The sequence below is a fragment of the Hyalella azteca genome, unplaced genomic scaffold, assembly GCF_000764305.2.
Source record: "Hyalella azteca isolate HAZT.00-mixed unplaced genomic scaffold, Hazt_2.0.2 contig6181, whole genome shotgun sequence".
NCBI lineage: Eukaryota > Metazoa > Arthropoda > Malacostraca > Amphipoda > Hyalellidae > Hyalella > Hyalella azteca.
Window position 1 is genome coordinate 251,776 of NW_025936349.1, and position 72,089 is coordinate 323,864.

A 72,089-nucleotide genomic window follows, 5' to 3' on the forward strand; every position below is an offset into this window, starting at 1 on the left:
ACATGTTTCCTCCTTACTTTTTACCATTTTTAGTATTTCCTTAACCATCTGATTCCGAACATATCCCGTATTAAATATATTAGGAAAACTTTACATAAATCTTATATATTATTATATTATATTATATTATATTATATTATATTATATTATATTATATTATATTATATATAATAACAATGACAGTTAATACTGAGAACTTATGTCTCGTAGCGCCACCAGCTGATATTGAATGTATTGTATTTATTTAATGGGCCTCAGCGCTGTAGGAATAATTGTATGCACTTTCCTATCAATTATGTAATGGAATTAGCGCACGAGCTGGAACACACAATAATTTGTTAAAATTTCAGGCACTACTAACGCACTGATTTTAAAATAGGCAGTTAATACCTAAGAAAACGCGAAAAATTTTTAATGCTATACTCAGACGCTGCGTGATTTTTGTCGACTAATTATAACTAGTCTTATTTGTGCCAATTATAGTTACATATATGAACCATACATACAAGTAGCCTTAGATATATAAATTTTACAATTCTTGTTTAAATTAAGACTGTAAGCTGCAATTCAATTTGGTCTGATTATGCATGAAAATATAAAATTTGTACTGAATTAATATGTACAAATATACAAAAGTTTTTCAGCGTAGCAGTCAGTGAGGTTAGTGAACTATGTATCCTGGAAGCGCATAACGTAATGCGGTTTTCTATGTTAGTGGACAGACAGAAACTCTACGGAAGAGAATCAGCGAAAGTCATTTACAACTCCCACCTCTCAACAGTATCAGCTTTCATGCTCTCTTAGTGCAGGTGCTCCTGGAGTTCCTTGCATACTCAGCGCTTGTGAAGATTTTTATCTCAAGAATCTCAGGGCTTGCATGCATTTCCTGGTATTTGCATGATCACCTATGCAAACTTGCACCGTCCCATTCGACGCAAGCGATTAAGGAAATAAACGTGTTGTTTCCTGTTACACAATCACTTTACGCGCGTGCTCTGCTAATTTAATATATCATTTAATTTAGGATTTTCCTAATTTTTTATTTTCAGTAAAGAAACTACTATCCATGGTATTCAGTTTTCTGCATGTATAACTATTTAGGTATCCCGAATTTTTTGTGACATTACAATATATTATTTACAATACTCATGTTGTATTCGTTCTCATGGAGCAAAATTTTATTTAAATCGTCTGCGTTAACCATGTTACAACCAAAATAACCAAAATACAACAATTGCATATCTGTTAAGATATCTCCGTAAGTTCTGGCAATGTAACCGCTGCAATCGTATCTCATACTTCAGACGCTCTCTCAGAAAAATAACTGGGTGAAATTGTCCAAATAATGCCCAACTTTCATATTTTCGGCCGTATGTAGAGCGAAAGTAGCACTGATACGCTCTTTTGCGTGGTAAAACTGGGTCAGGGTGACCAATGCAAGGGCAAAATGCGCGTCGCTATGCAGTCAAACTCTCACACACATTTCCGTTTGTGTGCGTTCGCCCGCACTTCTGACTTCTTTTGCACGCCAGCGTTGGTAACGTTGTTATACATCAGGTAACCTCACACCGCTGGTAACGTTGTTATACAGCAGGTAACCTCACACCGCTGGTAACGTTGTTATACAGCAGGTAACCTCACAGCGTTGGTAACGTTGTTATACAGCAGGTAACCTCACACCGCTGGTAACACTGTTATACAGCAGGTAACCTCACAGCGTTGGTTGGTAACGTTGTTATACAGCAGGTAACCTCACTGGCCAGGAACACATTCAACTCCTCTAGGCAGGCAAGGGGTTCCATGTTATTCTTGAGAGAGCAAGTGTTGTAGTCTGCTGTTGCCTACAGAGGGGAGCTCGTCATAAAAGTGAAGTCCGGTTGATGTTTCAGGTCAAGGTTTGAATTACTATCGATGGTTTTGGGGAAAATTGAGATATGGAAATAACGGTTTGTAATTTTTCGGGGGAAATCTCAATGATGGAGGTCTCGTGAATTTTTTTATGACAAATTCGGTCTCTTTTTTTATTCGAAGTTTTGTGTTATTAGCAAAGGCACTGGGAATGATAAGCAAAATGAAAATATCGATGTTTTAAAACCAGACTAATTTCTTTACGCTGAAATCGGCTTGGTCGTGTTTTCTAAGGAATAGCTTAGAAGGATGTGATAAGTTTTGGTTGCACACACACAAAGTTTGCGTAAGCATTACTGTGTTCAAATGACCTCAGTGACTATGGTGAATTTAAAATTAAATTCATTGCACGAATTTTATATTGCTTGGTCTTCAGGAAAAATTTTTAATCCAAAGTGATCGACTTGAACAGAGCATGAGTGCCTTTGCAAGAAGATTATAGGCTTGCTTAACATACATTGCAATCGCTTTAACTGAGTGAAGAGAATTAATCCCAAAGGCCGATAAACAACGTCAGCCACTGAATCATCAGACACGGTTGTATGGTAGTTAATTAAAAATGCGTTGGCTAATGCACACAACACGAAAGTGTGACATGAATTTTTACGCACTTTAAAGACTGGTTCCGGTTTACATCAAGAATAGCTGACCTAGTTTACGAACCGAAGAAGAAACCAAAAGGCTGAGTTTTATTCTTTGACTCGCAGATTTTTAAACAGACGACACAAATATACAAAAAGAATATTTATACTTCTGTATCTTCCCACAAATTTAATCATCAAATTACACAGAAATATACCATAGTTCCCGCGTTTATCAACAGTTGTACTTCACACTGGCCGTTATATTGTATATACCAACTGTACGTAGCGCGTAGCAAACTTAGATCCGCTGTATAACTTTCTGTGGCAGCATTATGAGGTACGGCCAAACAAAAGCCTCGCTGCTAAGCGCAGTAAAGGCGATGGCAATTTCTCTTTATACCAGAGGGCTCGGAAATCTTGAGCTGAAGGTCATTTTTCTTGGGGGTGAGGAAGAGTCCGAGACAAATGGAGGGAGCACTGCGCTGCTTCCGCGGCTACTGCAGCAGTCTTGCTCTACAGACTCGCGATACCGGAGTGGATGTTACAGAAAATACGAGAAACAGAAAATACAGAGTCCAAAACTTTTTAAATTATAATTATTTGTGTAAGCGTATGGTTTATTAAGGAACGCATCCTAAATAAGTTATAATACCGTATTCCGGGCACATATTATCTTATTATAGAAGATTATCAGAGAAATGCATGAAAAAATTAGCAGGTAATGAAACTTCAAACTGCAAACGAATAATTACAAGTAAACGTTACATGAACAACTTAGGTACCAATAAATTTATTGTGTAATCACTGGAACAAAATCAGACGGCCCAGTGTCGAAGAAACTGAGGACCAGCCAGTCAATAGCGGGGTTTTAAAACGCACTGAAATTAACTTCATCGTGGAACACCACGAATTAAGTTAACTCTTTACGTACATAATACAATACACCATCTAGGGCTTCTCACTAAACTAATCAATACATTGATTAACCAATGAATTCCATTCGTTGCAAATTTCCGTCCAATCTACCCTGCTTTTTAGTGTGAATATTATCAGGAGAATTTACGCACGCGGAGCCGGAGCTCTTCTCTCCGTGCATTCACTGGCCGGTGAGCGCGTAGCCCAGTTTGTTTTTGATGGTCAAAGCCGTGGCAAAATATCATGGCCAGTATAAACGAAGCGTCAACTCGGCACTGTATTATTTAGGCCTTAAAGACTTAAGCTGAGCCTGCAAGGCGGCAACTTCCAAGGATTATTCGGGGCCAGAAATTCGTGCCAGAAATGCAACTGAATAAAGCATTTATGTGTTATTGCTAACGCACAAACGCGTTCAACCTCGATTTCGTTGAAATCGTGTGGCATTTTCGGAATTTTCTCGGTGGTCGGTCAAAGGGATCTACGAAACAGGAGCGCTTGCTTTCGTAGGTGCCACGTAAGCCCTGATTATCGAAAATGGACTTAATAGCCTGAGGTGCGATACTGAATGGAACTGGTAACTTAAAAATCGGTAAAATTTACAGGAAAACATCCGCTGAAAATGCGGAATTTTTTTTTAAGAATGGCGTGAAAGACGATCTCCTCTCAAATTTGACTATATGCTTTCTAAGCCAGAGCTCATAGAATCTCCTGCTAGGAGAATGAGAATATTTTCTTACAAACGTAACATTATGATGTTATTTTAGCTAGAAGGCTATACTGCGTTGTCGAAAAACATATAAAAATAATACTTAAGCTATTGAAAGTTTTAGGTTTTTGAGTTATATAGAATTCAATTTAGCTTCATACCAATGGACATAGACCTACCATAGAAGAAGACCTATAATTTATAATTATAATTTCCTTTTTATCTATAACATGGGACAGAAACTAGTTCATCAGTACTTTAAGAATTGGACAACTTGTAGCATCATTCAGCTTGCCGCATTGTTAGGGTTTTGAATATGGGATGTAAAATTCACAAGTTTTGGGTTATGAAAGTCGAAATAAGGACTGAGTTTGACGGACTATCACTGGCTGTAATAATTTCACAACAATGATGATGTATGTGCCCAGTTGGCTTTTGGAGTGAGCCCACAAGCGCATCTCCGAAAAATTTTTTTGAGCCTCGACATCCTCTGAATCGGGAAATCAGAAGCTGGGGCAGCTCTAAATTTTGATGCAAGCGAATTATCTCTCATGTACGTATAACGTGTGGCTTGCAGAGCTGGAAGACGTAACCAGCTATGCGTACGAGTTGGCTTTCTTCAGTAAATTGCTACATTAATATTAATTTATTGTTTATGTTTATTAGAAGTTTTCCCAAGTTGTGTTGTTCATGACATTGTTACTGGCGAGGCATTGATTTTTTCTTAGACAATGTCTGTTTACACGGTCAGTAAAAAATTTTGTATATACATTATCAGTTCTCTTATTAACTTTATATCAATATACCGCCACTAACCCACATTATAGTGGAGTAAATGTTGTAAAGATCTGTTTGCTGACGCTGGTAACCGTTCATGTGGTGCCAATTGTGCATTTGCAATTCGGACACTTGCTTCTACCTTCATACCAACTTCCGGACATGCTCGCTTTTGTGCCTCTAATGAGATAGTTTCAGGGGACTTTGGAATCAATGGAAATCCATTTGCTAGGATCGTGCCTGCAAGTGCGACCTGCACGGTTCTGTCTCCTTTATGTCGCATAAAAAGCTCCCGAAATGCGATCAAATCCCGCATTGCGTGATGTCTTCTCCGCAAGCGCGTTTATACAAACGTTGAATTCAGTGCACTAACACACGAAGCTTCTCTTTAGGAACGAAAATAAAAGATAACGTTCGGATGTTTGCAATGTTACGAATAGATTAGCTCGTTTTCAAGCGGTTCAAATGAACATGCAGGTTAGTGATAATTCCAAAAAATAGGTGATTGTAGTTTATAAGTTACTTAATAAAAATATATTAATTAGTATTAATTAGTAGTAGGTTATTGTGGATGACTTTTAAATGCGTGGTAGTAGGTTGCTAGTTTATTGAATGACAATGTTTTCACTATCGCACAAATCTTGACTGTGAAAAAACGTATTCAATTTTTCACCAAAAATTTCTCATGCTATTGGAATCGACAGATGTGCATAGTCACTGCGATTTAGCAACTCCTTTTTATTATTGAGATAAAATAATTTCTGATTAAGGGTAACTGTGGTTTTCTTACTCGAGTATTTTCGAGAACACAACGAAAAAATCATTCGCCTTATTCGCTTATACATAACCCTTCAAGTTGCAGTCATATTTTTAAGTTTTAAGGTAAAAGTGATATACAATTGCCCTCGATACTCAGCGAGATATTCACAAAGCAAGTTCTTAGTGAAACAAATCTTTAGGTCGTGAACATTTGAATTTCTAAAAATGTTCTCTGGATTTCTCTGGTAAGACCGGCAAATGTAAAAAGTTATAATTGGCTTGAATTTTCTCCCAACCTCTGCTAAAATATACAAAGTCCATAAATTATCTCTGTGAAATATCTTGAAAATCTCTAAAAATTACAATTTCATTTTTTCTCTGCGTCGGCCGCGTGCGTGCAGTAAAGGCACTTACTTATTACCTTTCAACTCTATTATTAAAACGCCACTATCTACCGTAATATTGACTTCAGGTGTAGACACTACTTGACACAGAAGGACCCATTAACCCTTAACACGAGGCCAGTACCATGATAATAACAAGCCGTTACCATTTGAAAGCCGCCACTACTGACTCCGTGTACAACCTGCATCATAAAGCTAAAGAACATCAGCCGACAGCGGGCTGCAAGAAAGGCTATGGAGAATGATTAACAGATGCGGAGGCATTTTAAGATTCATAGCTCGTGAATTGTGAGCTCTAGGTACGGCTGGGGATTATTATAGACGTGCGATATATTAACTTTTTCCTCTTCTAAGCTAGAATGTTGTTTCTTAGCCACTATGAATAGAATTTAGTTAATGAAGCATATAATGTGTTTGCTGGGATGCTAAAGCGTAAGGCGTTAAACTGCATCAAATTTATTGTTCTGCGTGCGTTGCAGTAAATTGAGTTGAAGTATGATGTTTTACTAGCTTTGATCTACTACCATATATCATATTAATAAAAAATGTTTTTTTTCGGATTATTTTAGAATTATTCACTTTATTAGTTTCGTATTTCTCATTTCCCATAAAGTACCTGTTTTTCTATTGAAAACCAAAGGAAAGATAATAAAACTGTGATAGTCATATATTTTTAAAACAAATTTACTTATTCTTACATAAGTTCATGGCAATCATTCCTTAATTTCCAGATGAATGCTCATTACCATATAATATCACTTCGTATGAGGTCATTTTTGAACAAAATTTCCATCATATTTGATGTTAATAATCCTTGCTGATTTTCGAAACATTAATATCAAACCGGAAGTCATCGAGCATTTGCTGAAATAGTCGAGAGGGCAGTACGTTGTCATCTTCTTTACAGCATACGTAGCGCTGGAGGCCTTACATTCCTGAAATGCGTCTGGCAATAATTCGAGGCTGGCTGACTAGAGCTCGACTCGAGATGCTTCTCATGTAATGGTGTATTTTTCGCTGCAAATCTCGGCCTTATAAAAATAACAGCGATACGAGGCCGGGGAGATTGAGGAAGCGTTCAAACTTGAGCAGCCGGTGATGAGGCAAGATTGTTCAAAATAACTCAATATATAAACAACACTTCTATTGATAATAGCATTCTATAATAATTATTCTTATAAGAATCAGAATTATTCAATTGCATTAATTCGCTAGAAGTAATAACTTCGAAGTAAATTCAAACTCGGTGACGATGCAATTCTAGTGTATTATTCGTGCAAGTCGTTCTGATATTCAGCAGCTCTTATTTAAAATGATATTTTTTGTATAAAATACCATACATTTATATACTATCAATAGACGACTTTTCAACGAAAATTGACCACATTCACTATGAATATTCATGTAAAATTTGTGACCATCAAAGATGACATCAGTAGTGACGTCTCATGTCATTTTGTCGTTTTCCTAAACATTTCATCTCTCCGCATGCCAATAATGCCGCGCGTAGGGTGGTCGGAATTAATCTCGTTCCTATAAGAACAAAAAGCAAAATCTCATTTACATTTGTACAATTAAGAATTCCAGTCGAGTTTGCTCATGTCAGTTCAAGAGGAAAATCCTAAATGATATTGGTGTTCATAAACGAGTTATATCAGCAATCCATTTCGTACATGGATTCCTTCGAGACGAACCTCGTTTTTAATTTGGTTTGTATAAATGAGTTTTCGTAAATGCATGAATGGGTCTTGATTGTGTTACCCAAACAGAAGTCTGAGTTTTTGTGAGAAATAAAATTCGTCACAAGATTACACGAATTGTACCCTATAATTCATATTACAAGTGATTTTCTCTTCGCATATGATAGAATATTCCGCAGCGTTGTTTTTTTTCGACTTGCCGTAAGCTCTTTGTTTAGTCCAAAGTGCCACAACAGAAGGAAAGACAAATTAACTTGCGGAAATTCCGTACCTGTCCATTTGGAGATTAGTCTGGCTATAAACCAAACGCCTTCCTTAAACTCAATTCGCTTTCAGCACAGACTTCGCAGCGAACTCCGAGCTCAGGCCTAGTAATTCATGGACAAAAGGCAAGTTTGGCCTACAGGAGAAGGGACTTAGGCGCGAGCATTGCGTGTTTCTCAAACTAAACTTTCAAACTTGAACTTAACGCGTTATTTGCCTCACGAAGTTTCGTTGTGTCACTCCCATGAATGTTTGTTCTGAAGTACAAGTTTTAATTGCAGGAGCAAATGTTTTACGAAGGTGCTACTGCGCTCTCATCGTGATTTGCTTTGCTCCAATTCATTAAGTTGAGTCAATTAGCTAGACAAATAGAAAGACATGTCAATAGACGTGACAGTTCTGAATAAACAGTACACCAAAAAATTTCTGTTCAATGTTAGTGGACTAGCGGTGACTTCTAGCAAGCTACCATTATAACAATTTAATATACTGATAATGGATTGTTTGACAGCCGTGACTCACCAGCCGTGCTGACGTCACGATACTATTGACTGTTTAAGTAAAGTTGGAACCAATCTTAATATGCATTTATCTTTCCAGAATTGATGGAAGCTATGCAGAACTCAAGACAAACAATAGTAACCACTAATTTGATCGATTCCCAAGTAATAAAATAATTTTGAGAGATTTTGCAAAAAGGAATAATTTCACTTTAAGGCCAACAGAAGAACTTTCCGTCTCGCCTGTCAATAAGTGATATTATCTTATTTAGCTTTTCAAATATTTTGATAAATATTCTACGCATTCATTTATTTTATGGCTGTATACCTGAACATTTCTCTGGTGTATATACTTTGAACTTTACTTCAGTTTTACTTCAAAATGGTATGTGTACCACAACACCGATTCAAAGAAACCAAAGCTAAATGTTTTTATTAGCAGTCATAGGATGATTTTCGCTAAAGCCTTCTTCATTTAATTCATATTATTCGAAGTAGGTCTCTGAGTCGACAGACGCGCCTCTGTTGCCAGCCAGGTTTGACCATTTAATTAATGATTTCTTTGGAACATTTATGATACGTAGGCAACAATTATACAAACGGACTATTTTTTGATGCTGATAAGTTTTGTATTAGATCTTTTCTAGTTAATTAATTAGTTAATTAAGCGAGTCTGAAATTGCTTTTTATCGCCACGATGATATGGTTTGTTATGGTATTCAGGAATTTAACTGATCAAATGCAAGGCTTTAGTTTCCAAATGAATAGGGTTTTTCACAATCAAAATGTCTTTTTGAAAATTAGCTAATTTTTTAAAAATGTACAACGAGGAGCTCACGGTTTTTAGCACATTTTCTCATTTATGTAAAAAATGCACTATTGTGCTCGCCATGTCTGTCTGTCCGTCCGTCCGTCTGTCTGTCTGTCTGTCTGTCTGTCCGTCAGTGACTTCACGTTTTCGTCAACGAGAAAATGCGCTTTTTGTCACTCACTGCAGTGAGTACTGAGTTATATTTTTTCAATTAAATGCTGATTGATTGATTATAATGTATCGGTGAGGAATGAATGATGGTACAATTATTGTTACCGAATTACTTCTATTCACTATACTGCAAGGCGTATATAAGTGCAATTCCTAGACAGAGCATTGACAAAATAATTGAATTCGTTAAATTTTGTACATCCCACATTTGCCTGAGGATATCCGGAAATGAGATTCGTTGAAGGCGTCGCTCAGAATCCAAAATCCAATCGCTTTACACCTTTTTTTACACCAGTAACAAACATGGCTATGGACTCATGTACCATAACATCAGAGTTACTGCCAAATCTTGAACGAATAATCATTGGCTGCTCTTCATTTCCGACAAATATTCATCGGTTACGTCGCTTCATCGCCCCAAGTAGCCATTTTAAACCAATTCAATGGTTTTTCCAGAGCGGCAAATCGAGACCAGATCGTTACATTCAACGAAAGTCTCTTGAAGAGCATTCGGTGCCATAAAACGGCCTCGAGATGCCATTCCAACTGAAAAATTTGATGTTCTTTATGAAATATCGTCAATATGTGGCTCGATCGAGCGCGCAGAACTTCAGCCTTGAGTCTCTGCAATTTTATGTACACTAGGGAACGTCTGCAGATGAACGAAATATTATTTCACTCATAATCTTTTTTTTTTCTTAGAAACCGCAACCTAAGTTACACCAACACTACTGAGACACTTGCAATTATGTATATATTTAATTAATTTTAAATTCAATTTCTCCCTAACCATTCATACGAAAAAAAAGAGTCAAAACAAGTTCACACTAACTTCATAATATATGTCAGCCTCAACCCTCTGATTCTCCAGCCCCTGTCATATAGACATACACTTACCAATACAACTATTTTACGCTTTTATTCTCTTCCAATTAGTTCCTAATTTACAGTAATCTATATCAAATTAATTAAACATATACTCTATATTCATGCACGCGAACGACGTCTGACGTCGTGTCGGTCAAGTCTACAGCTAAGCTCATTGACTTTTAGACAGGGATTCGGGCTGACGCTGTGTTCTTTTAGTGTTTAAATGGAGTTGAGGTAGTAAATCACATTGCTAATGGTCACTTTGAAAGCTTTTGCTCGATAAATAGCCGTGATTGCGACCTAATATCGGTGCCGTCGCACAGAGGGTGCCAGCACGTATGGAGTGCGCACATTAACTGTATACTTGGTCACGATACATTTATGAGCAACATGCGGATAATTTCTGTATATTATTTTCATATGGAATTAGTTATTCTCTTCAGACATTTTGAGTTGTGCATTGAGTCAGCTACAGATGAGTCGGTAATTCACACTACCAACTTCTCTTATCTGCTGCAATATCTCTGGGGAAACATTTGGCCGGCACCATGCGGGTACACTTAGGATTGCCTCTCTTAATATTTCCAGCATTTCCATAGCATAGATCTTCCTAAATTTTCCGTTCATTCATCATAAGCCTTTTCATTCTTTTTCCCGCTGTGCTTATTAGTTTTATTTATGATGTCGTTAAATATTTTATCGTGTCACTCTATTGAACTTTCTACATTTTAAAATTCTTATTCGTTCTTTACTTCTCGCTTCACTTATTCGTTTCAAATATGGTCTTCGATCGGCTCCTAATATTCCAGTCTACAATGACCACATTACCGCAACTCTGGCTGTCCTAGCAAAGCGAATACAAAAATCGCTTATTCGCTCCCAACTTCCACGTGAATAAATTCCAAAGCAAATGAACGTCGTGAGTTCACGGAGGAGCAACTTTTCGAAGACCGTCTGTAGGTCTGGTGTAAATTTAGGGGCAAATTTTCTCACAATTTATGGTTTTTGTTGACCAAGATCTCGACTCTTGCGACTGCTTTGGTCGACCGAGGACCACACTTGAAAGTACGCGAAGCGCTCCCGACGAGTCAACTTGAATATAAGTTCAAGAATTTCAAAACGGAGGAAACAGCCAAAAAATTCACCATTTCTTATGAAAGAAAACGTTTCGGAGTCAAGCTCTATTGTCAGTTCAAAATCCAAGAAGACAAGCAGAATCAATTAGCAAAGTAAAAGTCAGATGTAAGATAATAAAATCTAAATTGACAAAAGAAAAAACAAATAAACACGAGGTGACCGGACAATTTATTGAAAATCTATATCTATGACAGGCCAATCTATAAAATCCATTTATATTTTATTATATTCCATCTGAATTTTACATTATGAGTAATTGATTCTTCTTGGATTATAGGATTTTGAACTGACGATGAAGCTGGACTTCGAAAAGTTTTCTTTCAGTAGAAATGGTGAATTTTTGTTGCTGTTTTTTCTTGGTTTTTTAAATTACTGCAAATCTTGCGATTAAAGTAATCAAGTGATCTTAGGACTGTAATGTTTTCGCAGAAAACTGTAGTAAAATTTTGAAGAAAATGAGTGTCGTTGACACAAAATTTATTTCAACTATTAAACTTCATAAAATGACAGACTACGTTTTGTTACATTTCCGGCTCTTATTTATCTATCCTGTGAATCAATACAGGGCTCAGGTTTATTGAGAATTCATTTATTAACTGTGACCGCAATTACTTTATCAGTTATTTACCCCTTAACTAGTATATGAATATTTTTCTTGTCTGATATTTAATTAGGTGTATTCAGTTATTCTGTAATCGCAAGCAACAGTTTTTAACATCATTGCCGGCAGAACGCATTAATTTCTTATATTTCTTCGCATTTCTGAATATGCAACTGAAAGTTTTGCCACGCCTTCTCGTCTTGGATATCAACTGGTACATACCGAGTCCATATACATATACTCCAAATGATCTTTCTAACATCGATGGCGCTAACTGTGTTGGATGCATCGTGGATGCATGGCATTTAAGAACAAATTTCGCTGTAATAACTAGTCCGGATGAAAGCAGTCTAATTTAAAACTCAATCAGGAAACCTTATTAAGCATGACTTGGTCTTGATGTGCTGTCGATCGGTGACATTTCAATAGGGGGCGAGAATGAGCCGCAGATTTTAAGTGAACAACCATACCTGTCGTAGGTTTATCTCAGAGAACACATCGCAAACGCCAAGATTTGATGGAATAATCTGTGAATGGATTTTGGCCAAAATAGCAAGATTATTAATTGACAGGCATCTGCAGTATGCTTATTAACATAGATCTGCTCCATTTAAGCGTGGAAACTGAAAGAATATTTAATTTACTTGACTATTAATGTAATTTTTATATTATTTACCATGCATTCAGAAGTAAGTTTTGTAAGATATCTCTGACACCGCATTTATCAACGATTGTGTCCATCATCGGTGATCGGTTGTAGCTCGCATCCAACCCTTAGCTAGAACAACTCATTTTAATTGCATCAGGTTGCACGGAACTGAAGTTTGGCTCCTAATCCGACGGGCAAGAGGCAGCGTGAATAACTTCTGCCCAACTTGCTCTCCAGTTGAAGGCTATATTTATCGTGGTGCGTGCTTCCTTTATTTAGCCAGCGTGGGATGGAGGTTGTGCATAAAACCTACACGTGTTATGGGTCTTGAGCTGAGCATAAATGATTAGGTGAAGTTTCATGATCATTTATTATAGACAAATAAATATAAATATGTAAAACTATAATGAAACTGTGCATTACAAATTAATTCTACAGCCTCCCGGCGTATGGAATTCGATACTAGGTACCAATGCGGGCAACTTCTTCAGGCTCCCGGATGGACCACAATTGATCAAATTTAATTTCATTTGAGTTCTGAGTTGATGTAGTTGTTGATTCCTCATGCGTCACTAGAATCAGAGGGTATAGCCCATCTCGGAGAATTCAAGTCTGCAACCGAGCGATAAATTCGTTCAGTGCAAACTTTTTATTTCCTAATAGTTCGAATTGTTCTCGAAAACAAAAACGAATCCATTCCCTTGTTAATTGCTCTGATTAAAATTACGAAAATAGTGAACTCTAATGCTGACTTAAATTGTTACTAATGTACCCAAGTACATCCTTGCTATCTGAAATAATGAGAAGAAGAAGTAAGTTTTTCAGACGTCAGGACTCGAGGTGGGTGGTGGTTACTGTTTTTCTTGATGAAAGTTTTACCCTGTGTGTGAGCCTCCTGCTGGACGACAACGACCTATAAAGTTGTATCTCTAGAAGAGAAAAGTCTGGTGGGTACAGCGATAATGCGACACATTGTGGCCTGCTCAACTATTGGTCGCTGGTAACTTTTCCAAAAGTCGAAATTATTGCTTCGTAAGCGCCCCTCTGGGATAACTGCTGAGGCGTAGGTCTGTTATTGGACGACAGGCAATACGGCCGGTCAGAAGTATTGTTGAAGTTATTCTTATCATTTATAGCATGATTGTGCTCCGATAAAAATTTAACAGTCGAAGAATTTAAACTCAAGACTGAACTCACTGAAGACTCTCACGTAAGTATTAAGTTACACCTATGTCCCTAGGATAGCACCCAACCTTATATTATGCATAATTACTAAAAAATTTTGAGATAACCTGCTGGAGTCTGTTGAGTCTAGGAGTTCAAATAAATTTACCAGGCAATGGCCATGGAATGCAACCGGCAGGCGGCAGCGTCTTTCCGCAAGGAAATGTTTCGACTGAAACTCAGGTAAAAGGCAAAACATTTGATAAATATCCTAGTAAATAGTTATTGTGGATACATTATTGTCTGTAGTTCGAACAATATATAATCAATATAGCATAGAGCAATTTATTCCGAGAAAAGATAGTGTAAGACAGGTCTGTGTGCTATTTCTTTAGCGAGTATTTTTGTAACAGTACTTCATGGAACACGGTTTTCTTTGATAAATAGAAAACTTATCGTCCATTTTCTATTTCAACATGGGATATTTCAAGCAGCTTATCGTTCTCGAAGTATTTATTATGGTTAATTCAAGTAATGCTTTCTACATTGAACTTTTTGAACTGATATTATGAAACCTGTCGATAATTCTATAAATTTATAGCATTGAATTGATATATTATTTGTGCAAACATGATAATTTCCACAGAAAACAAGTACCACCCCGTAATATAGGAGAGAAAAATAAAAATCCTTCATTAAAGAAACAAGAAAAAGTAATTTCTATTAGAAAAAACAATGCATAAATGACAGAGCCCCTCACCTCACCTACGTGCTTCGACAAATAAATCGCGGCCAGTGAATCTGCACGGGAGACTTTTAATAAAAATGTAAATGATCGCCCGCGTATGAATTTAATTAAAGGGGCTAGGGTTATTGTGGCAGGCACGGCTGCGACCACAGGGAGAACTCTCTGATACTGTGATCAACTTGTTCGCAGAACTTGACAAAATTAGAAGCAATATTGGCTTGTGTGGTGGAGACGGTGGCTAGTTGCTCCAAACTTCCGAGAAGATCCACTGAGCGTTGGCAGGTTTCGGGCGCTGCTCGAAGTGAACTGCCTGATGTTGCCCACTCCCAACTTCAGCTATTAAAAAAAATGAACAAAATTTCCGAGCGCAATGAAACCAATATGCCTTACACATATTGATTCTAAACCATACGAGGAATCTTCTCTTATAATTTCGGAATTGACGACTCCTGGAATTTAATAGAATTTTAGAATTAAAAATGAAAAAGAGGATTTGAATCGAGATCCTTAGACGGTAAGGACTTGAGGCCATACGGCCGAGACCAATTTATTCCTTCATAACTTGATAGCATCAATTCGAAGTAGAAGCTATGGTCACAAGTTGTTATCCCCTTGACCTACCAAATATTGTAGCAGAAATTTCTATGGAAATTAAGCGGCCGCTCAACGGCCGCCGATGTTTTCTAAAGCGAAACACATGGAATGTTCATGGGCGATTATGGTTTGCGGACCTCAGCAACTTCGGCGCAGTTCTGACCCCAAGCCCACACGTTGATTGCCTACAAATCTTTTCAATGGCGAAATCTGAGACCTGCAAACGTGACCTTGTTAATTTGGCTGTCCTGATTAGCGAGGTTGTTTACCGTACTAAATGCTGCAAGCGGGGAAATAAAAAAAAATAAAATTAGCGATTTAATGATCGCAACATTCGGAATGCGGAGACGAATTCTCACTACAATTTTCGAATAGTTTCTTGCGTACTAATTGATGGACGAGTAATATAGCGTAACTCTAGCACAGGGTTCATACCACCTTGGGTTTGCGTGAATATAAATAAGTGTAAAGTATATTATATATATTTTTGCAATTATGGAGAACAAATGAACTTACTTTAATTTAGTGACTTTTTTGAGACGTCGTTACATTGTGTTATACAGCAAAACTTTGGTTTTGCAGTCTTTGAATCAGGATCTCCCACGCTTCATTATTTTTCAAGCGAAGCGTATACGGGTCCACGGCTTTCAATTACTCGTACGTGTCGTGCAGATTAAAATAATCAGTGCCTCATCAATCTTACTTATCACTCCACTAACATCCGAAGTTTGACCTAGAAATGGAGAACTTGAAAATTTCCTACCCTTGCGGCTGAAAAATTGATGATTGAGCTCCTAACTTTATTTTTTCGAGTAATTATAAACTATTTTTCACATCTTAACTTAATAATGAGCATGATAGTGGAAAAACTGTGAGGCAATCCCCTTTGTTATTTGATTTGGGTGAAATGATGTTGTGTATATATATAGACTAATTAGCTATGAATTCTGCAAACGATGTCGTTCGTTGCTCTCAATGCCAGTATTCGCTCTAGCGTCGCATAAACGTTGGCTCTGCCAGAGTAAAGCACGGAGAAAAACCGTTGTCTTTCGTGGAATTTTTGGCAGTCCATTTCTAGTCCACTTCCGCAATGCCTTCCTATAGCAGCTCATTATGGGGCAGAGTTCTTACTTGCCTCCATAGCACCAACGCTGCTGGTCTAAACTCATGTGTCGTATAGACTTCCAAGTAGAGAGAACTTCGCTGAATTTTTATATTTTATACTAGGAAAGATTCACAGATTTACTTCTTATAAGATTTATTCTGAATAGGGGAGCAAAATCACTCTTGTTATTTTAGCGTCATTTAACCTTTAATTTTGCCGTCATTCAACCTTTCAAACCGTCAAATATTATTGTGCGAATTTTATTAGTATACATTGTCACCTGTGTCTCCTCTAGATATTTTTGTGTAGTCATAGTTCAACTATCGCAATTTCACCTGTTCATGCCGTTTTGTTTACTGGTTATGCTTTTTAATTAAAGTTTTATGTAGGTACTGTTTCAGTAATATTCAACTATCTTTTGGTTTAATATTTTATTGCTCATTTTTTTGGTCTTAACTTACAGGAAATGGTAGCAGCCTTGATTCTTCGCATCGACAGAGACAATTTTTGATGGTCGCTTTAGTGAGATACTAGTCGAATTTCTAGAATATATACATTTTAAAATACTTAGTAAAAGTGCTGGGAAAGACTCGATTTGTCAATAGAAGTGATATTCTATGTTGATACATTTGGACGATACAATCGAGGTTCCAATAAGCCCATCAAACTGATCAAATATTTCTAAAAGCATTTTACGTTGAAAAATTTTCGGCACTTATGGATCAAAACGTCGTAATTCTTTTATTTTTAATCTCATGTTCAGTGCATTAAGAACTACCTATATCGCATGATCTTCATTCCACAGAAAATTTGCTTGAATGTCGCATTTACGTTAATCCTGAATCATTTAAGCTTAAAATTATCCGTATTATAATTGCTAAAACAGAAAATTTTCGGCGCACGCGATTCACGCTGTTGACGAAAATAGTCGCAAATAAATTTATAATTGTTTTGTGGTGTAAAAAATGTCACGCATCTATTCATGGGAAGATATACTGATATGATATATATATTTACTGTGCATTGCAACGTCCGTTGCCATGGTTATGAAGCATCGCGGACAGATGTTCATGGATGCACAGCTCCGTCTAAAATATTTGTTCGAGATGAAGAACGTTTCCCGAAAGCAGCCATATTTTCTTCTTCCGAAACATTGAACTGTAATAAAGTTCTTGCTTGGATAAATAAACATGAATACTTTCAAGCATAGAGAATGAGACGATTGAGTGAGAGGAAGGATGAGTTTGGTTGTCGAGTGGCGAATGGGAGGATAAACTTCTCTGGATATAATCAATTTCTGAAATGATTTTGTTGAGAAATGTTCCACACACTTAAGAATGTGGAAGGTTTATTAGATGACGGATTTGATTCTATTATTTATTATAAGGCACGTTACTTCGTCGTTCAGCAACATGTCACAATAGTCGAACGATTGGGTAGTTCAACAGCATTCGAAGATATCATTCCTTCGAATGCTGCTGTTATAGTATCAGGAAGTAATGATTAATAATAATTTTATATGCTACTCAGCTGATGATTGAGCTGGTTCGAAGATTATGCTGTACAACAATTCATGTTGACGATGCTGCAAAAACTGTGTTATCATTTATTATGTGCGTACTAACGGGCGGTTTAACCTTCTTCCAGAAATGCTGTAAAATTATAATCAGCTAGAAAGAAAGAGTATTCGATTATTAATTGTAAAATGGGCCGTGAAATGTCAGTGCTTCGTAAAGGAAATTTTATTTTTATTATGAACCTGATTTTCATGGACAAACTTTCTATGGTAATTTATTTTTACACCAATTTTCTTGTTTAGATCAGATTCCAATGACTCAATTGCCGCTGCGAAACTTTTGACTGACGTGATGACCTACAATAGACTTATAAAACTTATTTTCTGGAGATAAACTACATTAATCTCGAAATTACAGAGTATTTATATATGTGGTCTGAACAACCAATTCATTTCATGCGTATATATATTATACATGCAAACAACTTCACTGAACTCCACCCTACCATCGATCGCAATCCGGGCTCTTGCGTGCATATTTTTTCTGACCTTCCCCTTGTAAAGGTTAATGAAGATATTCAGAGAAGCATTATGCTGGGCCATTATGGACGCCAGTCGTCTGACCGAGACGCGATTGGGGATAAGCGCTGCTCTGGCTGCTGACTGAGGTGGCATGGTGACGCCTGAATCACAATCATGTCTTGCACTGGAGAAATCTCGCAGTCTTTTTTTACATACATAATAAGTTTTGAATAATAATATGCTAATCATACACATGGGGAAAAATTTTTCCTCAGGGTAAAATAGAAAGAATAATGAGATTATCTTTTCATTTAAATTCATAACAAGTAAGTGCTTCTGAGTGCTCCCTCATTGTTAAATAATAACAACACGGGATAATTCTGGGAAGTCGATGATGGAAGGATAAACCCTAAACTTGAGAGCTTTTCTACACCTTTAATATAGATCGGTAATGCAATAATATAAACCCTTTAAATTTGAACCGGTTCTGGTGTAAGAAAAATTGCCGAAAATTCTAGGAAGTTGAAATGATGCTGCAATTAAAATGAATGCATTGTACACTGCAGTATCGTCTGCTTTCCAGGATATCAAAATACCTTACCAATTTTTTTCGCTATTAAATTTTCCAGGAGAACGGTATAATAAAAGGCTCTAACAATGAATGATTTAATTTTGTTACTTCATATATTTTTGGGTTCGAATAGCAGTGAATTTGTCTGTGGGCTTCTAAATTTTGACTGAGAGCCAGGACTTCTAAAATTTAGAGCCGTCCAAAGCCTATGAGCCGTCCAAAAAAAACCGGGACTTCATGCCGGAAATTTGACGCAAAGTTTATGATATTCGTTTTTAAAATGTAGAAAATTTTCTTTGCTTGAAAAACGACTTCCAGTTTGTACATTGCACCCACTATGATCTTTGACGCAAGTTAAAATTTGTTCGCCTTATTATTATTATAATTGTTGACGAAACGAGGACAGTCACAGTCAGGGTATTTTATACGTTGGTTTGACTGGTGTTGCTGTACAATTATTCTTAAAAATATGATCCGTACGATTAAACTAATTAAGAGCCCAGTGATTTTGTAACGTTCGATTGTCTCATTAATCAAAAAACAAGACGCTAAGTGATGCAGGAGTGTGTTAGATTTCAACGTACCCCCCGTGACTTAAAATATTGGAAAACGAAAAAAATATTTATATAAGTAAATAAAAATGGATAAATAAAAAACCTAACGCAGCAAATATCGGAAGACCGAGTGCCATGATGTTCTTTGATAACGATATCTTCGGTTTTACTGTTTCACTTCAAGTGACTATTTATTATTTTTCACCGTTATTTTTTATTTTGCCCTACAGTTGTCATTCAAGCTCGCTTTATATGAAACAAGTTTAACCTCCGCTTTTCTAGCTCTCAGTCTAGATGCCATCGACTCGTTCGATTTATCTTGGTCTAGAGCGGGATGATTTGCTACAGGCTTATTCAGAACTCAATTTTTCTCTCATGAACCTTCAATTATGAAGTTTTTTTCTCCATCGCGCGTTTGGTTTTTGTCGAAGAAAATAAAACTCGCGTCATTATCTATGAAGCAACACAATAAGTCGTGATCCATCGAGTTCTGCTTTGTTTGTTTTCATAATTACCTGCTGCTGACCGGAGTAATTTTCTTGGTAGGCTGTATAATTTAATGCGACTCAAATAGAAATCGAAATTAAAAGACATTCTTTTATTCACAAGAATTAAATAAAAATAATTTGAAACTGAATGTTATTATCAATGTTTCAGGGTACGCAATCAGAGAACGCTCTTATGGCATAAGTGCCAACAAACATTTTATGTATGTCGTAATGTTAATAGTAGTTTTTGAACTACAGCTCACAAACTTACCTTTTTCCATTGATTGCTGTCAGCTTTAGGTCATATTCAAGGTTGTATAAGATTCTTCCTAAGTATTATTTGGTTATATATTTATGGATTTAATTAACATCATCGATTTATCAGAGTATAGTTGGTGCGCTTGAAATTTCAGTCTCCAATATACACTAGCTTTGGAAATACATAAACTTTCTCGGCGTTCTTACCACCAATTGTAAAAAACATATGCAGATATAATACATGTTTATTATCTATACTCTTGTATATTATCTTTTACTCTTTTCCTTTTGGTTTTAAGCCATATTTTTTCTGTTTTGCTGAAAGTATAATTTCCTTGCGGCACGAATAGCTGAGCAATTTGAACGTTGCATGAGCCTTTAGTAGCCTGAATTTCACTTTAGTAATGCACAGAGCTGTAAATTTGCACTTGCGCAACTTCAGATGCCGTTTTCATTAATCAAGTTCCATTGTACGTGCAAGTCCGTGTGCCGCCTCCAAGGGTTTTTGGATCTTGTAGCTAGAGAACAGGATCACGACTGAGCATTTGTCAAGCCTTATCAGAGGCTCTCCACTATTCTACTACCTTCACTTCACTCTTCATGTAACAACTTGAAAGCTAAAAGCCGATTTTAGAGCATGAACCACTGACCAATTGTAGCGTTGGGCACTGGTATTTTAGGCGTTTAGCCAGGGCTTGGAATAACACACGATCATGCTCTGTATTAAACTGGTGAATGGTTCACGATATCTAGCCTTTAAGGTTCAAGAAAACGGGCAGAAGCTTTGCATAAAAAGAAGAAATTTTAAAGCTCATTGACCGAAGACTATTAGCGGACGATAATTTCTGGTTTAATTTTAAAATACGTGTCGGATCAGCCTGATAATTAATGATTGAAATGTTTTGATAACTAATTTATGAATTACAAATTGATTAGTAAATACAATGAAAGGATGGATGACCAGTGAAATGTTGATTATTATACACATGTTTAGGCTTAGCGCAATTGGCATTCTGTAGAGCGGTAGAGCGAGCGACATTGCAGGCTGGAATTTCGATGTTCTGTTAAGCATAACAACAACAATTTGCTCTTGTATAAACTGCAACCCTGTAGAAATGTATGAGAAAATTTTTCATAATATTTTCGAGTTATCCAAATTTAAGCATTCTTCCCATGTTAAGACAAAATTATATTTAATTTGGCCCTTATAATCGTGTAAACTGTCGAATAACATCGTTGAATATTGATCCGGCTTTTCCGGTTTTTGATTTTCGTTTTTATCCGTCCACAATTGAACAGATAAGCTAACCTAACTAAATCTCACCTAACCTAAACGCTGCAATTATATGAACGTGAACGTTAGACTGAAATTAGTAATGCATATGATTACAACGCACTTTATTGTGGAAATGGACATTTGTGTTGAATATTTTTTTAGTTGCTTATAGAAAATCCCCACTATCGCGATTATTATAATGTTCAGAATTTATTTTCCTCCTTATTACTTAAGGCATGAACTTTGTCGATGGTGAAGTTCTTCCTAAATAGAGTAAAAAAATAAATTTTTCCAGTCTACGCATCAAATATCAACAGAACAGGGAGACGGTACGTAGATAAACTTGTTCAATGTGTTTGAAATGCATTTTTTAGTGTGCATTGTTTTTTACTGTCGGAAAAACCTTGTGATGCATTAGAAACAACTGTATGGTTCCGCGACAATATCTCTTACGAGGACCCGGGCGCGAAGCGTAAATGTATGGGGTCATAGCGAGTCATTACGCGATGGTTTAAATGTCAATAATTAATCATTTGTCAATGATTTACTCCGAAGAATTGGAAATTAAAAAAATTCTCCCCTATTTTACTCCGTTGAATAGGTCTCTTCTGACTACTCTCGATCGTAGAAGCGAGGTCTCATTTATCACTCAGCAAGTATAAAGAGGTCGATCTGTTACTGTATGAACTAATTAAATTTTACTGAATATTTCAATTATTATGCCTTTAATTTTAAGATATACAGACTTCGTGAGTCTTGTATGAATGCAGTCTCATCTGATATAGACATGAATCACTCATTAATTTACAGGAATGCAAATCTATGGACTTGAGATATGATTATTACATCTTGAATTTCCGAGCCGTCGTTACATCGTGTGCAGTGAAGAATCATCACTGTAGGCGCAGGTATCGAGGACAGTCGACACTTCGCTTAGCGTAGCTAAAGTTTCAATTTTCCTCTTCTGCGACGAATGGGCAGTATGTCGAGGAGAAATATAATGACTTGAGTGAAATTAAAGATAGAGGAGAATGCTGGTATAATACCGTAGTTGATCAAAATAGATATAAGTTATAAACATTCAAGAGATCCCAATAACCTGAATTTCTGTTATTCAATTAATATTAGTAAAGATAGGAATGGAGGAATCATTCTTATTCCAAGCCACTTCTACATCACCACCTTGTTTTCTTTGTATTCCGTGCACGTCCGTTTTATGTAGTTCGCTCAGTCCGTGTTTTTCGAACACGAACATTGAATGCTTTTCAACAGGCCTGATAGTCAACAGCCTCGCCCTGTTGACTGTTTATTTAATCAGAACAGCTAACCGTTGGATAAAATTTTGATGCGCCTCCTGATAATTGATCCTTCCCATATTGACGAGTTCAAATTGCCAAATATTGCGTGAACAAATCAAATAAGTTGACGACCGATGAAACCGCGATTTCGCACAATAGTTTATTTATAATATGCATTGCTTCTCCTCCAGTATTATGCGAAGAGGCTTTAAAAAGTTCGTAGAAAATATACGTTAATGAAAATTCTATGAAAAAATATCAAATTCATGATGGAACATAAAATTTTTGATGATGCTTGGACTGAAAAACAGCTTACGATTTTGCCCGTTTTATCAAAAAGTTTTTTTTTCTGCAAACTTTTTGAAGCACCCTCGTATGTAACACATTATTCCTTAGAGTTCATAGCAAAAGTTTGTAATGCTTTTATTTCTTCGAAGAAGATTTTTTGTTGCTCAACATCTATTCTGTGATCCAAGTATCTTCAAAAGTTATTTAATTGCTTGCTGTAGGGCGAATGCAAGTTATATTGCCGTCCGTTGAATGCATTTCTCGTACGGAAATAAACAATCTTCAATAATTTTCTTGATCTGCCAGAATTAATTACCATCTAATTCCCTAAAGTTTAACATTAGATATTAAGCTCTGTGTGAGTTTTTCGGGTTAATGTACTTTATTCTAAAATTACCCCGACAATATTACCCATTTAGTAAAAAACTAAAATTTTCCATAAATTTCAGGCAACTCACAATCTTTCCGAAAAATTTGCAGCCGGGTATTGTACAGCAAATTACACAGATTATTTTGGAAATTTTTTGAATAAAAATAATCGATTTAATAGAACGTATTATTGTCGGCAAACATTGGAGAGCTCTGCTACTATTTTTACTGAGCGGGGAAAATGATTCCAATTAATTAAATAAATCTCGAAGAGGAATAGTGAATTCCAGAAAATTCATTTTTACTAGGAAAAAGTTGTACAACTGTTTTTTGAAGTTGGTTTATGGTTAGGAAAGGATACGAAAAATGACATGGCAATTTTTATTGACTAGTGCATTCATGGAAAAAATATGAAAATCGAAGAAGCTTTCAAAATGATCCAATGAATGAAAATTCACTTTATACAATAATGTACACATTTCTTAGTGGTAAATTAGGCCATTAAATTTTGTGCTGAGTACGAAATAAAAATTTTGAAATATTCAACAAGTTACATTGGACTAAATAATTTAATAATTGATGAAAAGAACAGAACTCTATAATTAAGGTACCTATTAGAAATGAAGAAATTATTTCTCTTCTTAAACGACCAAAAATATCAGCCCAACATAACCCATGAAATAGTATAATAATTAAAACGATCGCTATTTATACTTTGACCGAATATAATAAAGTTTTTTTTTGATAATAGTGCATTATTTGAGACATTCAGTACACCATATAATTTACTTTGAAACTATGTATACAGCTATGCTTAGAATACCTTGTGAGTGGTTCACACTTAGTAAGAAAAGATCACTCCTGCTCATACTTTATGTACATTAGTATCTTTACACGTATTCATTGTAGTTACGAGCTCTAAATACAAATATAGGATACGGACATTTATATGGGGAACTATTAATTAATACACAGGCTACATAGGTTATAATACTGATACACGCAGGGGTGACATCTACCGGGTTCTTAGGATTTCGAACTGAAGTGACAATATTATTTATTTATTATACAATACCACCAAAGATGCAAAACTCATTGAAAGAGTCGCATATATTCCTCGAAATTATAAAAAATTTTCAACAGCGCATGAAAGAGATGAAATTTTAAACCATGAATAAGTTCTGTTAATAACATTCATAATGCAATATCTTAACTAAAAACTTTGTTGTCAGTTACTTCTTCTGATGATTTTGCGTATAATGTAGTTATCTCGGAAAAAGTGCCGTTGAAGAATGGGGGATTCAAAAGCCTGTCAATTTGAAGGACCAAGTACTCAACAGAGGCGATAGCTGGGGCATTCCATGAAATTTCATGTGAATCTTAAGATTATTCCTCATATACCTCCTCCCACAGTTATTAATCCGGAAATATGATCTGCGTACACGGAATATCCTTCACAAGAATATCCTAGCTAAACAAAATTTTTATATCCAGCGAGTAGGCGCGTAAATGATCTTTCGAAACGAGCGATGTATCGTCATGTTGAAGTAACAGTGTTGCTGGGCTCACCAAAATATTTCAGATCAAAATTTTATTTTCCAAAAGATGAAAATGGCGAACCATAATTTGATCGTAAGATTGGTTTTGAATGAACTTGCTTGTTTGTATCGGTATCGGTAAGACATAATAAAACGCGAATTATGATTTTTTAAATAATGCATTCCTTCTGCATTACTTAAATTTGGGTAAAAATACACGAAAAGTATTTCTCGATCACAATTCCACATTTCGTATTCATCCAACGTAATTAATGAAGTGTCGAGCTAATTCAAGACAATTCCCTCCGTATAGAATGCACGAATAATAGGCTAGCCATTTATATATTTGGCTGATATGAAGGTAACGAGCACATTGAATATCGCAAAGAGGCCTCTTTCAACTATGGTTCATCTTTTCCAAATAAAATATCGCGGAAAATAATAAACAATATAACAATTTAACAAACAAATGAAATCGAATACCATCGTTCGTGAAGTAAAATAACGAAATTACAAATATTTACCGTATCACATAAACGAAAGACGAAGAAGGTGACTTTCGTCTTGACGTGTTTAGTGATGCGTGTAGTCATGAATTACGTACTGCATAGGGACGATGCCTGAATTTATATTACGAATATGAATTCGGAATTGCGAATTCATATTCGTAGTTCAGTAGAACATGCAGTAGGAAATCGAGCGGAATGTCGTACGTCTGTAACTGATGTAAGCATTTCTACCATACAGCATCAGGTCACGAGCTAACCACAGTCATAAATGTTATTCAATTAAATACACAATTGGGTACAGCAACCGTGAACGAAGTTTCATATAAAAGCGATAATGAACTTTAATTGGTGCACTTTTATTAAATGTGGCGATGAGGGAACACAGAGCTTGAGCAATGAGGGGAGTTTGGAAACCGTTCGCGGTTTGCCTTTCATAACAACCGTCAACTTCACGTACAAACTTATACACGCCCGGATGATATTAAAATAAACGTTCAAATTGCGCAAACAAATCGAATAATTAATATAAAAATAATCAATTTGACGTCCTCCTTACGTTCAACTATGAATGTAGAATTTCGATAATCAAAATAACGGAAAAGTCGAGTCGATGAAGGCTCAGGATGCACTAAGGCTTCTATTTTCATGTACATAAAATTAAAAAAAACTGTTAAGATATGCTAGAGCTTCATTTAGTTCACTATTGTTTATATATAGGAAAAAACCTGCAAGCGCGGTAATTTTGATGTCAAATTGGCCGTTAAACACTTCATACTGGCACACTTCGAACCCCTCGAACGCATGCAAACCACCAATATTTTCGCATTTCCCGAAGTTCTTAAGGCAATTTTAAGCGATGAAGGGTTAAGCTCGTCGAGTTGGGCGCATCTCATAGAACATTCAAGGCGACTGCGGCCGCACAATGGAGGCTGATGAAAATCATGCGACGGGAGCAGCTGTGATCGCAGTCTCCGCGAGCCTCAATAGAAGGATGCTAGGAATTTTCCAATGCGTTGCGCGTGATGAGATGACGCGAAAAGTACATGACCGCCGATTTGTGGAGGCCACTGCATGCGAGATACGGGCTGTGCAATAATGAATTTTAGTGATAGATGATGAGCTGCGCATGCACTGGATTGCTTCATAGATAATTGTTTATGCAATTTATTAAGGTTCCTGACGGGAAGGAAGTTTTGCAACAGAATTTGGGAATTAGTTGAAACCATACATACACAAAAAGAAAATTGATCTGCATATGAACCTGTCAACTATTTTAATTATTGGATATATTCTATTCATTAGTATAGTTATTGTTCCGTTGGCATAATTAACGGCCATAATTGTGGCTAATAATTTGGAAAATTCCATATATTTAAATTTAATGAACATGGCTTAACAGTGTCCCTCTGAGGCATAAAATAATTCTTTTAAAAGAAAATATTAGATTCGATGAAAAAATAGAGAATTATAAAGTCTGAAATAAAAAAATCATGAACGAATGGTCACAAGTACTAAAGTTAACACACCATTGTTGTGACGCGAGCTCGTAACCTACATGCATTCCATTTGGGCGCCGCGTTAGTATGCAAATAAGCGATCAGATTTCAGGTTCACGAAAAAGCAGTAACAACTGCGTTCATTTTGGCCGGCACAGGAAATGTTCACATGTCGAATGCATTGCGCGATCAAGATTATATTGCAGGTTGTCCAGAGAGTAATAGCGCGTGTCAATTGCCAGTATAAGCAATCGGAACAACGCAGTTTTTTACTTGAGAACTCCTTACCGAATGAAAGCCGAGAAGAAATGTTAACACATAGGCAAGCGCAGGCTTTATGAGATACACTTCATAGGAAGCAATACTTCAGATAAATGCTTTGATAGAGAGGATTTACTAGGGGCGAGAAGGCACACACTACAGTGTTGGAAAGTTGTGGAGCAAACAGTCCTTAGAATGTAAAGTTCGAAGTGAAATTTACGAGGCCTGCCAAGATTTCGAGTAAAGATTCAAAGGATATCTAAATGAAATATATGCAAGTTTTAATGTCTGAAAAAATTCTTCAAACATAGATTAAAATTATTGGTCATCATATGGTTATCATCGACTCGGTAAGTCCTAAATGATCAACAGGTCGGTAAGACAAATTCTCATAATCATATTTATAATTGTAAATTAGGAAAAGTGTATTTTTTTTAAACTTAGCTAGATTGGGGTAATAGAGCGCAAATAAATAAATTTTATTTCCATTTTTAGTGAACAAATCTGTTATGCGAACACAATGCAATTGAAATACGAAAAAATTGGCAGATAAAAGTAGAGATCATAGCTTGAAACTTTATTTCTATTTCAAAAATATTTTTGCAAACTGGCCCGAAAAACATTATGCCGTCAGGTCAGTCTCAATAATTAATCATCCCATTACATAGCCAAATGTCTCTCAATACGGAGACCGGCAATCAGATATATAATGCACGAGTTTTGGTACACAAATGCATCGATTGATCATTATTGTACTTCTTTATATCAAGATAAACGATTGTATCGATCACGCTTATGATTAAATTATCGTACATGCAAAGTACAACATACAAGGGCTTCTGTTGACCGAAATCGATAGCGGCTTATTCCAAAAATGAATGAGCGCGTAGTATTGTACGGTCACGTCTCGTTACATCTAACATTGTGTCACACACATACTCACATTTACACAATATATAATCATCATAATAATTTTTATTTATAAAGAATTTTTCGCTGGTGCCGCTTCTGACAATTTATCGTAAAAATGTTCTGAACATAATAATTCTTAATTATAATCTCGTATTACACTTGCATAAACGCCAAAAATGTACAAAACGTTACTCCAGTAGCTTCTAGAGGATCACATTTCGTGATTTTTCAATGAGTTTTATTGGGATAAGTACAAATTTTCTTAAATAATTCTAGATTCATAATGATATAGTTTGATTCTTTTTATTGAAAATTAACTAATTTAAAGTCTATGAAAATGCATAAAAATGTATAAAATTTTCATTAAAAGCGATTTGAAAACCAGCTCCATCATCAGAACAAAGCTCATAGAATAGAATTATGTTCAATAGGTCGACCCAATTTACACGGACGATATTAACCTAAAATTGAAAAATATATAGAATTGATATAAACACTAATAATTTGTGGACTGGTTTTTATTTTACTTTACCTTTTATTCGTCTAAATAGGTTTTAATCACTTCTGTGTAAATTTGGTCGTTCCTTTGATTAAAAATTTAAACTGGCGATGGAGCTGCTAGCTGCAACGCTTCCATTGATAATTTGGTAGATTTACAGTGCGCTTTCTTCGCTTCTAAAGTAATTATGAACATATTGAATTTAAATATCACACACCCGGGAAGCTCATACTGCTTCCAAAGCTAATCATCATCAAAGCCTTGATAATTATTATGCAAGCTGGAACTTGCCATTTACGTCAAGATATTCATGCAGCTTTCCAGAAAATTTTGTCTGTCATGCGAATCCCATCATTTGTGTATTTTATGTATCATTTAGATAGCACGCTAACCTTCACCACAAAACATCAATGGTAGAATATCTACAATCACATAATTGCATTGAGCACTCAGAGTTATTTAGGAAATGTATTCACAAAAATATCACACCTGTACACGTAAGATTTCGTCTCGAATGGTCAACCCTATTTACACGGTATATTTTATTTTTACAATATATTTTTCAATATATTCGCGCGGTATGAAAACTCAATTTGAGTATCGCTGCTTGATAAGCAGGGAACGGCACAGAGACGCAGATAGGAAAATATTTAAAGGCCGTTTCAGGAATTTAGTAACTATCCGCGATATACAGCATCGTTTCCTAGCGTGACAACATCAATAAAACTGATCAAATGACACTGCAATTAGATGACAGTCGTAAAAAGATTTTTCCTCACTGACGGGTAATTATCTACAATTTTTATTTAAATGAAATTTCTTTATCCAGTTAATAATCATGTAACACGCATATAGATCTCCACATTTACCATATCGATTTCATATAAAATATAAAGCCTATTTGAAATGCATTCCCACTAACTTATCGCGTCGAATATCGACGAAAATCGGAATTGATTAATCAATGATTTCGACAGGAGTCAACTATTACGACATAATCACTGGGTGGTAATCATCAGAAGATTAAGTTCGCTTAGTTCATTTTAAAGCAATAATTACATAATTTTTTGTCGCGATGCGCCGCATAAAATTTATACTTCGCTCAATAACTCTTCTATATCTATACACAAGCTGCAATAAACATCATTTTCTTACAAATGATGAAAGCTACGAGTTATTACATTCGATTATCATTTTTTATCAATCATTGGATCTCATGAGTCGTCATGATCCTGGCGACGGTAACTTAAAGGCTATGTTTCAACCTGCGTATTAATGCCCGGCAGTCTTTCAGGTCCAGCAATAATAATATAAATGCTTTTATTCCAGCCTTAAAAACTGCCTTGTGTATTACACAAGAAACTTACTTGAGTTTTCATCAAATTAAGTCGAAGCTCATTACAGAATATTTTAGAAACGACTTGATCGAGATCATTTTGAGAATCTATGGCCAATGAAGAAGTGCGAAGTTCAAGAGTGACGGTTGTTTACACTTGTGTCACATTCCTCCTCTTGCGATCTGCCGATCCATTCTGCGCCATAATCCCTTGATTGATGGGACCGTGGATAGCAGGAGGGGAGGATGCGTTGCACTGGGACATGTGCGAGGGTGCCATCTGGTTAGCTGGAGGAGGAGGAGGTGGCATGGCTCCTACATAACCCGTCATATTTTGTCCATTAGGAGCACGTCCGAGCAGATGACCGGTCAAAGGTTCGTCCCAAGCGCCGTTGTAGGCTTGATACTCGCTTGTGGGGCAGCACTGCATGCTGCCTTCAGGAGTGTATTGAGTGTACGCTGGCGGCGGGTCAGTCGAATAAGTGTTGGTGGTGTTGGTCGAAGAGGGCGTCGGTGTCGGCAGCTGATGAGGGTAATCCGTCACGGTCACGTCCGGAAATGGAGATGGCATTCCTGCATCCATAGCCACCATTTGATCGTCTATGATGTCGGCCGATGAATGCACAGACAAACGCCGCTCATGTTCTTGAAGCAACCTAGTCGCTCCCCAGCACTGGACTGGCGATAAGGGACGAACTTCAGCTTCCTTGACTCCGCTGTCTACTGACCCACGTCTGCCATCTTCTTCCAATCCTTGGCCGGAATTGGACTTGATGATGATGCTACCGTTTCTGGATTTCTCGTTCTCGTTTTGCGCCTGGATGTCATCTTTCCTTTGTTTATTCCTGCGTACGGTGTAGCAATAACAGTAGGTGATCAGAAGAGATGCAATGATGAACAAACCTCCCACCGAGCCCAAGATGATCGCAATATCTTCTACTTGAAGGCTGCCGAAGCCTAGGTGGCGGCTGGCACCAAACTCTGACGTTACCGTGTAGTTTCCTGAGGTTGGGGGAAAGTGAAGATACGAAATTAGTAAATATTATTCAGATTACTATTGACTACTGGCTATCATTCATTGTAAATGAGAGAAGATCAAAATAATACATTTTAACGTTGGCTAGTACCAAGATTTTTTGTCGGACTCTCCTTGCAATAAAAATATAAAAATTTTCGTGCTCAGCGTTTCCTAGATTTCCTCTAAAAGCCCGAATCGAACAAATTGGGGAAACGCTGACGAATAGCTGACTGTATCTCCCAATGAAAACCACAAACTACGCAGTTATTGTATTGAATTCCGTTCTCACGAGTGGAGTACGTGTAAACCAAGGCAATTTAAAAAATTTATTGTTTTTTTATTCATTCTAACGCTTGGTGGTGATTCAATAAATAAGATATTCGGTTTAAGAGGTAATCTAACGAAGAACTTATCGAGCAACAATGACTGCTCTAATTTTCTTTTGCTGCAATAGTAAAACCAGAGACACAAATCGAATACACTGCGGAAAAAATGAATTCAGATCTCCGCACTTTTTGCAATGAAGCTCAAAACAAAAGGAACTTGACAAATATAATATTTCATCATTCGCATTGATGTTAACTGATAAGTTAACCAATTTTATCCTAATATTTTCTTAACCATAAAACACAAACAATGGCGAGGAAAACTCGCATATTTCGTCATCGACAATGGGCACTACTGTTGCTGGCTATATCCGATGCAGCTGCTTTCAGAAAATATAAGGACATTCACGAGTATTTACTGCACACTAGATACACGGCAACGCTCTCACTTCCCAACACCTACAAAATATTCTAGATAAAAATTGAGCATTGGCCAGGCACCTAATTGGTAGACGCACAAGTGCCAACATTGCACGGCGAGGAAGTCAAGACACTAGTTTTACTCAAAGACAAAGCTAACTAAAGAAATAATTTGCTTTACTTGTGATAGCCAGCTTTTAAGGCGCTTAATATACGAATAAAAAGGTGCTACAATGACACAAAGTAACGAATAACTAGAATTGCGAAACACCTTCATACAATCGCGGAAAAGAAATTTGAAAAGGAATATCCTAACTTCCCGTACAGTGAGATCGTAATCGATCGAGTGATAAATGACCAGGGAAATAATTTTAGACTCGGAATGAGTCTGTCATCACCGGCTCGGTAAATATCTGTGACGGACGCGCCGCATTTCTCATTAACGCGAGTGATGGAGGGACGCTCTGTTATCATCGCTGGGTCGTGTTCAAAAGTAGATCTAGATTAAAAAAGCCCACTTCCAGTCTTCAGCAGAATTTTAGTTTATAATTCTGCTGGAGACTCTACTTCGTAGTTCCAGCTCGTATTTTAGCGTCGTAACTTTTTCCGTTATTTCGCTTTAGAGTTCTACTACAATTGGTCTCCGTAGGTTAATGTGAGCGAAGAGAAAAATGCTAGGAATATAAGAGTTGGAAATGACATGATGAGTCGACTTTTTCTGTCTAGATTATGATTAAAATCGTGACAATTTAAAAGTTTACTGTTACTGTTTTGCTTGCTTATGTTATTGGTAATTATTACTTGATAGTTTATATTCTCATAAAAATATCTTTGATGAATGAAAATATTTCAATTTTGAGTGACATATTTCGCATACGTTAGCTTCTTACTCGACGTCTCCTGCCAGGGTTTACTTATACGAGTTCGTTCACTGTTCTCAACCTGCTCGTCGTGCTATGCAGAGGAGTTATGCAAAAACGGATATTGGAATGATAAGCGAGGAAATATTAGTAAATCGATTCGTTATTAGTGACTATCAAAGTTTGATGCGGTACAGAACAAGATGAAGTTAAGACCATTCGTATTCGCGAGTTGAAGGGAATGTCAAAGAAAATATTACAACTCGTTGACGTTAAGAGTGGTTGTTAGGAGCTATATCGTACTGTAACCGAGACTGTCAGTCGAAATAGTACTCGCTTGCAATACAGTCAGTAGGAAAGTATAAAAAGACAATTGTCTTTTCAACAAACTCTTGGCTGTTTACTTGAGTAATAGTCTGTGCCATTGCAAGAGTGGAATGGAAGAATCTAATAAAAGATTATATTCCGGTGGAGCGGGACGCCTGTCATTGCAGTGGCTTAGTAAAGCTTCAATCACGCGCATGATGCCCTAATGCTGGTAATGCTTCAACTTTACTACCACAGCGACCTCGTCTAATTGTCTATTCATGAGCGGCCTGAGGATAATGATCGTTCAGGCGCATATAGAAATGAACACAGCCGGCCAGTCCGCGGCATGGCTTTTATTTGGCCTGTAATATTGCTGTCAATAACAGGATTTATTTCCATGCGTCTTATTGAGGTCAAATCTTTTATGAAAACATGATGAAAACTAAGCTTGGTTTACAGACCGGAAACAGGATTTTTAATAGAATTTTCAAGATCTGATTTACACAATCTAATGATTGAAAATTCATCCTGGTACAATTAACTTTTAGTTTTCATGTCGTAGTAAAAAAATCACTCACCATAAGTTTCAATGGAGGTGGTGAGGCCAGGCTGGGCGCCGGCGGTGAGATTAAAAATTCAACGAGAAACAGGCGATATTTATTTCATATTTCTTATTAAAAAACATCACTAGCCGTAAGTTTTAGTGGTGGTGGTGAGGCCAGGCTGGGTGCGGGTGGTAAGCTTAAAAAATTAACATGATAAAGCCGACTTTTAGTTTATATTTATTATTAAAACATCACAAACCGTAAGTTTCAGCGGAGGTGGTGAGACCAGGCTGGGTGCGGGTGGTAAGATTAAAAAATTAAAAAATTAACATGATAAAGCCGACTTTTAGTTTATATTTATTATTAAAAACATCACTAACCGTAAGTTTCAGCGGAGGTGGTGAGGCCGGGCTGGGTGCGGGTGGTGATCTCGTAGGTGGTCGGTGGCCGGGGTACCCACAGCGTCGCGATGTTGCCGATGCCTCCGATGTTGCCTGACCCGTCGACAGCTCGGATCGTGACGTACCAGAGCTGCGCCGGGCGATCATAATAAAGTCGTAAAAGCAGTAAGTCGTAATGTCCAAGACATTAAGAATAAAGGCAATGTCAGCGAAGTTCATGCGCTCGAGTATAAAAATGATCGATGATGTCATGGACATTCAGTGAGGGCCGCTGAGACACGCAATAATATCTGCGTAAGGAGCATGGACGTTGAAATGTATTGAGTGAATATAGGTGTTGAGCTAGTAGATCTTTGAAAATTTAAATGGGGGATGTTGATGAGACGAAGCAAAATTGAAGAAAATAATAATATAATAAATAAAATGATAAGTGTTTTAATTAACCTGAACAGCGGAACATTATGCATGAATTACAATAGAGATGCGAGACAATTTAAAATCAAATTTACATTCATGATAAAAAGTTTTTAGGGGGAATAAGAAGCAAAGATCATCAGTACTGATTAGCAGCCACTAAAAATCACCTGTTCGAATCTAGTGAAGAGCAGCGTGGTGGTGTGAAGGGTCCCAGCAGGAAGGGGAGTGGGGAGACCCTTCAACTTGTTGCCCTGAAAGGCCCGCGCCTGTCGCCATGATGGGGCTACCAGGGCCTCGTAGTAACTGGCCCGCCCCTGGTCCCAGTTGTCCCCAGGCGACGTCCACTTAAGAGACACCTCGTGCATGCTGTCGTTCACTGACACGCGCAGGTCTAAAATTCTGGAGTGAATAAAAAAAATTCGTTCATTGTATTGTCATAAAAAGTTAATTAAAGTCGAAGCAGTAGAACTTAATCTAATCACATAGAAGAAAATAATGTTTTTTTTTGTATTGTGACTTTGCAGGAATCCTCCAGTTGTGCTTTTACTCGATACTAGGATACGAGGAGTAACAAGGAATAGTTGACCAAACTAATATTGTCAGTAACTATCTTGGAACATTATTGAATGCGTACGTTCGATTTTATGAAAAAATACATGCGTTGATGGGTTCGAATTAACGCTTTAATAATTAATAAATATAAACGTCAATGTACTTTAATTGACAAATTGTACTTAAATTATTGCAGTTCATGGTGTCAGCGGCAATCAAAATAAAAAAAAGCTATAAAATCTAATCTTCCAAGATACTTAAATGCTGGTTTATAAATCCGAAGACTTTTCCGAAAATTCTGTGCTTGACATCAGCGATGGTATTTTGACACTGATTATAATATTGATGCGCGTTAACAGCTGTGGAAGTAATAGAGGCAATGAAATGCAACTTCAGTGAGTTATTTTTCCAAATATATAGTCCTGCTAAGATTATTGTTAACATGATGGGATTGACATGAAGGGAATGAAATGCATGTACAGAGGGAGTGTTATTTTGTGCATCAGTAGATGGGGGTAACTGGTTGTGATAAGTAACAGTATCAGTTAAAGTAAATCCTATACTTAAATGCATCAGTTGGGAGCGGTGTTTATGTGATGTATACCTCTCGGAGGAGGGTTGTTGTCATGATGTATACCTCTTGGAGGAGTGTTGTTGTAATGATGTTTACCTCTTGGAGGAGGGTTGATGTCATGATGTATACCTCTTGGAGGAGTGTTGTTGTCATGATGTATACCTGCTAGGAGGAGTGTTATCATGATGTGTACTTGCTAGGAGGAGTGTTCTCATGATGTATACTTGCTAGGAGGAGTGTTTTCATGATGTATACCTGCTAGGAGGAGTGCTATCGTGAACAGAGGGCGGCTCGATCAGGTCTAGGACGCCCCAAGAGACGTGACGATGGAAGGGCGGCGCCCTACGCGTGTGCTGGTGCTGCAGTACGCTGCCGCAGCACGGGGTGTCTCCACGACCGGACTCCAGCGACGGCTAAAATATTCATAATGCATTGAAATTAACGACTTTAATTCACTAGCGGATCCTCTAAATGAAAACTGTTTTCAGTGTTAAATATTTTATATTGTAATAAAAATGTTCGAAAATGTTTTAACGAGTCATTGAATCTCAATACCGGAGTATTGTTTGCTTCGGAACGAAAGAAATAATGATAATAATAATAAAATATTTATTATTTCTATTTGGACACCGGCCATTGTCGCTGATGAGATTAGAATACAATAAAATCTTTAATAGATGTGCGTTAAAAATTGATGTGATTCGTTGGAAATTTGAGCTCGAGTGTTATAGCTGTACAGTAATATAAAATAATAAAGTAACGCTATCGCGAGTTTTTAGTATTTTAGATGTACAGTAATATAATAAAGCTACTTGATCGAGAGCTTTGAGTGTGATAGCCGGTCAATATCATTAGGTAGTTAAATATCATCTACCAGGGTGTAAAGATGCTGAATTTAGAATAGCCAAGCAATACAAACCTGGATGTAAAAGTTGCTGTGGCTGCCGGTGAGCTTATGATGGCGCCCTGACGACGCGCGTGCCACCAGCGCCATGCCGTTGTTGTGGTCGAAGTCTGCGCTGAGGAGGTAGCGGCCGGCGCGGTGGTGGAGTTGTGGTAAATAGCGAGAATAAATCCCGTCGTTACCGGTCACGTCTGGGTCTGGTAGAGGTAAGAGTTTGGGATGGTTAGTGGAAAATATTAAAAAAAAACAATCGAGAAAGTTTACACATATTTGAACGGAATAAAAGTTTAAAATTGGCGCTTTTGAGTTTGAAAGTACGAGTTAGGTACGAGTTTACGTGTTGCAGTAATTAAAACTGCTTACTAACGCATTCGAGATTGATTTGGTTATAGCAGTATAATAATTCCAAAAATTTATTAAATCATTGGCGGGGAAATTAACATCGGCTATCGAAGGATAAGTATGAGCAGACTGTAAAATCTTGAGTCACAATCACTCGTATCTTCGTACTTTCTGATTGGAGGAGGGTTGTTGTCATGATGTACTGTATCATCATTTAGCTTTGAATTTTCTTTGAAATTCACTCAAACTTCTACCACATACTATGCAGAAGCCTGCACACTGAATTTGACTCTCTCTTTAAAGTTGATTTACTGATCCATTCCAGTTGATTCCACATAATGATTAGCGTGGATGCGGCTGAAATATTGGAGCATATTTTACCGAGCTTCTGACTCACCGGACAAAATGAATCAAAATATAATCGCGCTACTGACGTGAACCCAGACGATGATAAACGATGGACAGCTCGCAGCCAAGGCATATGCAGTGAAGAGGTCAGAGGGGCGCTTTATCTCAGCCTCAATGTATTGACGACAATCGAACGAGCGCATTAGACTGCACGTTAATGGACTGTCCGAGGAAATGACCATTTTCAGTGGGCATAATGGAGCCTTCAGATCGAGTGTATACTTAAGCAAATGTATCAGTTTGATTGCGCTGCGTTTCAAATGCTAATTATACTGCAGGGGTCTGTAAAAGCAGTAAGTCGTAATGTCCAAGGCATTCGGAATAAAGGCAATGTCAGCGAAGTTCATGCGCTCGAGTATAAAAATGATCGATGATGTCATGGACGTTCAGTGAGAGCCGCTGAGACACGCGATAATATCCGCGTAAGGAGCATGGACGTTGTGGAAAATGGAGCGTGAAAGTGACCACTTATGGTCGGAATAAATCCGTGCTGGAAAAATCTGATTTAAATATACCAGAGTTGCATGACGTGCCAGCGGTCCAGCGGAGGAGCAGACACGATATGAAACTCCTGTATAAGTAAACTGTGATGCTAGACACCGGTTCGAGAAGCCCTAAATAATATTAATAATTCTATTCTTATTTTTTAGTATTACCTTTATTATTATTGAAGTATATTATAAAGTCGTTAGGTACTTTAAATAACTAGAATGCTAGCAACGGTGCCTGTCGTATCGTGGAAACAAATCCGAACAGCCAGTATTTATGGTGCTAGGCTTCAAACACATAATTGCGAATCCACACATATTCTAAAGGCGACAAGTTTATATAAGTTGCAGCTGAATAAATTTGCCTCAACTTTAAAAAATTCAGCGCTAGCATTTTCTACAAAAATTTTGATAGTCGAAAAAAGTTTTATAGAAACAATTTGTGAGCAAATAGCTTAGAAAAACTATAACTATTTTTGTGTAGAGGTACCCATTTTGAGACCATGACATTTTATCCCACAAACCACTTTTTTGAGGGAGAGTTGAAAAACTCGTGAACCCAAATATCTGCCGCTGAATGAGCAATCTGAGGCACATTGAGGCGCTCGAATGAAGTAAAAAATATTAAAGAAAGCAGTTGCTGTTTTAACGAACAAGGGTTGTACTAGACGGGTATGTAGCGTCACTGACCATTAAAGCAATGGCAAGAACACTAAGGCCCGACTACAATGACAACAAAAACTCCAGGACAACAGTAAAAGAAAATTGTACCACTTCCTAGAGACTTGCTTTGTTAGTCCGAATGGTGTCGTGTGTGAGAAATACGTGACAAAACACCGTTAAAATTCCTTCCATGACGCTACCACAACAAAATCAAGAAAAGGTACATGGGTTATCAGGCAACGATTTTGGTCTGACAAAAGAAAAATTAAACTCAAGTTTTGCTATGCACTTGCAGAAAAAATTACGTAGTATTCAAGAATTTACTGAGCTGTTTAACTGCAGAATAAATTAACTAAACTATAACTATAAATTAACTAACTGCAGCGATAAAAAAGACATTAGTTATCTGTTCTTTAGTAGTTGGCGCCTTTCGGATGAAAACGTAGTTATATGTAAAAATGTTAATTGTAAATTTTGACTCTAATCAATTGCACTTTAATAAAAATAAATTTAGATTCTAATTTGATTTCTCTTTTTCGAACTTACCTTCAGAAATAAGGACGAACGTAGAGGATTAAGAAAATGGAAGGAAATTATAAGTTAGTCACCGATTTGGAGGGCAGTAATATTCACACAAGGAACGATGATGTTAATCATAGGAGTTTAAGGCACGTACTAAAGTTAAGGCAAAGCCTTGTGTGACGCTCATAATGGTTGTTGACGGCCGCTAAATTAACTCTGCGACGCACGCATTTCTCGCAAGCTGCTTTAAGATCTCCTGTCTGGCAGCACTCCAGCTCTACATCAGGACAAGGATTAAACCCTTGACCAGCTACAGCAGGGCTTAAGCCCCCACCATTAGTCCTGACGGCACCAGAAGGCTTTGCAGCCATCCTTGCTACGGACGCATGCGGGCAACAAGCTGCATGTTTTGTTCATTCCTTCCTTTTGTCCATTCCTGTTTGTTCAACGACATATGTATATTGTCATCAAAGTCAATTCATTTTTAAGTATGTCTCAGTTTAAGGTTTCACAAAGGTTTGCGAACATATTTGCACTTTGCAAACGAAACGAATCACTTTCTAAAGTTATATATGTAACCTTATTTTCAATATGTACTAATTTCCGTGAATCAATAATTTATTTTCATTCGTGCAATATTGTAGCAGGTGTTTAAGCCTATAAATTAGAGACATAATGCAACGTTCCATGCACTAATGCGTCCATCGTCGAAATGACAAAATATTGCCTAAAAATTGAATAACAGGTCTGCCCCGTCGTTCACGGCCCTGCCATCAAAGTGGGCACTAATTGTTGACAGTGAATAGAATGGTTGATGAAAATTGCTGCCCTGCCCCGCTATTGATGAGCGGTCAATGAGGCTTGAACTTGCGCTAAAAACTTCACGGGACAGGACCGTTAACCGAAAATGTTCGTGCTTCTAGAAGAATTGAGTCGAAATCAGGAGAAAACTATATGTTGCATCGAAAGAAATCCGCTTGAACTTTCGTCGGTAACTTTACGAATGAACAACGAGAGAGTCCATTAGAATATGAAGCCTGGTAACTTTTAACACTAGAGGGATCTGCTATCCCTCTTTTAGGTGTAGGGTTCCGCAGACTGACGGTGTTGGATCTTACTTTTCCTCCGTTTACATTGGCTCATTGGAAAAGTTTTATAGCATTGAGTTCAACGAGATTAATGGACTCCTTGCTGCTCATATCTTGAGTAAGATACCCACTTACTAGTCGTGTTTGTTTCAGAATAGTTTTGGAGTGCGGAAGTTCATGAGCACGAAAAAATATGATTTTCGGGGAAAAGATGATCGCGTCTCCAATCTTGATGATGGCAAACATGTAAATTTTGCATGAAACATGAATAAATCAGTAACATTTTAATTTCCAGTCGAGCTTGCGAAACTCCAGTTTTGACTTTAATAGCCACACCATTCACGTAATTATTGTAAGACAAAACTAAGCAGAATTTTAAATATATAGCAATAAAATAAAAATGTGCTGCCAAATTTGTAACTAGTCAATCGAATTTTGGCTCTGGCGATCGACAACCGTGACTCAAGATCGTTACACATGGCAAAAGACATTAACAACATAAGAAAATGCATGGAAAACGATGTTATCTCAACTTGAATTTCTAGAGAGACGTTATACCGCTCGTTTTATCACTGCACGCATTTAGTTTGGGCTTTATGCATAGAAGTTGATGGGCCACGGTTAGAGCAGCAGAGCTGCATTGAAGAAGGATAACAAGTGAACTTCGAAACCATTCAATTTGCATTCAATGTTGGTCTTTAACGGTCGATAAGCTTACCTCCAATCCCATTGTCGATAAGGTCGACGAATATTGGCTCGTAAGAGCTCCCTGTTGCATTGACGCCCAATCGTTGAAGCTTGGCTACCACTCTGGCGTTCAGCACCGGCGACTCTCCTTCTGTTACGCTAGCGAAGAGGATCACGGGGCTGGAAGGATCCGAAGCATTGATTGCCTGGTCGCTGGCGCTCGTCCATAGTTTGACGCTCAGGCCCGCTGACGTGTTCCTCTTGGCCGTGACTTGCACGTATAAACCTTGATGAGAGTCCGCGCGGTTCTCCACGGTGTACGACCACAGACCTCGCTATCGTCAGCAACAACAAAAGTTCATTTTAGAGTTGGAGTAAAATATTTGCAAAGATGCGACAAAAATTTAAATGAGTGAATCAATGTTGATAAGAACAGAAAAAATTCTTAGGAATTGTTAGGATAAGCCTGATTAAATGCTTCTCTGCCTCCTGTGAGCATGGTAGAGCTACTGCATTTATGTTGGAGGGCCTGCAATAAAACCGATGCAGCATTATTTATGCCTTCTATTGTCATTGTTGATGCAGGAAATGCAAGAATTACAAATTTAATGCTATTCCAATGGGTTTAATTCACTGCAAAATGGGAGTATGAACCATTAAATTGAGTTTAAATATTTAGCCCTGCAAAACGTTCACTTATTCAGAAATTAGAGAGCAAAAAAATCATCGGATGATAGGATAATTTTGTATAACAATTTTTTTTGAAAAATTATGTGCCACGAATGATAACAGATCAAATCGTTTTTCTTTCTAATTCATTTAGAAACTTCACCTTCACGTGTTAGTACAGATCATCAATTTACTTTGATGCGTTGGGTAAATCATCGAGATGCAAAAAAAAAGTTATCGCGCACGAGATGAACATGAGCGGAGTGGAATCTTTCTAGATGCAGAGAACCTCAAGTGAATTATTAAATCCTGATTGGCGAAAAATCATGTAGATTTAATTCAAATAAATTTAGGAACGAATCAAGTTTTTACTGACTCACGCTCAGAATTATTTCAAGTTTAAGATGAAAGAAGACATGTAAATTGCCGTTCAAATAGCAATAAGTACCTACACCGTTGGTGCACTGAAGTTAAAGAGATTTAGATAAATATAACAATCAACCACCATAACAAATCAGTAATAATTTTTATTATAATATGCAAGAAGCTTATGTGTTATTCATTACCCAGAAGAAAAAAACTTTTGTAAGTTGAAAATCAGAAGCGTGGAAGAATAAAAAAAAGGAAAATTCCAAGTTAAACTCACCTCAGCTTTTTCGAGGTTCACAAAAATCATATTGACGTCTCCATCTTCTTCTTGCAGCGGCACGAGAGTTTCTCCGGATGGCGAGGTGAGTTGAATTGCATTTCCGACGTGGTTCAGGTCATAATAGTAAACCGAAAATCTGGCATTGGGTCCGAGCGAGTCATCAAGAGCGAAGGATCCAGTGGACATGGATGCAATTCCGCCGGGGTAGGCGCTTTTGTGGACCAGAACAGGTGATCCTGGTAAGTCAGGTTTTCCTGTGAATCTCACAGCAGCCATGAGGGCGTCCATGAGAGCGACAAGCATGCTCACCTTCGAATCGTTTCCAACACCTTCATCCATAACTGTAAAACTGCGACCACTGCTGCCGGAAAGAGGCTCCAGGCCATGTTCCATGGAGGAGCGGGTGCTTCCAGACCTCTCCGTCATCGGGTATATCACAGGAGTAACTCTGATCCCACGAGATTCGATGAGATGAATCATTTCATCCATCTGGTGATGGGTTGTGACTCCGGCACCCGACGAAACCAAGACGATGTTGGCCCCGACCGAATCTTGCGACGCCTCATCTATTGTACGCAAAGCCTCTTGAAGACCGCAAAGAATACATTTGTGACTTTCGGGAACGGTCGACGGATTTCTGGGCAAAGCAGAGCCAACTTTTTGTCGTTTGTCCGAGAACTCGGATTCGATAAAGTTGAGAGGCGCGACCCTCTTGGCCACCGAGTTGAATGTGACGATGCCGACATGCGATCGATCAGGAACGTCGTAAACAACGACTCTTCTTATCGCCTTTCTCAGATACTCCCAGCGTCTCTGGCGAACAAGAAATAGAAAATTTAAAACTTTCTAATGAGGCGCGAGCGTTGCAATCGAAGAGCTCTCAAGGAAACGACTCCGACGGGGCGGCATTGGGATTAATTTCAATGGGTCTACTGCAAATATGTGTCTATGAATCCATCTGTATTTTATTGGGAATAGTAAAATAGAATACGGAAGGTTTCGAACTAGAGACTTGAATATGTTAACACATCAATAACTAGAAATGTGATTTGCTGTATATGAAATGGTATAATATAGATGATTGATGCCTGTCAATAAAATGAAAATCAGAAAGTATTTGAATTTTTCTAAAATAGTGAAGTTCCGAAACTTCTTATTCACCATTACTTTAAATGTTTAATTTCAGCGAGTTGGAATTATCAAAGTTCAGTATTAATAACTAGTATCCAGTCTACGCTATAATTTTTATAACCTGTCAAAACGCTTGTGAAATGAGCCGGGTTTATTAGCTAAACGTCGCAAGTCGGGTAAAATTGAACTAATGAAGATAGAGAAATACTACGATGTTCAAGATAGCTAAACTTGTTTCCTTGTGATAAAGTAAATAAAGCAAGAGTTGTTTCCATGAAGAATTTTCTTACTTGAAGATTCATGGAAGCAGTATCTTCGATCACCAAAACGTATCTCGGTCCCTCTTCTTTGACGAACTTTATCACCGGGTCCAGTCCTCGGGACGAGTTTGAAACCGGATTACTGAGGGACAAAAATGAAGAGATCACAATTAAGCCATGCAAGTTTTTACAGATCGGATAAAAACAGATGAAAAATTAGAGTAATTGTATGAATGCTGTGGAAGTGTGGCGAATAATGTCAAAAAACTGGCTACGCAACGAATGAATTGCGAGGCGATGTACTTCATGAGAATGCGTGAAGCAAATTTTCAGTTAAAGATGCAATACACAACAGAAAGGGGCTCCGATAAAAATTATTGCTGATATCATGCAATGCGAAGCTGAAATGCATAACATTGGAATTTGGATCTTGGGACTTTGAATTTAAAAAACATTAGTCTGATTCAATTGCATGTTATCAATAATTATTTGTTTTATTCTTTTCTAAAGTTGCCATATATGAAACGTTCGGACACAAACAGACGAGGCATATCTTATCATATTTTATTTGAGATTAAATCTTGCACCATTTTCGGTTGAAAAATAAATGACAATATATAAGCAGTGGAAAAACACAAGTTTGTGAGAAATAAAAAATATATGGCGATAGGTGAGTAGAAAGTTAATTTGTCCATAACTCTTAAAAAACGAATACCGCTATATTTTCGATAGTATTGTAGCACAGTTTAAAAACAAAAATTTAGTGCGACGATTGCAAAGTTGCCGTTAACTCGCCGTAACTGCTGGCTTGGTAAACGCGACATCGCGTGCCAATATCGTGAAAATGCATACGTTCATCGGAACGAAGTAAAGCTTATGTATACCGAACACGTCGCAGCGATTGGTCGTATGTGATATGAACATGCATGTGCTGACGTTTGTGGCTTGCATTGCTCTAAAAGCTTTAACATAATGAGAGCTTAGATACAATAACGAAAGAAATAAAGTTCATGAAACCAAAACAGCGGTTTAAAGAATAATTTAGAAATAGATTTGATCAGAACATCAGTGAATAATTACATTTAATAAATTTAGAAGAATATAAGAGGCTTCAATTTCAATTTACTTGCCAAAGCCAACAGCGTGCTCTAATGAGCGCTTATTGAACGAAATTTTTTGGAGGGAAGTATGAACGTATACATATTTCATCAACGCACAACTTCTACATTTGGTCGTGTGTGGGGGATTATAATAAAAATGGTTGATGCTGTTGAAAAAAATTAAAAAGAGTTGGAAGCTTTTCAAATGGTCTGATGTGTAGATGTTTACTCAACTGAACTAAAAAGACAATTCGTTAACGAATTAATAATTTTGAATAATTTATAAGATCCTTTGCTAGGGCAATATACCATCCATAATTAATTTACAAATTCCAATTTACGTTGTCAAATTTAAAAGTGAAACTGGCTGTGAAAATAAAGCATGCAATCATGAGTATTTTGACAAAAAATCATTTTAAATTGTGTGGCTAGAAACATTTATCAAGAGGCTTTCTGTAGGAATAGTTAAGCTCGGTTGAATTATTTCAACGACATCCAATTATAACCTGAGCCGATGCATCCTTTTCCACCATCGATATTAAAAAACGATATCAAAATACAGTTTATATCGAACAAAACGTTTACATAGAGTGAAATGAATGATCGATCTTCACTTGAAACTTTGGAGATTATTTCTAAATTTTGCGTGGAAGTTGGAAAGAGCATTTTAAAAGTTTTTGTAATTCCAATGTGTCGTAGCTGGCAAAATTAGAGGAATAATTAATGTGAAGCAAGTCATATTAATACAACCATTCTGACTTTAAATATGAGAATTATTCTTCTGATACTCATTTCTTAAACTCGTTAAAACGACAAAAAAAAAACACTTCTCAGTTTTCGACGCCCGCAGAAGATTTTGCATACAAACGCTCGCAGGATAATCGCCCGAAAAAATCAGGGCATTCCTGTGCCACATCATGTGGGTGAGGAGTCATTTTTCTGCGGCGACCATCAGACTGTGCACGTAAAAATCCGTCACACGGACGCAGCAAATCCAGCTTGTGGGCAAGCATCGCTAAAAAGTCGGAAGGTTCAGCCACCAATGCAACTTGCGAGAAGAAGAAAATAATTTTTTTCCATTGACAATACGCGGGAAATTTATGACGGCAAAGATGTTCGAAATGTCGGAGGAGGAGCACTGCTGTACCAAGAATATCTGACGCACACAATTTTTCCCTTCATCTCCATCTTCTCGCTTTTCACGGACGAGTGAGAAGATTTTGCGGTTTTCTGGAAATTCGGGGCACAGAAAATAGGTTTCTGGAGATGCTTGGCAAGACTGTAGATAAAACGCGTGGCGCAAATTAAACTTTCATTACCTAGTGGACCGCTAGAGCGAGGGCGTTAATAAATTAATTAAGATGAAAGCAAAACATTTTTTTCACGAAAAGTACGAAATCGTTTTTTATTCTTCCTTGCAAACGAAATCGAGCCTTCGACAAATTTTTCGTATAGTTAATTATTGATTGGTTCATCATAGTTGGCCCTGAAGTAGTCTACGGACATTTGGCCTGCATGTTACGCAACAGGATTTTTTTCTTCTGTGAAAAAACAACGGATTTTTGTGATTCAGCAATGTTCGGTCAGAAATACTTCCAAAATTACCGAACAAAATAATAAAAGCTTGTCAAATAAAAAAAAACTTCTACACCATCATTCTAATTTATTTATTTAAAACAAATTCATATAACTTATAAAAAACAAGATCATAACTCACCGGCCCTGAATGAAGTCAACGGAGTTCTGTATTATTTCCCAGGCTGAGCGTCCACCACACATCGAGTTGTGCTTCGTGGGCGCAACTTTGTTGTGCGTTGGGTCGTCGCAGAACAGTCTAACCTACAAGACATCAAAAATAATGGTTATTTTAACATTTACGCAGCTATGTTTTACCTCATAAATGATGAAATTTCAACTCTTAATTTTGAATATAAACCAACCCTAGTAAAATCTTCCAAAATGTAAAGATTCAAATACTCGGAACTGTAGTATTGTTTCTCCAGTTGAATTTGGAACCAAGACTATGCTATGAGCCACAATAGAAGTGATAAAAGGCTGGAATATTGCTCCAAAACTGTTCTAAAAACAGTAAAGAAAACCCTCACCAATAGTGAGAATGCAGCTTGTATTAACCAAGGTTCAAGTGTTGAATCGAACACCAGTCGATGAAGGACTGATAGCTCGAGAAGCGATAAGCTCAATTGTACAGTAATACCAGCACGGAACTCCTTCAGAAATGGTGAGACCGCAGTACGCATGAGTCAAGGTACGCGCTATGAACCGAGAAAAGTTGATGGTTAGAGGCGTAAAATATAGAGGTAGGCTTCCGATTAGAAGGCATAGCTCAGGTGACTTGCGCAACGGTGTTAGGGTATCGATTATAGTCCGGTCTGTAGAGGTATGTACGCACGCATAGGAAATGCTTGCAGTATGAATGAGCAATGCGAACAAGGCAAGATTTAGGGAATTGAGGAATGCAAAATTAAAGCCTATGAAACTCAGAAGTGATCAAGCAACAACGATATTCTGTATAATCTACCATACAGTTCTAAATATTATAACAACGAAATTAATAGTTATTATAACACACAGAACAACAGCAAGGATCTAAAATGTAAAATGAAGAATCAGCGAAAATATGAATTCATCAATCCATTCAGGAAGAATTTAAAAGTCTGCCACAGCTGATGTCACGCTACAAATCGAAATTAGTGATTTAAAACAGATACCATGTCAATTATAAAAACTTCTTTCATGCTATGCGAACTATTCATAAAACATTTTACTCTGAAACTTATTCTAAATTGCTCCTGCGATGAAAAATGCAAGTAGCGGGCTTTAGTGCACGTCAGACCAGAAGCCTCAGAGTTTAAAAATGTTTCTTTAGGGACTCAAAATCAGCTTTAGCAATCATACAGCAGAAGGACGGAGACTCAAAAAGAGCGATAGAAGCTGTCGACGACTGCCTCAAACAGAGTCTCTTATTAAAACTTTTTCTCTCTACCATGTCAATAAGAACGACAGCGACATCTAAGCTGGTAGAAATTGTATTTTCTAAAGAACAATTTCATTTTAGTTACTGTGCAAGAGGGTTTGGTGTGCTTATGCCATATAATCTATGAAAGTTTATAAAAAAATCAATTTTTCGCTTGTTTCCAGCTACATGTAGTGGAAGTTATAGTTTGTATTTTAGTCTTACACAATCTAGTGTACACTCACAGGCTTTATGAAAGTTAGAACTTTTCAGCGATTTCAAAATTTATTTTCAATAAAAAAATATATTCAAAATAAATATTGTCCGATGCAATTGAAGTTTATTTGAGCACTGTCAAGCTAACATTTTTCGAGTCGAATCGAAAATTTTTCAGTACGTCTATGGTATAGCCTAAATTTGTTGTTAAAACGGCTGTAAATTAGCTCAGGCTAACAGTTTTTTTAAGAAATATTGAAGTTTGCGTCATTTCTACATAAAGAGCAATCATTTCTTAATCGCAATCTTGTTAAATAATTACTTTTATTTCTTATACTAACGGCATCATTATCTGTTTTTCAATTATTTGTAAACACTATTTAACTAAATAGTTATTGAATAATAATAACTATCATTATTTTCATTATAATTAGTACCTTTAACAATTTTGAGGGATGTGCCTAGTTTTTGACGAAACGTAAATTAATTTTTTATACTTTTGAGTATTTAAATTATGACACTACGGAAAAAAATACTGCTATGTATCAAATATTAGAAAATATAAACTTCCCTCATGAAAAAATTCAAAGTCGGTTTCCCCAAGAGCTTCAACATATTTCTAGTACCTCTCCATGCAAGGCCAAACCTTCATTAATTTTATAATAGCCAGCTTTGCAGTTCAATGAGTGACATGAAGACTGCTTTGCGCAACTATTTGTGCCAGATGTCAATTATTGTTTCTTGTACCCTTTGATATGTTGTGTCATTATCCGTCGTTACTAATATTCGTATCTGCTTACTTATTAATTAGAGTTACCGTCAATAGACAAAAGGTTACAAAGTAAATATTTAAAGGTAATAATTTACGGTAATGAAGGAATTTTGATTAAAATCATACATGGCTAGTACTCACTGAAGGAAGATCCGGCAATGCCAAGAGGGAAGAGGTAAGGTGCGTGTTGGCAAAGGGGTCGGGGTCGACGGGACATCCTCCTCTTGAAGGGTCACACTCGGGACCCGTAGCGTGGATGGGTCCATCAGTACAAGCCGTACTCTCCCATCGGTGAGTGCTGGGGTCCCGGTACTGGGGAGGATACATCGGGTCTCCAGGGATACCACGTTCTTCAAAAACACCCCATCGGAACTTGGCCCACTCCGCGAGCAGCAACCTTGCGGTGTGTGAATGGGATTCGTTTGAGCCGCCACGAAGACTGTCGCCTCCGAGACGGATTTTATCTCCTGGTCTGCCACATCCCTGGCTTTGTTGTGCCCACGGTCTGTTTCCAAAGACTGGATGAGGCTGGCTTATGGAAATATGTGCGTGAACTGGCGGTGACGCAGTGTTGACCGGCTGGAGGAGGGAGCAAGTGAGGGAGTCGGTACGCCAACTGCGCGGCAACGTCACGGTCGCTTGACGCAGAGACGCCCGGCCTTTGGTTGCTCCGAACAGTTGTTGCGAGAACGATTTCAGCACGCCCTGTGGGGGGAAGGGAACGAATGTGTTTAATTATTTCTGGGGCATGTAATTTGCATACATTGGGTATTGGAATAAGAAGATTCTGAAAGATCCAGAACGCATGACATAATCGAAGATATTTAAGTTTATATTAATTAATCATGCACAGTCAACATATTGAGGTAACCTATAATATTTTGAATTGATTTGAAACACAAATCTACAGATTACATAATTTAATTGCAGAAATTTCCCGACATTTACGCGGCATGAAATTGTCACCTATTAGGCACAAAAAAAAGAAAGATTGTCATTGGATTCGGAAGGGAGCAATGATTCGTGTTCTAATATTTGTTATCGCCTTTGTTGTAATGTTTGTAATCGATTTTGTTGTAATGTTTGTTATCACCTTTGTTATAATATTTGTTAGCGTTCCTGTTGCAATGTTTGTAATCGCCTTTGTTGTAATGTTTGTAATTGCCTTTGTTTTAATGTTTGTTATCGTTTTTGTTGTAAGGTTCGTTAAAGTCTTTGTTGTAATGTTTGTTATCACCTTTGTTTTGATGTTTATTATCGTTTTTGTTGTAATGTTTGTTATCTTCTTTGTTGTAATTTTTTATCGTCTTTGCCGTAATGCTTGAGACGATAGACTAAAGATTAGTGAATGACGGGAAAATAATAGCCTGCCGAACAGGGACAAAAGCGAACTGAGTAAGTGAAGCCTAAATTGATATCCAAAAAAATATTGATAATTGATATCCACTAATCATTTGGTGTGTTGATCACATTGTTGTAGCTCGTAAAATACTGGAATATTATAAGAATAATATTTCAATGTAAGAAAAAAATACTAGAATCATAAATGAATAATAGGAAATAGCATTGTTTCGAGCTACGAGCTCACTAAGATATTTACTTTGCACAAAAAATAATAGGAAGCAACTAGTTAACTATCGTAACTAGTTAATTATTGCAACTAGTTAACTATCGTAACTAGTTAACTATCGTAGCTAATAAAATTATGAATACAAGGAAAAGTTAGAAAAGTCTGGTTACAGTTCGGGCAAAATACAAAGAATTAAGATCACTCGATTGCTTGAATCGCAAGTTTATCAAGAATTTAAAAGCAAAGAAAACAGCGAGAAAACAGAAACGTTTACTCCGCATGAGAAATGCCAATTTTTTGGCTGTTCTCTTTGCTTTTAAATACTTGACAAAGAATTAGTTTGGCAGAATAAATCAAGTACAAAGGTTTCGTGTAGAATTGAAAACTGAAGCAGCTTTGATGAATCAACAACAAGGAAAGCATATATAGAAGTAAAATTTTACACAATGCTTTTGTAATTGGTGAATAATTCCCGCTGAAAATTGAAGTGTTTGTTGCATGATGCAAAGGAACGCAGCTCCAGTAAACATTTTATTTCCTCAAAATTCTTTCAATTTTTGACGCAAGACGTCGTGCAAGCATTCAAGATATCAAGTTTGAAATCCATTTCTGTGCGTGCCGTTGAAAATAGCGTAGAAGCTCATCATTTGGAGTGACAATCTTTCTTGCCAATTAGCAGAATTACCATCAGACTTGGCAAACAAGGAGACTCAGGCTTCAGCAGTTTGTATTTTACCTTGGAGCTCAGACTAGCGTTGATTCTCAATTCCATTTGTTGGAAAAATCTATTTTTAATTTTGAGAAAACTGTCTCGTAATCAAGCATGCGTGATGTAACCTGCGCCTTTGCTCAAATTTGTACATATTTCGCATGAAAATCTCGTGTTATATTTTGCTTTCAACATAATTCTTGCGTACAGGCGGGAATAACATTAGACATTCGATTTAGAGTTGTCAATATGTGTACGACGATAAAGAGCTCAATGTTTTGTCTGAAATTCCATGTTAACCTGACTTATTCTTCGCAAAGGCAAGAACCTGTTATTTTTTAAATAAAGCCTGTCACAAATTACTAGCATCTTTCGTAAGGTGAGACAAGAATCACTAGCTATGACTTCGTGCAATGCATTATTATTGACAGATATATATTTTCAATGACATACTCAAAGCAAAAATGTCTAAGCCTAAACCCATTCTAGCTGGTGATTTGTTAATACAAAATTTACAATTATTGACATATAAGTTTATTCTCGCAGATTATAATGAATGAATTATAATCTGCGATGAATGAATCTATCTATAATAATCTATAATGAATTCACGGTTTTAATCAAGCGGTGCATTCACGAAGTGACGAAACGAAAACATAAAGGTGCAGGGATCGAGTGATTGATTTAGGCGATCAAATAAAAAGTTGTAGATATATGAATTTGACTATGGAAATATTGTGAATCTGATTCAGTGAATTTTTATTGATGAGAACGTGACGTGAGTTTATCTCTACTGTGTCAATTAGTGCGTCAGGTCATTGTTCATTTTTTGATGTCTATATCGATGAGCATTTGATTACTGCGATCCCTAAAATTGAATTCAGCCCTGATAGCGCATTATTCTGCCTTATTATTGTGATTATTATTATTATTATTATTATTATTATTATTATTATTATTATTATTATTAATATTATTATTATTATTATTATTATTATTATGAAAGTTCAGTTGGGGTCAAAAATTCGTATTAAAATTGCCAAATGATGAAGATAACAATGAATTCTTTTCATCATAAGGCAGAATAATGCGCTATCAGGGCTGAATTCAATTTTAAGGATCGCAGTAATCAAATGCTCATCGATATTGTTATTATTTGTTAAATAAAAATAGAAACTAACTCGATCGCTTGAGCAAGGTACGAAATTCTTAAATGTAACCTAATTTCGAGGAATTCAAATTAAATATGCCGCAATCAGAAATGTATGTTTCAGAGTGATAAGATTGCGGATACTTAATTGTTGATGCATGATATATATTATTGCGAGAATTTCGCATATCTTATCATGAGCTTTGGTAGGATAAAAAAGAAACAAAGAAGAAGTGAGACTTCTCTCCTGCATTCCAGTTTCACTCCTGCAACTCATCTTCGAACTTTGGCATCGACTTACTGTCATCCGATGCTTTTCAGAGGAAACTCTGCTCCAGGAAAATAAATCGAAAGCAAGATGTGAAGACGCGGCCATATTGACAATTCTGTCACGACTGCCAGACGTCTCATCAGACAAACGCGCATAGTAAATAGAACTCTTGTTCATCATTGAACTCATCAAAACTTGAAAAAACATTAAATTTACGATGCATTTTAATGTGAAGGGCTGGGGGGGGGTATTTTGATGATATAACTACTCATTCAACAGTGGAAAAGTTATGTGAGTACATTTTTCCAGAGATTTCACCCGATATTGACTAGAAAATAGAATGATTAACGAGTAAGCTAATTGAAAAATATTCGGTTAGATTATTTAATCGATATCTTGATCTTTCATAGAGTGATGTTATTTTTCCAACTAGAAATTGTGATGATTTCTAGTTTGAATTAATTCAGGATTTTCCAGGTTGATTTTCAGCGGAGACAACTCCATCAAAGCTAGTTAGGCAAAACTGAATGAGCAACTTGAATTCTTTGACTTACATTTATAATTACACAAAAAGCAGCGAATGGTATTTGAAGACGGATGTAAGAACTGGATTGATGGAATAGCCCTTATAATAAGGTAATATTACAGTTGGAGTAAAAATGCGATTTCAATCATTACATTAACCTTCATAAATCTTATTTGCACCTAAAATCCTGGTAACTAGACTTAATTAACGTCAGTGTACAAAGGGTGTCGCTATGTTTGACAGTAAGGTTGTCGATATGTAGCGCAGCTCGGAGGCAACCCGCCAGGGCGAGCGCCTTTCTGTTAAGGCAGAAAACCAAACATGGCGAACGACTCGCAAGTGGCCTCGTGAAACTAAAAATATTTGTATTACCTCAGGCACAGATCAAAATCCCCATTACTTCTGCAAAATACGAAAATAAATCACGAACGAAGCCATTTTGGAACGATCTTAAATCAAGATAATTTGTCCAAATGCTGCCTATATGAATAACATTTATCCAATAATTGTCATAATTGTCGGAGCAAATATTCGTTCACAATTTTACATTCCTAGTCTCGTTTCAATCCACATATCGTATTTAAAGTCATTTTTAAGTGTTCTGCTGCTGTATATGCCACTGCTATATAAAGCGTAAGATTATCGAGCAGAGCTGCTGCTGCAGCTTCACTACGAGGAGAAAAACTGAGTTTCAAGTCTTCCAATCTAAATTTTTAGAATTTTTTAATCATTATTAGTTTCATTACCATATTGTTTTTGAATCTTCTATTAAGTCGACACTCTCAGCCTAAGCTGAATAACTTTAGAAAAGTTGAAATGGCATGGGAAGTTTGACCTACTAAACGCACTTCTGGTATTATCGCCTTGAATTTTTTCATGAGAAATACAGATCAATCACAGGAGTTCCTTTGCCGAAACTCTTGTCAATCATTCATGTTTTCGAAAACAAAATTGCTTACTCAGCGGCAGGTCTCATGCATGTTGGCGTTGGTATGCATATCGTCTTTCCCGTCTCATTCAAGTTTCGACAGACATTCCCCCTAAAGCAGTGATTCGTGTTCTTGGCGATGTTTTGATCTGGCGCATCGGTCGGCAAAAACAAGCTTCGATACTGGGATTTAGAAGAGAGACTTTGAAAAAGAACAGAAGTTCTTTGGTCTCGGTCGGTGGAGCAGAAAAAGATTGCTGGAGGAACGAACATGAAGTAGGATCTGTTAGTCTTTACCTGATAAGAAAAAGTTAATATTTCTGTATGAAAATTGAAGCGCAATACGAGTCTCAAAAGAGTCAAAGAGCAAGTCGATGAAAATACTCAAATGTAGAACATACATTTTTTCATCGTAGTTTTCTCAATATGCTGAAAACTCTTAGCATCGTTCCTTTCATATTTTGTTCCGCTGGATGTGATGAGATATTTGAAGGTAAATTTATATGAGTATAAAAGCATCGAAAGTATGAAATCATTCTACCGATCTAGTCATTGGAGAAAATTATATCAGATTTTAAAGCCTCAAAATCACAACTGAGTCATATTACCATGCAAATAAACTCGAAGTGACCGTGAATCTAATGAATTCATCACTTCCAGTTATTCATAGGCGGGCTATTTTGCCGACTGAGATCTGGGTCGGTCGGAGAGATTCTTATGCGGATAGTCCGCTAAATCCTACTGGGTATCCTAATGATCCCTAGCTCATAATGCGCTTAGTGCGTAATGAGCGCTCTATCCTTGCCTTCCATTAATTAAATCGCTAGAAGAATAAAATGAATAGGGTTCGTTCTACAGCCCCTTCGTTGACGGCATGAAACAAAGAGGGTGCGACCCTGTAAGAATTTCAATTTGTACGAGGAAAAAAAGCGATACATCGAGACGTGCATTGATTTTATGATCAAATCATCAATGAACGAAAAAATTTCGGCATATGAATAATAAAATGAGAGCTATTCAAGGGAAAATGGAATAATTTTGAATTAATTGTAGTTAAAATTATTGCAAAAAGTTAACATTATTGTTTAATCTATATTTATCTATTGGTCCAAGCATTTTTAAGTCTCGTTAAATATTAAAATTAGAATGTATAAGCATGTCAAAATAAAGGAGAAAGGTCACTCAAACATTAGAGTAATCAAGCAATTTATTTTTTAGGATGCCGTGTATTAATTATTACTCGACTTTCCAAGCTCATTTGAATTGCGCATTTGATGAACTGATACAATTTTCAGTTGTCTTCGTTTTAGGCGAAAAAATGTGAAATAATTTTACTCTAATTAAAAAATGATTCTGAATTCAAGTTCTCATTAATTTATTTGTTAAAAATTAAATGCTTAGCCACTTTTGCGTAATAATCTTTACCACAATGACTCTATTATGATCACAAGTATAATTTGAAAAAAGAAACGTAAAATCTAGAAGATTCGAGAAATCGAGAGATTCCTGTCCTTCACACGCGACGAGTCTGAAGTTTAGAGTGACGGGAGAATTGAATTAGAGAGTAAAATTAAATCCAGTGATATTCAGTGGCGGTAGCTGAAAGGCCTCTCAAAAATAGTTTCCACCATGTTTTTTTCATTTCCGCAGAGTGAGCGAGTCTTGTTCCTGGTGCATCGAACCGCAAACTTTCATTGCCAGCCATCTAAGCTTTTGCCAAAGTTCCTGCAAAGTTAGAATAACTGTCACAAGCAACAGAGACGCTTTTTAAACGAACTTTCCTGCCAATCGAAACGAAAGACAACGATCGTTCAAATTGTACGCGTCTAAAAAGGATTTTATCGCTGGCTGCTATGTCAATCATCGGAGAAATCATGGACAATATCGATGCTGCGCTCCTTTCCGGGTGTCATGAGTTTAGAAAATATTTTTATCCTGAGCCTGATGGATGAAGAAACAACTGAAAATGGCTGATGATCAGTTGAATGATCGAACAAAACAACTGCAAAGACCATTTCAAAACATCAGCAAAGGATGATTTTGGCGTGATTTTTAGGATCATTTAGTATCTCAGTTTACAGAATATCACATCATTGAGTATCCAGAATGCATTTATAACAAATGAAATCGTTGTTTCTAAATTGCTGGTTGACAATGCTGAGTAAATGATAGAAAATTTTCATTCACAACCATAAAGGAACCACAAACCTCCAATTTAAACATTATTGTGATTTCGATCATTCAAAGTACGGCTATCCAATCGAATTAATCACAAAATATTTAATATGAGAGGTAAATGTAAGTTAACGTAGGGACCAGCAAGACACTTTAAAACCCTGCCAAAGACACGGAGAAAAAACTAAAGCTGCCCATGTGAATAATACGGGCTGAATGCCCTCGATATAAGTCGAAGGCTGTCCGTATAAACCTATCTCCGCAGCTGAGCGCCTCTGTGGCACCTGGTGAACGTTTTCCATAAATTCAAGACCGCAACATAGGCTCTAGACAAATGGTGCATCGGCAGAGACATCCAATTGACCGCTGTCGGCTCACAGCTAGTAATAATGCAAGGGCTGATGAGAAGACCGTCTGGTTCGAGATGAACTACGGAGAAGATGTTTACTTGTGCGACTAGCAACTGCCGAAAAAAATCAAGTGCTCTTACAGATATGAGAGCTGTACAAGTACAGATGTGCCCTGAAGCCAGAGGACCAGAGAGAACAAATTGTGAATGGAGAGAGGTTTGTAGGTCGTGGGAAGAATGGGTTCATGGAAATGACGGAAACTAAATATGATATGAATGTCTAATTCTAAAAGTGAGATGATGCAAAATAACACGAACAAAATGTAAGGAAAATGCTCAGAAAGCAAGGGATGACATTTAACTTGACTGTATTAGTAAAACAATGCAAATTAAATTTTAAGAAGAAGCTAGCTATTACTAATAGACTAGAGTACTTGCAGAATATTCGAGCGAGGTTAACAAAGCTTATGTACGCACGGTACTGCAATGCAAATGTTATGTTGGCGATTAAAAAACAACGCAAAGCTTGAACAACTTGGTAAAAATTGAACAAAAATTAAAGAATTACACAAAATTGGCTGGTATATTATGTAAACGGGAGCAAATAAAAATTCTGGTAATGCTATCAAAGTCTAGGTTGGATCCAAATACTTTATAATTAACAGAGAAGATCTTGAGAATTAGTAAAAGTCTGCCATGGGGAAACGCGCAGTATCTCACTGAATAAGTAAAGAGTCGAGCTGGAGACCCAAAACTGTCCGCCAAGTTAGAAGTTTCTTCCGTATTAAACTGTAATTTAAATAAAATCAGATAGTAATAGAGAACAGAGATTACCGAAGAAGTTTAGTTTCGCTTACTTATTTATTCGGCTGCTAACATCGAGGTAGCAGTGTTAAGTACACTTTTATTGAGATACTAAAAAAAGTACAGCACATTTGGGACATGCAATTAGTTTAATTCAATTGAGGAGCATGAATTAAAAACTAAGATAATCGAACAAATGAAAAATCATGCGCAACTCGTGTGGTATTTCCAAAAATTTTACAGCAACGTAGCACAAATTTTCAAACAGTTTCTTTGTAAAAGTTCCGAAGAATACAAATCTGGCACTGAATTATTTCTCGAAACTTTCACCAATGAAATGCCCAAGTTTGGTGGCGGTAATTTTTAATGTCAAAGTTATTCCCATTTTTGTGGTCTCGCCGCACCTTTAAGTGTAAGTAAATGAAGTTTATTTGATGTTAGATGCATTAACATCAAGAGCCTGCACTTCGTAAGTATTCGAACAAATCTCACTGTCCTGGTATTTTCAGCCGTAAATTTTTCAGAAAGAGACAAGAAATTTGTGTTTAATGATTTTAAAAATTTTGTGGGTAAGAAATTCGATCCTTAATATGGACGTAAAAGTCACACATCAAATTGGAGAATGAAGATAAGAAAAAATAAAATATTTTTACTTTAATTTTCAGTTTTGGCAACTGATAAAGGGAATCAAATAATTCTCAATATCAGTATATCAATGGCATATTAATGGGTTATACTGCTCAAAATACAAAATTCATGAATCATCTGTTACATTTAAAGTGCTGCACTGGGCACAACACATTGATTTACTATGACAATTTAAGGTGCTACACTGCCTGCATCACGAATTCCACAGGTCATCTATATTATCTTAAGTCATTACCATACTAGCAATAATATCACTTCCATGTAGTTGAGTTAATGAGAGTGAGAAAATTGTCATTAGAGGGCTGGATCCTGACAATGTCATGAGTGCATGGAGCCCTCATGCTCACTGACTCTTCCGCTTTATTCAGAGGACGCGCACTGCAGAAGTCACTCCTCGACCATGCGCGAGTCGAGGCTGGCTATTGTGTTTTTAAGTCACTAGCAGGTTCATTATGACAACTGTTGGCTCTTGCTCCCAGCCATCGTCGAGTGTAGTATTCATGGCACACTTGCCGTAAGAATAACATTGGCAACGTCAAGAATGAAGCGGCGCATCACTCGATTCCTGCATGCCAAGTCAGAGGCCCAGTAAGCAAGCCATAGGCCGTGGCAGTGGTAATATTTTACCGCCCATGCAGACGTAAATGAGACTCACTGAGAACGCTTGATGCTTTATATAATGAAACAGAGCTCGGACGTATCATTGATACGCTTGATGCTTTATATAATGAAACAGAGCTTGGACGTATCATTGATACGCTTGATGCCTTATTTAATGAAACAGAGCTTGGACGTACCATTGATACGCTTGATGCTCTATATAATGAAACAGAGCTCGGACGTATCATTGATACGCTTGATGCTTTATATAATGAAACAGAGCTTGGACGTATCATTGATACGCTTGATGCCTTATATAATGAAACATTATATAATGACCTTATATAATGAAACATATAAGGCTTGATGCTCTATATAATGAAACAGAGCTCGGACGCATCATTGAGAAGCCCTCGTGAAGCTAGAATGCGTTCCATGTGCGGGCCTCTGTTGCCGCGTCAAGTCAGGCGACTTATTTCACACGCAAATAAAAATAATAACGCACTTGAAAATATGTGAAATTAATATGATATATCAAGTTTATTTGTACAGGCTTCTCTAGACGTTTGTTTGCGACTTTCGGACAGCGCAATGAATAACAAAATAGTTTCGTTCATTTCGTCAACATGAGAATTAGATCTCGATTCTGTCGATAAATGATATGTAATTTTCAACGCCGAACCATGTGCCCACGCCGCAGTGAACGATGATGAACAATTGAGTAATTCAATGAGTTATGGAATAATTATAGTTGGGCCTCATTGAATAACGGTCGCGAAAATTGCTTTATGATTGGGTACACACATTGATTGATTTGCCTCACATTTCATGTTGGTCCTGTCGCAGTTAGCGGACATTGTGGGCGAGAACATCATTCAGACCGTCAACACAGACCGTCAACACAGGCCGTCAACACAGACCGTCAACACAGACCGTCAACACAGGCCGTCAACACAGACCGTCAACACAGACCGTCAACACAGAGCGTCAACACAGACCGTCAACACAGACCGTCAACACAGACCGTCAACACTGACCGTCAACACAGACCGTCAACACAGGCCGTCAACACAGGCCGTCAATTGTGGCAACGCAAAGCATGTCCATAAAGACCGCGCTGTCTATATTCCAGAGTGTCAGTAATGAATCTCAGTAAAAAATCAATTATCGGTTGGAATCGAGAAGATACAAACGCTAAATTTTGTCTCAATGCACACTTGAATTAATCTTACGATACAAAGGACGAATATGGCTTTAAATTTGAACGGTAAACTTTATTCAAATATTGAGAAGTTACCAGTTCCAGGGCTCAAAATGTGAAAGAAAATACATATTCGTCCGTATACATTCAGAAAATACATATTCGTCCGTATACTATTAGTTTTGCCGGAAAAACGAGTTTGAGGCTTAGAAATTTCATTAAACGAGCCAAGATTAGATTTTTCGCGACAAAATATATGCAATGAAAGTCTATCTGAGCGACCGAAGAATAAATTAATCAATAAAATAAATATTAAACCTATCGCTAATCCACTTGTGCTTTTGAGCGCCGTAGCGTTTTGAGGGGCCATGCAACCAATCAATGAAGTTAATGAGATTTGTCCAAATAGCTATTCACTTTTGTCCTTATGTGGGTCACCTAGACTCATTTTGATCTAGAATAAGGAGGTTTCAGTGCTGTACGAGTTCAGCGAGTCACTATTAGGACAATAAGACCTATCCATTTTCTGAGTGCACGTAACCAGACCCTAATAACCCCGACGACACTTCACCTCGCGGGCCCGGCCATTCTGCCCAGAATAGCGATACAATCATCGCTAATTAGCGCCGAGCATTCCTATGCCATGTAATTAACCCTGCCAATTGATTTTAAATAGCCAATCTACGAATTGGTCAACATTAATGCTCGGTCTCGCAGCAAGGAAAACTCTCGTGCGTTTGTGACGAAAAAAAGTTTGTGCGGGAGTCGGGAACGCGTCATTCAGCACGTGATGAAATTGAACATAAATAGCCCCAGCTTGCCAAAGCATGCTTGATTACAAAACGCCATCACACATCACATCACATGCCGGTCATTACGAGTCGAAAATAGTCAGAAATGAAAATGCAGAGCTACACATATCGTGCTCGTAAACGAATGCTCCAATTACCGTCTGTTTTTGAGCGATCCACAATTGAAATAACGTACATTTGAACAATGTCAGCAAATTTGAAGAAAAATTCTTGTATCATCGAGTTTTAACGTGAAAAAATCAAAATCGTGTATCTATTCTGAAAATTGAAACTCATCCTGATTTGTAAACCTATGGCGAACGTGGTCCCTCATTAACTACCCTTTTCTCAACTGAGCAAGTTCGTAATGCATAAAATACATAAGTATGAATCATTGCTTGCATTATTAAATGAGCTGCTTTCCAATCAAGGATGCTAATGGGTTGAGAGGTCGGAAAATACTCTTGACGTCGTGTCGTAAGAAACTAATCCGGAATGTGACCTCGGTAGGAGAGACTGCCCGATTGCGCAGTGAGATCAATTGTCGCAAATAACCGCATGTCTTGGCATGCGTTAAGGAGACATTTAGAAGCCATGAGCACGTGTATCAAATACCACAACCCTCATTAAAACATAATTAAGGGGTGGAAAATCCTGACTATATATAGGGACTGTTTGAATTGAGTATTACTGCCATCATGGTTGTATCATTGCGTCCAAAAACAAATTATAACAATACTTTAATGGCATAAAATGCCTATTTGGGTCGCAAATTATCGATAAAAAGCTCCCAATTTAGCTGATGGAAAAAATGAAATAGACATGAATATCTATATATTAATTGAATTAGTTTTTCCCAAAATCATTTGAGATGACATAGAAAGTAAAATTTGGTATCTTGGACGCAACTCGATACACAATACTTGAAAGATTGGAAAATTCTTTTGAAAGTCCAATATAAAGACTTACAGAATAATAAATTGATCCTAGATAATCTTTTACGTGCTCATCTCTGGTTTACCAGCTCAATTTTTAATATTCGAAATAGGGTCTCTGTCGCTTCTTGATTTTAACCATTCACGGCCGTACATGCCAAAATCTTTGTACTTGTGTTTGAAGTATTCAACCACCATCGATATAAGAGCATAAACAAATTTCTTTCAATTCATATATATACAGTTAGAAAGCATCACATGAGATTTCAAATCACATATGTTGGTGCAGCATGCGATTTCGAAGACAGTGAAAAGAGCTTGAGCCTTTTAGAAAATTCACGAATTTATAAATCGAAGCAATTTTTTAGGATTGTGAGAATTCCTTGCCCAGACTTCATCTGCATAATACCAACGTACATTCGCCACAAATGAATTTCTAGTTTAACATTAAACGGAATTTCAGAACGAGATCCTGCGGCTGCAGCGTCGTCTGATATCAAAGGGCGCCCGCCTCAATATAATACATCATCTCTAAAGCCCGGTCCACACGCTCAGTTTTCACAACGATTTGTCTGCGCAGTTTCAAGTCGGAATGAAATCGTTGCAATTTTTAGAGCGTCCACACGGTACCGACTTATCTGAGTTGTTTGCTCAGTTTTGCGCGATCTCGCCATGGAGACGTCTCGGACAAATATTACGGCCGGTCTCCCCAAATTCGGCGAGCATGGAATATCTCCCGAAGTAATGAACGTAGCTCGATAAAACTTGATACACGTATTCATTAGGACTTAACGGTGATGTTTAGCTCGTGAACATTTTTGAAATTTCACCTTCATTCCTGAGTTATATGACGATACGTGCTGAAATTTGCAGTGAGCATGACATTTCTTCTTAAATACTGTACAGATTTGAACGAAACGTTGAATATAGAAACCTAACCTCCCAACGGCGATGTTTAGCTCGTGAAAATTTTTTAGATTAGATAAAGCCGTATAACTCGCAAACGAAGGCAAAATCGAAAAAAACTGTCACATGCTAAACATCACCGTTAAGTCCTAATGAATACGTGTACCAAGTTTTATCGTTATCGCTATGTTCATTACTTTGGGAGATATTCCATGCCCATCGAATTTGGGGAGACCGGCCGCGAGTCCGGCCGTAAATTTATCAGAAACGTGCCATGGAGAAGGCAGTATTTTCATAAATTTTGGCATTGTGCCTTGTCAAAAAAGTGATTGAATCATTTAGGGATTGCGAGGAATCAAAATACAAGAGAGATGGCTTGTAGATGTCTTCTTTTCCAGGTCCAGATGAAATCGATTTTTTTATTCATTCCCAATTATTTACGTTAAATGCTCAACTTATTTTACAGCTGTTTATATGTTTGCGCTTTCATCGATTTCTTTGAATTTTTCTACTAAGCCCTCGTATGTCTCCACCTTTTTTGTCCCTGTTACTATGGTCCTTGAATTTTACTTGCCAACTGCAAGAAAAACTTTCGTATAGAAAAGCAATAAATTCCCGAGAACATTACCGAAGGTCCGCCATGGTCGCCAGAATCTTTGAAACTGAGCACAAATCGAATCGGAAAACTGTGCTACCGTCCACACGTTCCGACTTGTCTGCGCAGTTCATCGAAATCTATGCTCGGTAGCTCAGATTTAGATGGAACTGCACAGTTTTCCCGCCGGCTCCAAAACTGCGCAGTTTTCCCGTCCACACGCAACGTTTTATCTGCAACGATTAGAACTGCGCAGACAAATCGTTGTGTAAAACTGAGCGTGTGGACCGGGCTTAAGTGCTTCAGAGTTCCCGCCGCTCGAGCTCTGCAAGAAATTTTATCTGCCGCAAATGATCTGGATTGCGTCGGCCTAAAATTTGGATGAAATCTCAGGCAGGGAATATCCGAGTTCATGCCGTGTAACGACGACAGTTTTTACGAGTCTCAGGCAAATTTGAGCTGAATCTTCAGGTTGCGCCTTTGTGTTCAAGAAATAAAATAACTGCTTATTCGCATGAATAATACAAGCAAATTTCCAGCCTACGACGATGCGCAGCAAGATCACAAAGACTGGGCAACATATCGATAACCCTTCAAATAATTTGTACTATAATACTATAAAAATGATCGAAGCATGTTCATGCCATACCAAATCTGACATAAAAGTAAAAATTCAAACTATAACAAAGAACCCATTGCATAGCATGTAATAAATTTGATTCGATATTCAATTAAAAACTTTACTTATTCATAGCCTATACATGGACTGGTCGTTCTCAGAACAGTTGCGCTACGACCGGTTATCAAAGCAACAATTTGGCGTACATTGCAGTGACATGTAACTTGCTGGCTATGAAACCCTCATTCAAATTCAAGTAGGAATCAATGTCGGCCAACAATCATCTAACGAGCGGCCACCGATGATGCAGTTATAATTATTAACACATACCGCGCATCTCGTATATCATCTTTATTCTAAGGCCCGTTCGAAAGGTTACCAATTGACTCGGTGGGGGGCAGACAAAAGCTCCGATAAGAGTTTTGTTAACATGGCACTGAGCGTAAATAGTTTTCCATTCATTGAGAAATACAAAGGATGCGTTAATTATAAGGACGTGGAACACGAACGAAGGTCCAGTGCGAGCCTTGTAATTCGTAATTGATTAAGGGAAATAGAGACTCTGATTACTGAAGGTTATTGAGCGACAATAAAATTTGCGCTGTGAACAGGGGTTTGAAGTTTTTATTCCTGCAAGGCAATGTGTCGACAGGGCTTCATTAATTCAAAACTAGAACTTCAATGACAAGCGACGTTGCTCAGAATATTTTATGATTTGCAAACAAATGCACACGAATAGTAATGTTTTGCAAACAAAGGCACAGCGCATTGCAACACGAGTTGAATGATTATCAAAGGAAAAAAGTTCGAAATTTCTGAGCTATTGAAGATCTTTGAGTTATATTAATTAAGAAAAAAGATATCGTGTCACTTTAACGAACGGATAATTATAGGGATAATTTCAAGAGGATATTTTAATTAGGCTCGCTTGAAGCATTGCCTCACTTGATTTAAAAAAAATCGGACGAGTTAATGCTTCCTACAGCAAGTAAAAACTAGCATTTGAGCGTGTTCTCTCAATATTTGCTTGTGACTGGACTTTTCTGCTGTAGAAAAGTTTTCCTAAAACGGTTAGAAGGAAAGCCAAAGATGCGACAATAATAAATTGCATCGCGAGATTATTGCAGTAATTAACGCAGGGGGCTTTTTCTACCAGAAACGACATTGAACTGATTATTACTTTACAATAGTAAACAGTTTTTTTTGCATTTATTCTTTTCTGGATGTATGGCCAGGACCGTAGATATTTCGGATGAAATGCGAAGTATATTTTTTCTCTATTAACTTTTTAACGACTTTTCTGTAACTATAGAATTTGGAATGGCAATATTATTTTCTAGTCGTTTAATTTACTAAAATAAAGCTCATACTATTTACAGCGACTACCGTCGGGTTCCTTATGTGTTTAGATTCGAGGAAAAACTTTATTCTGTCAATATTCCTCAATTTTCACCAGAAACTACATACTGGACAATGCATAGTTATCTGAAAGAGAAAATTTTTGATAATTTTCATATATATGGCGACGTACTTCATGACATTTGAAACCTCATCTTTCTGCTGTTAGTTTGATGGCAACTCTTTAGCTGGAAAGTAGTTACCTCAACAACCCGTAGCGTCGTTGCCAGTTCCTCACTTAAAATGAGTCTCTTGACTCAAAAATTCCTCCTCCTCTATTCCGCGAGCCAATTTCGGACCGCTCTAATTTTATATGCTCGTCGTATCACCATCATCTCTGAGAGTTCGGTCATAAAGACACTCTTTAAATTCGACTTTGGTATGTCCGCAAACGGCAGAAGCAAACAACTAACTTCTGAACATAACCTTTATATGAGCTTCGTCTCAATGAAATCAAGTACTTTGTAGGGAATGCGAAACTTTCAGGACATCATCAAGAGCTCCTCAAACCTCCCCGTCAAAGCAATGAAAAATGACACGCAACGAATTTCGGAAAATTTTGGCTATCGGTTTTGGAAGTACGAGGGTGGACGGAAATACTTTGAGATTCATCTCTCATGTAATGTACTTTTTTACCTGAATAATTTTTTTCCATATTATCAGGAGAACAATACCTACGAAACATTGCAGAACAAAATGCTTGAAAATTTTTAGTTGCGCATTATCCACGCAGAGTACATTTGTGTTAATGGGAACAATCTGCGAAGTGATTGTGATCATGAAAAAATAAAATTCACTTTCCTGCGCATTGACACATGAAACCACTAAATTGGACCCAAATTGTTTTCCTCGCTCGACACGAAAACATCCGATGGTCAAGCATTTCCCTTTCATATACTAATGTTCTGGTAGATTACCATCTACCGCCGTATGTCACTCTCCGGGAAAATAATTTTTAACTTAAATTATACCTAAACTAATGAGTGTAGCAACGTGAGGACGTTTGTACGCAACAGAGAACATTTTAAAGTTGTCGTACGTGGCGCCAACCATCAGTGCAAGTCATTTTGCGTTCACTAGCGATGTATCCTTTTTTGGTAGGCTTGTGTAACAATATTACTCCGATTACTCGTGTCAGGCGGTAGAGGGTTGATTTGAAAAGTCGATGGCATGAATGCTCTTGAATAGCTCTTAGTCGTCAGCAAGATTTCCTTCAGCTCCTAGAATTTTCAGTTTACACTCAGCACTGCATGCATGAGCACTGTTGCTAAACCAGGAGTGCCCCAGTTCTACGTTACACCACAGAAGCATCTTTTGATTTAGAATAGCGAGTACGCGAACGCTTATTCTGATTATTGTGATAACGAAGCAGGTTTTTATACTTGAATTAGGAAGCGATCCTACTGAACACATAAGAGGAATGCAAGTGTTTTAGGGTGGACTGCAAAATTAGCAACACCGCTTATTCTAAAGCAGTTAATCGGCAGAAAGAACTCTGAACTAAAGCTTCCGGGATGAGTTTTTTCAGAGAAATTTTATCTCGGAAAATGACTCCTGAAATCTTGATAAACGTTTCTCTAATGTCGGCAATTTTGTCCTCATGAGCGTATTCTACAAGAGGTTCTCTATTTACGGTTATCAGGAGCAGTACATTATACCTAATTTTTATATATACTGTTATTTTTGGACCTACCTCACAGCCAAAGGACAAGGTCCAGGTAGGTCAGAAGTGAAGTCCATATGCTGTATCCTTTAGGCTATATAAGACGAGGTGCAACCTTTGTATCTCTATATTGCAATAAGGAAGTTCTCGTTTTACAGCGCGACGGTTTCCTCGATCGTGGAGGTCCAATAGTGGAACTGCAGCGCCCCGGTCGTTATGATGCACCCGTGAACCACTTGCTTGGAATGCTTACTAAAAATATTTGCATTCTTAACAGTGCACACTCACAACACTAGCATCCCACACAGTGCTCACTCTGAACTTTTGCCCACAACGCAGTGCCCATTCGCAACACTTGCACTCCGTGTAGTGCCCACTCACAACACATGCACCCCCGAGCAGTGCCCACTCACGGAACTTGCATCCCCATAGTGCCCACTCACAACGCTGGGGCGCCACGCAGTGCCCACTCACAACACTTGCACTCCGCGCAGTCATAACACTCCAGAGGGTGACACAAAGCTCATATAAGACACCTCACAGGATGGCCCAGAGGCAAATTAAGCTGAGAATGGCTGGCTTTAACCACAATTGGCAGGCGCCCTCAGCAACAATAGTGTCAATGACCATAACAACTAATTTATAATCATCATCAAAGTGCATCTCTTCGCTACTGGCAACGTGTCTTTCTTCTCACTTTTTTACATCTCAATAAAATGTGTGCGCATCAGAAATAATTATAGTTAATGCCGGTCTTATTGATAGCGTTATAGCCGTTCGTTTCAAGTTGAGATAGTCACGGACAAGCTCGAATAAAATTTGAATTATAATGCTGTACGTAAATATGATTGAATTTATTGTTAATTCGAAGGGATATTGAGAGACATCATACGAATTTTTAATGAAAATTTGCGTGGATAATTGTTCATGAAATCAACATCGCACAAAGCGATCGATTTTTCGCTGACATAGAAGAAACATTACGAGAGCAGAGATCAGTCGTGGCTTAAAAACAACACACTATTCAGCCAGAAAAAAAAAGTTAAAAAAATTGCAAAAAGATGGATATAGACGGAGATAAGTATTTTATTGTTCAAAAAATCAAATATTTTCCTATAAATTAAATCTTTCGTTGACCCACGAGTACCAAAATCTACCTAACTGCCTCAGTTTGCTGAATCATCCAATTCGTCGCGCGCAATAATTAATGAGACCTGATGTGGCCTTATCAATTTTGATAAATTACAGCAGAATTTAGAAAGAGTTCCATTTACGCTTTGCTCCCCACCAAGCGAAATTTAGTCTTCTATGACGATATCCGATACGTGAGCATTCGCAGCTAATAGGATTTATTTCTCAGATGTACAAATAACTCAATTATATCTTATGTTGCCGTTCAAAATTAAAAAAATGAAATTACATGATCTCTGATCCTGTATTTAAAAGAATATCTAACCCAAGATCTCCAAAAAGTAAAGAGTAAAGATACACGCGATGCGCAAGAGCTCATGAGACAAGTTCTTGAAGTAGAACTCGCCCGATAGGACGTAGTCCCGTGAGCCTAGCATAAGTCTAATGCCTATCCTAAAGCGGAGACCCGGCAGCTTATCGTGTAGCACTGCATCCTTCCAATATAAATGTAAAGCAAGAGGTTCTTGGTGTGGTTTACGTGCTAGTGCTCTTCCTCTAATTTATTTGATGCAATTGAGCTCTGAAAATTTCCTACCATAAATACTTTAACCCGGGCAAATAGATCGCTACCCGCTTTAGGTTTCCTCTTTAGGAATCCCTGGGATCGCATTTGCTCGCAGCCTCTCCGCTAAAACGCTCCTTTTCCAGCTCAAATTTTCAAGAATATATCGCGACGCTCATCGCCAAACGCATTTGATTCTTACCGTATAAGCCGAGGCTGCTCGTTTTACATCTGAATATGGTAAAATAATGTAAAAAATGTTTAAACTTTGCTTAATAAATGTGATAATCTATAATACTTTTAGAAATTGAATATTTATTTACTGTTATCAATATAGATGCCTCTAGAGTTATGGATTTTTTTATTTAAGTAGTTTTTTTAATTAGTAGTTTTTAAGTCTTGCCTTATATCTATATTTTTATGATTGAACTAAAATCCAAAGCAAATCGTGAATTTATGTGCCTTAATTGAACAAAAATTAAATACTCGTTTTTTACAAGATTTCATCGAATGTGATAAAGTTTGCTTTCTTAGAGGTACAATACTACATATTTTCATGCCTTAGGCCAGGGGCAATAACGGTAGCAAGTACATGATAATAAATAAACAGAAGCTTTAATTCGACGCCACTATAGAGCCACTAAATGATAACCAGTTCCACTTTTGTGCAACGGCGCCTACTTCATTATAACCCCGAGCTCTACGAGTATTTCCAGATCATAATGAGCAGCCATTCAATTTCGAACACAATACATACATTCTTGAAACCAGCAGCTATTTCCACCAAATAATTTAAATAAAAAACTACCTGCCTTGCTTTGCGTTCGCCTTGTGCAATACGATAACCACAAAATTTTCTTTCACACATACGTAGCATCGCCACGACTTCACCAAGACCGCGCTCGGTGAAGCATCGAACTTCCGTCATCTTCGAATAGAAGTTCAAGCTGGAGCACCGGCAGCAAGGAAGGCTAAGCTCTCAGCTCGCACTTTACTGCAGCAGGAGTAAGATCTTTTCTGCCTTCAAAGAGCGCACCAATTTCGCCAGATATTCGAAAGAGCTCACTTGCCAAGCCTGCCTGACGTAAACTACAGTAGCTTCTCAGACTGCCGTCTTCCTTATTCCTACGGAGAGTGCAGCGGCATTTTATATTAAGGAGTTTTATGCATGTCCATACATCAGCAAGATTGACATGTTAGGTGCTGGCTATATATGATTCATTGAGAGCGGACTATTACTCTTCAAATATAACAGCGAAATGAGTGCAAAAATCCATGAAGTATTTTAATTATATCGTACATTGTCAAGTGTAAGAAAAATCGATACATTTCGAATGACGCAAAGATAAACAAAAGCGTACACTTTGTATACAGGTAAAACCAGAAATTCCGAAACAGAGCGTCAAGTAGCGAAAAAGGGAAGAACAGTAAAATTTCTGCAATATGGAGTGCTAAAAATCTATCGATCAAGGGAGGGGTATTAAGAAAAAAATTGCAGTATATGTCAAAAAATTAAATTTTTAAGTTATGGATTTTTTACAGTAAAAAGAGTTGCTTATCAATTGTTCACCACTTTAGTATATTTAGGTTATGATTATTTTGTTAGTGAAAAATTGCACGCCAAACTCAAAGGCTTCACGAACATAGCCTCGCAGTCATTGGCTGCTGAGCAGACGCTCAAAAAATTAAATATTTTCAAAAGCGCAGCCTGAAATAATTCAGAGGCCGCTAACGCAATTATCGAGCCTCGGCGACGGCATGAATAGTCACGATATGCCTCCTTTTCCAACCGCAATTTACCCTCTTTCGGGGAAGACGGGAGATGCAATATGCTAATGGTAAGCATGAAAAACAAAATTAAAATAGCAGCATAGCTTAGGAGGAAGTTCTGAGACGGGCCGGCTGGGTCAAGGAAGCAATATCAAGCATCCCTAATTCTCCTTAACTGCAAAGCACACCAACTTTTTCGGTCCCGAGTAGCGACCAATAATGAGGGAATTAGCTTCCGGCCCTTTATCTCAACTTGCCTGTTTTGCATTTTTAATTAGGGGTAATTCGTACGGTACTCTTAAAGGCGGTGATTACTTTTGTGAGAAGTTTAATTCGAGCAACGCTGGGCTCGATCAGGGGGAAGAAGAAATCGCATCTCAGGAAGATGTTGATTGAGAAATTCGATTGCAAATGCAACGAAAGAAAAATGATTCAATTCTACTGTTGATGCGCATGCAACGCAAAAAGTAAGTAACAAATATTGTATACGATGGATATTCGTAAATATTTTTTGATGTAGGGATTGTACATGAGCGAGTGTGAACGATGCCCTGACTTAAGGATCAAGACTTAATAATTGATAGAAATTTATGATGTTGTCAAAGTGCAATAAATTGAGGAGCTGATCAAACTAGCTAAAATAAATGGTATAGTAAACGCTTGATAAATACCTGAAATAACCCTGAAGTAAACTTCGGCGTTTGGGTGCTGAAGAACAAAAATGTGAAACAACAATTTTCAATCATTTGCTATTTTAAAAATACTCAAGTTTTTGCGTACATCAATTTATCTGAATGACACCAGGAATCTTCGTCCAGTGAGTGAGTTTGATCCATTTTCATCAATGTTTCATCTAAAATGAATAGAAGATAACGTCTTCAACTTTTTCAAGCATGAAATTTATATAGTGGACGTAATTTTTGCGAGAGCGTACAAGAGCATACGTACGAATGGATGGACAGAGCGTACGTCTGTCCATCCAGTGAATGATTAAAAACGGGGTTAGAAGAGCCTTCACTTTCGCACTAAAAAAAAAATCTTCACATTTTTACATCATCGATTGGAGTTCATAAAAATATCACGGGTTTTTTGTTAAGGACGTTTTTAAAATCAACTGGTAAATACTCTCTGCAAATTCGGGACGTTTGTGCCTCTCTCATTCGAAGAAATAAAAAAAAATATATTAATTAAGGAACTTGAAAAATCAATAAAAGAAATAACGTTTGGGGGGGCGGCCTGGTTTGCTTTAATAAAATCCGCGTCTCCAATCATGCGCGCTAAGTTAAGTCAATCAACGGCTTTATTGGATGCCTCTAAGTTAACACAATTCGAGTGTGGCGAAGCCAGCTCGTCCAATGAATTTGCAGCGAATTAATTCGATACAATGGATTTTCGTCGACAATGTGTGTCGCACAGGGAAGAATTCAATTAATCATATCGACGCATCAGAACAATTTATCGAAACCTTCCCCTTTTCATTCGACTAAAGACCTTACATATTTGTATTTTTTCCTTGGTGTATTTCATTAGGTCATTAGGGTGAAGAAACATTGACTCGCTATGCCAGGAGTTCAGAAGTTTCAATAGTCAATAGTCATAGCTTCTTGAAGTCATGAAGCTCCACGCCAAACGAGGTTCACATATGGCAAGTTATTTTAAATCGACAAAAAACTCCGATTGCGTTCAAATACCCATCAATATTTCTAGGCAGAAAATTCCATTATTATCATATTCACATATATTACCATGCACATGGTCAGCAATCCGTACTAGACTCGAAATTCGAGACATAAGTTATTTTCTAACTTTTTAGAGGCATAATCCTGATCACTCTTGTGATGATTAATAAAACGCGAATAATTGCACGGTTGTGTGGAATAAATGCTATAGAAATCCAGGCAAAATCCCGAAAGTTTTCAGTTCACTGGTAATTTTGCAGACGACCTCAGAAGCAGCCGCAAGAGGGTCGTGATGAGGCCGATAAGTCCCACTCAGGGGATCATTAGCAGCTCAACAGAAGGCAAAATTCCCTCAGAAGATTCGTAAAAAGCAAAGGCTCGTTCCGCCGTGATATGGCGAATGAGGCGTCAGCAGATTCAATCTTGCCGAGTGCATTGAAGTGCCGGAACATCGATCGGGCGCCGCGGCATTTCTGCACAGGGAACATCATACTTGCGTCCTTGGAGTTGAATTTTCATCATTTTATTACGATCGTTAGAAACGAACCTGCGTTCAGCATGAAGATTCTCTGAACGCCTTTGCTGCTTGATTGGGCTTTCTTATATAATCGAGAGGAAATGTAAAGAGCAACTGAACTCATGAAATTCGATCACCATTGTTACAAAAAAACTTTTGATCTTTTGGACAATGCAGCGGAAGCGTTATTATGGACTACCTTATAATATTAGTATATTATGTGTCTTTATTAAAAGGGT

The 72,089-nt window shown here is 37.4% G+C and overlaps 1 protein-coding gene across 1 annotated transcript; it reads right to left on the minus strand.

The window, feature by feature from the left end:
* Positions 1-28,595: 28,595 nt before the first annotated feature.
* LOC108670317 (calcium-activated chloride channel regulator 2) lies at positions 28,596-50,695 on the minus strand. The gene is made up of 11 exons (XM_018157779.2): positions 50,660-50,695; positions 48,495-49,058; positions 46,109-46,230; positions 43,322-43,433; positions 41,898-42,713; positions 40,614-40,917; positions 36,400-36,581; positions 35,736-35,893; positions 34,522-34,753; positions 33,917-34,067; positions 28,596-31,060 (listed from the first exon to the last, which is right to left on the minus strand). Exons 1-11 carry the CDS (start codon positions 50,693-50,695, stop codon positions 30,210-30,212), a joined length of 3,528 nt encoding a protein of 1,175 aa, XP_018013268.1. The 3' UTR covers positions 28,596-30,209.
* Positions 50,696-72,089: the final 21,394 nt, after the last annotated feature.

What these genes read in the sequence shown, in the direction of transcription:
- LOC108670317 (XM_018157779.2), bottom strand. Translation starts at nt 50,695, where the DNA reads ATGGAATTGAGAATCAACGCTAGTCTGAGCTCCAAG. An exon ending in CATTGCCGGATCTTCCTTCA is followed by an intron (nt 46,231 to 48,494) that starts GTGAGTACTAGC and finishes GATGTCTTGTAG; the next exon opens with GTTAGACTGTTCTGCGACGA. An exon ending in TATCGACAATGGGATTGGAG is followed by an intron (nt 36,582 to 40,613) that starts GTAAGCTTATCG and finishes TACCTCTACCAG; the next exon opens with ACCCAGACGTGACCGGTAAC.